At 35.4% G+C, this 72,089-nt stretch overlaps 1 long non-coding RNA gene and 1 pseudogene across 1 annotated transcript; both read right to left on the minus strand.

The window, feature by feature from the left end:
• Positions 1–15,713: 15,713 nt before the first annotated feature.
• LOC116574397 lies at positions 15,714–18,153 on the minus strand (annotated as a pseudogene).
• An 8,720-nt stretch (positions 18,154–26,873) lies between these two features.
• On the minus strand, positions 26,874–31,012 carry LOC116574398. The gene is made up of 3 exons (XR_004279264.1): positions 30,897–31,012; positions 28,103–28,235; positions 26,874–27,100 (listed from the first exon to the last, which is right to left on the minus strand). It is a non-coding gene; the product is annotated as an uncharacterized LOC116574398 (long non-coding RNA).
• Positions 31,013–72,089: the final 41,077 nt, after the last annotated feature.

A 72,089-nucleotide genomic window follows, 5' to 3' on the forward strand; every position in this document is an offset into this window, starting at 1 on the left:
TCTCTGACTGCCTCTCCCACTCCTGCTCATGTTCTCTCTCTCTCAAATAAATAAATAATTCTTAAAAAAAAAAAAAAGAAGAAGAAGAAGAAGAAGAAGAAGAAGAAGAAGAAGAAGAAATACCTGTAATAGAAATGTTTAAAGCCTAAATAGGCAAATTACAAACTACAAAGCAAGACATGGAAACAACTTTGTTCATGAATTGCCAAATAAAATCCCATTGATATGGAGATTAGGTAGCTGACAACTAGACAGATAAGTGATGCATAGAGGAATGGATATGTAAATTGGTAGTCAGAAATATAGATCATTTTACTTGACTTTATAAATGCTACATGATTTTTCAGAAAAACATCATGAGTGAAATATTTAAAATTAAGAGGTGTAGATTTTGTGGTAATATACTCTGGCATTTTCCCTAGTAAAATTAAATATTTTCCCTAATCTCTAATGGTAAATGCCTTTTATAAGCCATTTATTTGCCATAATCATTGCTGGAAATGACTTAAACCTTTTTATCAGAGTCAGGATTCCATGCTTTGTCAGTTCTTTCTCAGGGTTGAAACTCAAATACATTTGAAGGGTAGTTAACATAAATGTAGACATCTGGATCTTATGGTAAATGAAGAATTCCCAATACAGAAGGAGGGAAGTCTGTTCAAGATATATTAAAACTGTTTGAACCATTGAATTTCCAGTTTGCCTAATTACAACACTAAAATCTACATGAAAGAAAAAAAATTAATTACCTTAGTAGGATCATTAAACTGGAACTATGTTTTGTTATGATGGGAAGTTGCTTTTAAATTGAATTAGTTTTGAATTAACCCAATTACACATCACTATTGAACTGTGATATTAAATTTAGGAAGTTTAATGATGTGAAAATACTTTTATAGGACTATCTCAGTGACAACAGAACATTTGAAATGTTCATATTTATAAAATATTAATTACATATATTAAATTATTTAAGGAATGTTTCTCATAAAGTATGATTTAGAAGTGAAATTTATTCTTAATTGCATAATATATAATTAATAGAATTAAGTAAAGCAGAACTCAGAATATCCAGGCAAAAAGAGAATTAGGGAACACGGAAATTCTTTGGCATAACTTCTTCAAGATCCAAAACCAGAAAACATATTTTCAGAATGGATAGTAAATAACTTCTACTCTACTACTTTTCAATATACCCTGGAAGGAAATGAAAACTTCTTGGAACACATTACCAAAACACTTTTCACCCTAAACTTTAACTATAAACAAAATTGAATTTAAATGATTTATTTTTTCTAATGCTTTTTTAAAACATAATGACAAAAGACAGGGAAAACTGTATGTAAGACATGCCCTTACTCAACAAATATAGCAAACTTGCAAAGACACAGTGAAAGGACAAAATTACTTATATAACCACATACTGGCCCACTTTTAAACCTGTACTTTGTGCAGAAATAAAAATGGAAAATATTAAAAATACATTTTATTTTAAAATAAGAAAAAAAATTTATTTTAAAATAAAAAAACATGAAGGAAAATAAAGGTTTATATCTTAGGCCATTATAAAAAATAATAGTTCTCTTGTAAAATTTTATAAACTCTATTTTGATTGTGATTGAACTGAATATCATACATCTTCAGGTAATGAAGCTACTTAAGAAAATTATATCACCATGATGTAAATCACTTATTTTGTACTACAAATATGTATCACATATAGAAAATCTTTTTAGCTTTAAATCAGTTGGCTTATCAATAAGTATATTAGAAAAACATTTAACTATGTTTTTCATACTTAAAATAAAAAGTTTTTATGATTAAAGCTTAACAAGCCAGAAAGGCTCCCTCCAATACCATTTTATCAGGTTATAACATTTTACTGTAAGGTTGAAATTAATACTTGGAGAGAATGAAAAAGAAATATTACTTAGAATGTAAATTGAACTGAGTCTTAGCATGCTTTGGCTAATGAATAAATATCAATTTAAGAAAAACTATTTTGAAATGTATTGACTGACAGATTAGTAACCTGGAAATAATATTTCATTTATTATCACTCTCTTGCCTATCACTTACACTTATTTATAAAAGCATTACAAGAAAATTATGAAATATGCATCCTTCTGATAGATTGAAGGGCACACTTTACACTGAATCCTTCTTTTTCTAGGTTATAACTATGTAGTCTCTAAGTCCTATCTTCTGCATGGGAGTAATATACATTTATAGAAGAACATCTTCTCTCCTGATTAGAGGAAATTTTTCCTTGGAATAGTTCATTAAACCTCTGCTATGAAAGAATAAATTTTGCTAAAGGATGAGATCTCATAGGAGTTTGATGACAACATGGTCTTTCTTACTCTGGGGATGTTACATATGCTTTGCTGTATCACACATACATCAGCTTAAATAGTGAGCTCGACACTAAGTCCAAACAAAAGCAGAAAGATTAAGATTAAAAAAATCTTTATAGGGGCACCTGGGTGGCTCAGTGGGTTGAGCCTCTGCCTTCGGCTCAGGTCATGATCCCAGGGTCCTGGGATTGACCCCCACATCAGGCTCTCTGCTTGGTGGGGAGCCTGCTTCCCCCTCTCTCTCTACCTGCTTCTCTGCCCACTTGTGATCTCTCTCTCTGTTGAATATATAAATTTTTAAAAAAATCTTTATATGACACTTGGTCGAAAGTCTCTATTAAAAACCACCATTATAAAAATGGAAGGAAGTGCATAATGCAGTAAGCAGTCATTAATAAAAGCTCAAGATAGCTGTGTGACTTAGTGATTTCCTCTTCCTTAAATTTCAGAATTTGTCTCTCCATCCCCCATGATGAAACTACATTTTTTCTATTTTAAATGAATACTATTGTTATATTAATGTTTTGATCTTTAAAATAATAAACTCAAAAATTAGAATATTTTCTGTTTGAATTATTTTAGAGGAAACTCCTCATGAGAGTTGTCTCAAGGTTACTATCTACCATTTACGGGACAAAGTGTTTTCCATGTTTTATCTCACTTACTATCTTCAACAGCGCTTTGAAATAGTTTAATTTCCCCCATTCTACAGGCAGGAAATCCAAATTCAGAAGTAATATGACCAAGTTCAGTCAACTACTAAACGATGAGATATTACAGCCCATTTGGCTTGGATAATATACTCTAAGTCAATGACCCTATACTTTCTAAAACATTGACTTCATTAAGTAGTTCTTAAATTTTGGGAACCAAGGTCAGCATGTGCCATGACATTCCTTGACCTTAATCAATAGTCTAATCAATTTCCAGCCTTCTTTTCAGGGAGTTATTTACTACTCTCCCATGTAAGCATGTAGCATGTAAGAATTCAATTTGTAATTTTTTGATATTGTCTAGTAATTGAAAAAGTAAAATTATTATTTTTCCATCAGAACACTAAATAAAAGAAAAACCTCCATAATTAGTCTTATCTTGGACTTTAACAGATTCATTTCATATTAAAACTGTAGTAAAATGAATGTATAGCATTATCTCTCTACTCCCAGGGCTTCCAAATCCTATCACTAGTTTGAAAATTATTTATAGAGAAGTTTCTGAAATCGTCATTGAGGAATATTTGACACTTTTTATTCATGCTGAAGACACAAGATGGTAGACATTTATCTCCCTTTATATAGTAGAAGGATATTATTAAACTATTATGGAATTGCTCCTTATGCTGGCTTAATTGTACTCTTTAAATACATGTATTTCAACTGAAATAAATAAAGGAATCCATTAATGAATATCACCCCCCAAACAATGAATGTGAAACAGCATGACATTTATTTAAGTTGTATGTAGAGATTGCAAAATTTTAATTAGAACTTTATATGATCTTTCTTGAGCCAGCAAAGCTGCTGCCAACATTCCAGTACTCCAACCGAACCTCCATCTAACTGAAACCTTCTAGAAAACTCCAAGTGAAAACTATCCTGCTGAGCTCAATCAACCCACAGACATACAAAGGAAAATGATACACTTTTGTTGTTTTCAGCCACTAAATTCGAGGTTTGGTTATATAGCAAAAACAAAAACAAAAAAAACAAGCAAAAAAACTGTGACAAGAAAGCGATTCATTAATTTTAAATATAGAATAGACTAGAATCCTTGTTATAAGATAATTTGGAAATAAACATTGGGTATTTATGCATATTAAATAATTATCGGTAACTTTCAGGGTGTGATAATGATAACTTGGGGAGTAACTCAGGGAGATGTATTACATTTTTTTTCAGCTTAGTTTCTACGTGTTATGAAACATGAGTATTAATGTAGGGAATTAAATTGATAACAGTTTATGCAATATGAGTAGCACAATAACTGGGTCGTATTAGTTTTTGATGAATTTTAGTCCCCTTGTTCTACACTGTTAATCCAATATTTATATAAAATAATATCCAATAAACTCAAGAATTAGGAAAAATGAGTGAAACATAATTTAGAAGGGCAATATGAAAACATGGGACAATTTTGATGAAAGCCCAAGAATCAACAGCTTAGCCTTTACTGAGCATCTAACAAAAGCCAGTCCCTAAGGTGGACAATCAGATTTTCCTATTTAACGTTATTTGTGGCCAACAACCAGCCCTGACGAAAGGAGAGCTGAACCAACGGGAACGTTTCGGATACACTTGTTGAGAATAAGTTGCAATTAAAAATTATATGATTAAGGATAGCAAGTGACAACCTCTCTGTGCTGGAGAAAAGAGAACAATTAATGAATTTGAACATTAAGTAGGTACATTGAATGGTGAGGTAATGTCTGTTCTCTGGGTCAAAGGGATTCCCTGAAGTCTGTGTTTATAAGAGATCAATTGCTTCCGTGTCATTGTCAGACTGTTTTTGAAAGAGGCTTTGAACGAATCAAGAGAAATGGACTGTTGCTGAGAAACATTTTGTTTTCTCTTTAAATATATTTGAGTTAAATATATTTAAATGTAGACAGCAGACATTTCTAATATCTTCTTGCTAATCATTAAATGCATTTATTACTATCTAAACCCCAAGAAACAATTGAGGTGGCTTACAAAGCAAAACATACATAATAAGATGAACGTTTTGAAATTGAAAACAAGGTCCAAGGGGAAAACATTAGAAAGCGATATAAAAAGGCCACTTTCACGTGGCTGTCATATAGAGTAACATTTGATCAAAGTTAAATGCAGAATGTTCTCTGGCTGATATGGAGTAGATGGTGGTAGACTAGTGCTCCTTCCTTGGCAACTAAAACAGTAGATTAAAAGATGGGAAAAGAAAGCTGTTAAGTACGCAATGGTTGTTGCTAAGGCAAATAGAACTGGGGAAACCAAGACTGTCGAGAGAGAAGACCCTCTTAGAAGTGAGTAACCTCCTGGCAATGGTTGTACTTTGGAACAATTCTCTAATTCTGGTGATTTCAGAAAGTTGACTATCCTGGTTTATGTGCCCTTGAGTGACATCTGCTAAGAGAAAACTAGAAGTGGCAAATATTGCTGCAAAGATTTGAGGGGCCACAGACACATAAGCAGTTTCTTCCTAAGTACACGTGTTAAATTCTAGGATTCTAGAATTTAGCACTGAGTTGAAAATCCTTAGAAAGCAAGGCAGAGCATTTTGTTAGTTTTCTGAGAGGAGGGTAAGATTTCTTTAGGAAAAAATTTCCCAAAGAACCCAAAGGACTTTGAGGCTTGAAGGACAAGAGAAGTCATAGATGAGATGGACTTTTCCAGGACTGTAACACACCTGTGATACGGCAGGTCCTTGATTCCAATCAAATGCTCAGAAACTACTTGATCTGAGCAGGGAGCTTAATGTTCCTCTGAAGATCCACATAGTAAATATATTTGACGTAGCAGGCATAGAGTCTCTCCCTGCTTCTTCTCAGCTATGCCATTGTACTGTGAACTCAGTCATAGACAATATGTACATAAATAAGCAGGAATGTATTCCAGTAAAACTTTGTTTATAAGAAAAGAAAGCTAGCCGGGTTTGATCCATGCACTATGGTTTTCTAACCCTTGGCCTAGAGAATGGTAATATTGCCCGTTTTTTCATGCAATGTCACTGTTAGGTATTCAATCAAAAACCATGGGCATTAAAGAGGGCATGTGATGTGATGAGCACTACTATATGCAAATGATGAATTATTGAACTCTACAGCTGAAAATAGTGCTGTACTATATGTTGGCTAATTGAATTTAAATTAGGGATAAAAACTGTTTACTACATCAAATAATAGAACTAAAAACCAAGAGAGAAAGAGAGAATGAAAGATGAAACAGACCCACAGATGAACCAGAAAATGAAGTTAACTGACTAGGGTTTTGAAGTGCTTATGGTGATTATTTTTCAGGAAATAAAAGGATAAACAAAGTAGATAAAAATAAAAAATTTTTCACAAATTATTTGGAATCCATGAAAGGAAATGAAAGGAGACTCTGAAGCTGGGTAATAGAACACCGAAATTAAGAACAATTTAAGTCGCATAATGATCTGCCAGAGAAGACAGGGAGAAAAGGAAGTTAATAGAAAGTATGCAAATGGAAGGGAAATGGTTAAAATAATGATTAAAAGGACATGATTCCTTTAGATGGGCAAGCATAAGATTGTCAATTAACTTCTCAACAGAAATCACAAAAATTAGAAGACAATGAATTAAGTTCTCTACAGTGTTGAAAGAAATAACCTAAACTCTGGAACCCAGGAAGAATGCCCTTTAAAAAGGAAGGTTTAGGGGCACCTGGGTGGCTCCGTGGGTTAAAGGCTCTGCCTTTGGCTCGAGTCATGATCCCAGGGTTCTGGGATCGAGCCCCACATCGGGCTCTCTGCTCAGCAGGGAGCCTGCTTCCCCCTCTCTCTCTCTCTGCCTGCCTCTCTGCCTACTTGTGATCTCTGTCTGTCAAATAAATAAATAAAATCTTAAAAAAAAAAAAAGGAAGGATTATTTTGAAGCAATTCGGGTAATAGTCTTATTAATCTTTGTGTTGGTAAACTGAAAAATTCATCTAATTGTATATGGATGCCATGTGCTTTTTAGTATGTACGTATACAGAATAAAAGATATAGTAACACCACAATGAAGTAAAATAAACATAAGAAGTAGTAGATATTCTGTTAAGGGTTAATGTAGTTGAAGTGGTACAGTTTGTGACAAGCAGATGCATTCACAGACAGAACTCAGAATAGGCGGAGTAAATGCATGCTCTCTCACATAGATCATATTATCTCTACATTTCTCTCAACCTGATTCCTAGAGGATGCCAATTCAGGATTTACTCTCTAACGGGGCTCTGAAATACTAATAACTTATTTTTGCTGATCGGGTTCTACTTGGTCTAGGAGTCAGACAGAGATGTAATAGGGGAAGATTTCTTATGGAAATTGGGGCATACCAGTAATCTCATGTTGGGAATGTCCCAGAATTAAATTCAGTTTTTGGCTAACTCCACTTAGTACATACTAGAAAATTGAAAATTTTGGCTTCAAGGTAAATAGTATTTTGAAGGATAAAAATATTTTTACAATGTAAGCTGCTTTCTTAGTTTCTTAGCCCATGAAATAAACTTTTAAAATATTTGTGTGTTGTTTACTTAATTACTTATTTATGAAAGTGCGTAGCTGTAAGGTCTGACTTCCAGTTCCCAGTGATCATTATGGATTGATGTCCAATCTTCCTTAAGAAAAGAGTCGGGCTTCCTTCCAAGGGTGCTGGAGGACTGGGGAGAAAGCTGGGGATTGAAGGAGTTGGGAGGCGTTTGGTAAAATGCGGTAGAGCGACACATAATATTTGACTGCAGGGGCACTGGAAAGATTCTCTAGGTAAAGTAATTTACAGGGGAAAATGGAAAATATCCAAACGTTGTCCTCTGTTACTATCATTGACTATTAGATTTATGTAAACAAGAAAACGAGGCAGTTGAGTTCTTTGTAGCCCCAGAGGAAAGTCACAGCACTCAAATTTATCTAACGGAAGTTTTCAATTTTTCAAACCTTTATATTTCTCCCAAAATAATGTAAACTAAATGAGCACAAGCATTTTTTTTTTCCATCTTGTTCACATTGTTTCTGTGACTGATATGGAGGACAGTAAATGTTTGTTGAGAAATGAAGGAAGGAGGGAGTAAGAGAGAGGGGGAGAGACAGACTAGAACAAAGAAGAGAAGAGGGGAAGGAGATAAGAAATTTTGACAAAGAGATTACTAAAAAAAGTAATTATTTCATTTATATGTTTCTATTTCTTTTTTTTAAAGATTTTATTTATTTATTCATTTATTTATTAGACAGAGATCACAATTAGGCAGAGAGGCAGGCAGAGAGGAGGAAGCAGGCTCTCCCCGCCAAGCAGAGAACCCAATGTGGGGCTCGATCCCAGGACCCTGAGATCATGACCTGAGCCAAAGGCAGAGTCTTTAACCCACTGAGCCACTCAGGTGCCCCAATATGTTTCTATTTCTTTACATTTTTATTGATGTAATAGATAATCAAACATTTAATATTTAATATTTATGCTGAATTGATTTAATAAAAAGTAGTAAGAAACTACTGAGAGAATATAATAATGATCTGAATAAATAAAATTTAGGGCAAGAGAAAATAAATCAGATTTATATCCTACCTAGAGGGACTTGCTCAATTTGCAGATATGGTATCTACATCTCGTACATATTTGAAAAACCAAAACATGCTAAGTGCTCAGGATACAGATGACATCTATTTCTGCCTTGTGGACTATAAACTGATACTGGTAGCTAGACAAAATGAGCACAAGAGAACGGCAATACTTGCAGGGGGCAAGAAGGGGGTAAATGTCCGCTTGATAAATACAACATACCCAAGGGTATTTTATTTTTATTTTTTTAATTTCTTTTCAGTATACCAGAATTCATTGTTTAGGCACCATACCCAGTGCTCCATGCAATACGTGCCCTCCATAATACCCATCCCCAAGCTCACCCAATTTCTCACACCCTGCCCCTTCAAAACCCTCAGAATGGAGGGAGTTGAGGGAAATTGGGGAGGGAGATGAACCACGAGAGACTATGGACTCTGAAAAACAAAGGCTATTTTTACAAGAAAATAATGGTCTTGCAGAGTTGCCTCCCTCTTCCTACCCACACAACTTTACCTTCAGTCTAATTCATTATTAGGACTACAACCTCTTCTTAACCAGATAGCTTCTACCAACTCTTGCAAACATTATCCCTTCCCTGTGCTATCTTTCAGGTTGCCTGAGAGGGAGAGGTCTCCAAAATCTGCACAGTATTAACATACTCCTTGGGTCTTCAGACCGTATCACAGTCCATAATTGTGCCAAAATTTCCAATGTTCTGATCATTTTTCAGTGTAAGTTTGGTTTGTCTTAAATTAGAATGTTTATCAAAATGATCTTATTTTATGTTTCTATTTCTATATGAGCCTTTTCCATTCTGATCAGTGCATTTTCCCTCAAAACTCTAGCAAATGAAATTCCCACTGATCGTTCTTGGTTTATTCAATCAACAGCCACAGGCATTTTGGTGTTTTTCCTATGTTTAATCTTTACCTCTACCCCTACGGTTGCCAACACATTATGTCTCACTGAATCAATCAATCCAGAATAATTATCTCCTTCTGATACTGGCCCTAAAAACAGTTTTAAAGGATTTTTTGTTTTGTTTTGTTTTTTCTTTTTGAGAGAGAATGAGAGAGAGAGAGAGAAAGAAAAAGAGAAAGAAAGAGAAGGAGGAAGGAAAAGGGAGAAAGAAGGAGAAAGAGAAAGATGGAAGAGAGAAAGAGAAAGAGAAAGAGAGAAAGGGCGTGAGCTGTGTGGGGGAAGGGCCAGAGGAAGAGGGAGAGGATCTCAAGCAGACCCCCCGGAGTGTGGAGCCCACCGTGAGGCTTGGTCTCAAAACTTTGAGATCATGACATGAGCTGAAACCAAGAGTCAGATGCTTACCTGACTGAGCCACCCAGGTACCCCCCTCAATTTTTTTTTTTTTTTTTAATTTCAGTATGTTGCCTCATTCCAGCCAATGGCAAACTCTGACAATTTTTGGGAATAAATATATAATTTCCATAAATTATTCGCAAACAAATGTTATGGTTTGTATGTTTTGGTTTTACCCAACCCAGGGTTTCCATTCCAAGTTTGCCTCAGTTTTTTCATTAATTTTTATAGAAGGTATTTTTATCAAAGCCAAAGAAATGCTGTATTAACAGGGAACCAAGTTAATATGTATTTTGAAAATTGAGCTCAATTTTATTATCTTATTATTCTAGTTGATTTACAGTCTAAATATCTGTTTATATTTAGATGCCATGTTAATAGTAAAGGAATTATAATTTCTTTGTTCTAGGTTTCTAGAACATCAGGATAAAAAAATGTTACACACCATAAGACATTTCAATTTAGATTTTATGAGTTTTTGGTTGAATATGTTTAGTTGTTTTTAAAATAGAGTTTCTCTATTGCTCTATCAAAATGATGCAAAATTTTCAACAATTCTTTTGAGATCTCTGCTATTTAAATCACTTTCATTTGGTGTATTCACTGCAGGGTACGTGTCTAATTTTTTACTTCAGTTAAATCAGACATCAAAGAAAAAACTGATCATTAAATTATCTCATTAAATATTTTCTTAGCTAGTAAAAAGACTCTGCTGTGAAGTTGGGAAAAACTGTGCAGAAAAGCATCTTTTTTTGAACAGTGAATGAATGCCGCAGAGCTGGCAATAACCTTGGTACCAAGACCAAAAATGCAGAAGTGGCTTTTTCTTAGATGTAAAATAACAAAAGGGGATAGTGTTCTTACTTCAATGTGATCACTTCCCAGCTTTTGTTTCTTGTCACTAAGAAACAAAGAGAATCATAAACCAAAAAACTTCACTGTGTGGTTAAAAAAAAAAAAAACACAAAAAAACACTTTGAAGACAGGAAGAGACACAGAAACAACAGGAATCCTGCATTGAATTCCCATGGACATTTGCTGCTTCAGAAGGTCTGCTTCTGTCCTTGTGAAGGCGCTAAATGTATCAAGAGTCTGTAACAGACTGTTGGCAGACCATTGGAAGTCAATGGAGCAGTCAGACAATTAGACAGCTTTCCATTTGGCTTAAATGAGTAATCACCTCATTCCCACTATACTGTTTCTCGACATCTACAACCATTTCATACCCCATTCCCAGAAGAAAATAATATCCTCCACCCAGAGCAGTAATTATATGCTTGTGTTGACTTGGGGGTGACTTTCAGCAGTGGGCACCATTATTTCTTTAACAGAAGAGCCAGTAAACAATGTTAATATGTCTGTTGTCTTCTGAAAGTTTCTTCTTTGCTCATTGGTGCCTGTATTTGTTTGCAAAGAAAATGGAGGTCCTCCTTGGGGAGCCAAAGATAGTTCTATATTCTCTCTGTCTGCTAGACAGAGGAGTGACAAAATCAAGGCTCATTCCTTGAAAGTGGGAAAATGCCCTAGTCGCCTCCCCAGATTTTTCTGTCAGCTTGTTAAAACAATTGGGGAATCCGATTTTCTGAATTCCCACAGCAACTTCTAATCACTATTCTTAGCATAAATAAAAACTCACATAAACTGTAATCTGTTCATACACTGATGAATGGATAATATGGTTATGAACATGAACTCATTTAATACAACTTTCATTTAAAAAGATATTCAAATATTTTGTTGGTTAATTAATTCATTGTTAATCATAAGCCATGAAATACATTTAGGTTAATTTACCAGTTGATTCATTTTCCCAAAGTCATAAATAATCAGTATTAGGCATCTGGAAATATAATCCCTGACACCTTATTCCATCTCCAGAATTTAATATACCCTACCATGTTTTTAGAGAACCACATGACTCCATAGGTAGAGTTCATACCATTTAAATTACCAGTGGTAAGATTAGAAAGCTTTTGATACTTATTAGGTATATGTACTAAAGCTGATCAAATCCAAAGAAATATAAAACCTGGCTAAAGGATAAAAGGTATTATATTCCAAAAAAGTTTTTTTTTTTTTAATTAGGCATCTTGTGAATCTTTGAAGTATGAAAGATTGGATGTTTTATAGTCCACACAGAGACAGAGAAAAATAGCATGATTAACTGTTTTAATATAAATTATGCTTTCTGATAATTAGATAATAATATACATGAAATGAGCATTGTATCACAAAAGGGGAAAGGATTTTGCACATGCTGTCTGCATATGAATGTTGTATCTGTGATAAGGCTTAAGACATTACAATGATAGTCAAGATGCAGATGAATTAATGCTACACACAGAGTAGTTACAGAAGTGTGATTATATGGGTCAGAGATTTGCAAGGCAGATACAAAGGCATTATATACACTCCCTGCTTCATTTCTCCTGCTAAATCTATCTTTGCATACAGCAGAAGAAGTAATGAAAGTTAGTCTTTTCTAGCTCTTATGCTGGCTATATGCATGGCAGGGGAGTCATGAATTCAGCCAATTAAATGGCAAAAGAGGGACGCCTTGGTGGCTCTGTCAGTTAAGCATCTTCCTTCAGCTCAGGTCATGATTCCAGGGTCCTGGGATCGAGCCCCACATTTGACTTCTTGCTCAGCCAAGAGACTGCTACTCCCTCTGCCTGCTGTTCCCCCTGCTGTGCTCTCTCTCTCTCGACAAATTAATAAATAAAATCTTAAAAAATATATGGCCAAAGAGAAAAGGGAAAATCAGAGTAGAAGGTGGAACAGGAGGACCCTGTATATCTTTTCAATAAATAATGATTTAAAATTAATCCAAATGTTGCTTTGCAATCCTGAGAAATTTCCAGTTCTTATTTGGCATAAACTAATTACTGATTTTCTTTAATAATAGCAAGTATATAATAATTGTGTCTAATAATGATGAATTTTCCATATTCTTGATGAAGATCTAATTTAGCTGTTTTTAATTTTTTCAAGATTGGTGACTGGTGACTGGTTTTGGTGACATGACTGATTTCCTTTGTGTGACTAGTTTTATCCATTCTAGAATCTTATAGGACTGTCTATTCTCATTGATGTTCTTAGCTTTCATGATAACTTGCAAAGTTGTTGCTGGCCATTTGTTCATTCATTCATTCAATGGTATTCAATGAGACAATTGAGGTTATAGTTTGAAAGGTCTCCTCAGCTCCAGGAATGTATTTTGGTATTATTTTTTGGATAATATTCTTCCCTTTGTTTATTTGTTCCTTTGCCTAGCACTGATACTAGTGCATCAAATGTTTGATGTCTCATATCTATTCTCTTTATCTGGTTCTCTCAACATTTTTCATATTTTTCCTCAAGGTTTTATGAAAATTCATTTAATGTATCTTTCAAACTTTGCAGTTATTTTTTAAGTCTTAAGAAGTCTTTCTTGTTTTCTCATTATTTCACTTTGATTGGGCATGTTTTTCCAACCCTTCTCATTAGATGCAATATGGTTCTAGAAACTGTAGGGAAACAAATTAGAGCTTTTTGTTCTTGTTGTTAGATATTGCATCTACTTTTGGAATTATCTCAGCATATTTCTGAGATGAGATTTTCTACTTGTTTGCTTATTTTTTTTCACTTTTTTTAGTTTTTATTTTTATATCATTTCAAGCATATAAAGATTGCAATGTATTTTTATTAAGATACACTATATATCCCTTACTCCTCATTTTTAATATTTTGCCACATTTGTTTCTTCACCTTCTCCGTATTTACTATTATTGCTTTATTTTTAAGTACAATGCTTATTTTAAGATGTTTTAAATTGACAGAAAAAATGGTGAAATTAGTACAGAGGGTTGCCATATATTCCACACCAAGTTTTCCCTATGGTCAACATCTCTCTGTCTTTGGGAGGGTACATTTCTCACAAAGAACAAACCGGCATTGGCATATTATTGTTAGATAAAATCTGTACTTTATTCAGTCTCCTTAGTTTTTACTGTTTTGTTTTTGTTTTTGTTTTTGTTTCTTTTCTGTAGGATCCCATCCAGGATTCACATCACATTTTAATTCCTTTTGTCTGTGACACTCTCAGACTTCCCTTATTTTTCAGGCATTTCTATTAAACTTCAACTATCTTGATATGTCTTATGAGTATCAATTAGCCATTCATATTTTAGAATGTAAATGTAATGCTGTATGACAAGTAGCTCTCTCTTTTTGTTGTTTTTGTTTGTTTTCTATAGGTCAATATCTAGGCTTGTCTTGCTTCTCCTTTACATGAGAAGTTTCACTAATGTTATTATGCGTATGAGAAGAACTTGTTGTCTGGAAGGTATCAGCAGAGTTCTAAATGAAGATAGCATAGTCATAGATCTGGACTTTACGATGGACTTTTAAATGTCGAATGGTTGGATTTTTCTTCCATATAAGACAATAGCTGCCTTAACTCTCCATTGACATTTTTTTCACTAACTTTTAAAAGGAAGGCACTGAGTTTTTGTCTTTTAGCCTAGGGTTACGTGAGACACTACCTGACCGTAGTCTGCATGAAAGATGGATGCAGCATCAAAAAATTGGTCCTGGGGCTCCTAGACAGATGTTTAATTAACCGTTCCCTCTCTGGTGCGTCTGCTTCCAGCCATCACTACCAACCTGGAAAGTAGACACTTTCTGACAATTACTGTTCTGCATATTCTGGAAGATTTCACCTCATATTCATTCTGGTTCTCTCTTTGAGGAATTCGTTGAAATATATATATATATATGATTTCTATTGGGCCCACTTCAGTCTCTCTGATATTTGGCTTTATTCTTTTTTAAAAATGTCTTCCTGGAAAGTTAATGGGACTTGGGAATGAGGAAGACAAAGTCGGTTCCTCAAGTCTCGAAACTTTAACACAAATGTTCTTGTAATACTTTTTAATCTTTGACAATCTAAAAAGAGATATGGTATATGCTGCATACATTTCTTTGATTATTATTGAGTTAGATCTTTTTTATTAATCTTCATCTGATTTCTGATTTTTCGGTAGTTATCTCTTAATGTGTGCTGCTGTAATGACAATTTTGTGAGATTTTCTTTTTTGACTTCTACTATTTTTATCTAATTTATACTTGCATTATTTAGCAAATAAACTTTCATGACTTACAAATATTTATCAAAATATTTATATAAGTTTGTGATTTTATATATAAACAATAAGAATTATTTATTTGTCAGAATAAAATTACCTACTTTTCCTAATTCTATGCTGATATTTTGGGCTTTGCCCATATCTATATTACTGTTTCTGGTTCTTTTACTTTTTTAATTTTTTTAAACTTTTTTAAAATTTGTATTTGTTACAACCTTTTAAAGTAGAACGTGACTTGAGCACTACATTTCCACTTACAGAACTTGTGAAGTTACTTCTCCAACAGCTTTACAACACACCTAAGTAGACTAAGAATGTTGCTACTCTAAACAACACTCTTCTTTGGAAAACAAGCCCTATCCAAGGTTACTCCCATCCAGTTGGTCCAATTTAACTACTAGTTTTCTAGAGGCCTTTCACTGCTAGTTACTAGTTTCTACATGCAGCTGCTAACTACAGGGGACAGAAGATTTAAAAAGTAGATTCTAGACAGTGAGAGTCGTTTTAACCAACAATTCTCTTTAAAACATCAAGGTATAGCTCGGAACACTTCAGTGACAGACAAATTTGGTCTTACTAAGGAATCCACTTGGTAGCTGAACGCTTTAGACCACAGTTAATGTTAGGTTACGTATACCTCACAACAAAGGTCACCTTGTCTGGTTACAATGAGCTGGCGTGGAACTAGGGAAGAAAAATTAGCTGGGCTTTAGTTCCTACACGTCACAGTATCACACTCAAACAGAAAGAAATCTTATCTTCCCCTTAAGTAGTTATTGTCATGCCATACAAATTCTTAAGATGTTAACAAAAATAAAGAAAAACATCCTTGAAAATATATTATCAGAGGGAAGGAAGATAAAGTATCGAATATGTGTACAAGTCATTCTCGTGGCACCTAGTCAACCTCCTCCATGTGTGACGTGTCCTCATCACCTTCCAAGGGTGCATCTCCTCACTCACCACGGCACTGCTGTCGTCAACAGTGGGGTCGTCTTCATCAATACCGAGACCAACCTTGATCATCCTGTAGATCCTGTTAGCACGTATCTGTGGATCTTTTAAACTGAAACCGGAGGACAGGAGTGCTGTCTGGTAGAGCAGGACGACCAGGTCTTTCACAGACTTGCCGTTCTTGTCAGCCTCAGCCTTCTGCCCTAGGGTCTGGATAATGGAGTGGTGGGGGTTAATCTCCAGGTGCTTCTTCACGGCCATGTAGCCCATGGTGGAGTTATCTCTCAAGGCCTGGGCCTTTATGATCCTCTCCATGTTTGCCATCCAGCCGTACGTGCTTGTCACAATGCAGCATGGGAGGTCACCAATTGGTTTGACACAATCACCTTTTCTACTTTTTCTCCAAGATACCCTTCATGATCTTGCACAGCTTTTCGAAATTTTTTTTTTTTTCTCTTCCTTTTCTTTTTCTCTTCTTTATCTTCTGGAAGTGCCAAGCACTTTTTGGTTACAGACACCAACGTCTTCCCCTCAAACTCCTTCAGCTGCTGGACACAGTACTCATCAATGGGGTTGCTCGTATAGATCACTTCCAGGCCATGCTTCCAAAGATGCTCCACCAAGGCTGAGTGCACTACCTGGTTCTTGCCTGTGACGTAATAGATATGTTTCTGGTTTCCCCTTCATTCTGGTGCAGTAGTCCTTGAGAGAGACTGTCTCGTCACCAGAGGCAGACATGTAATAGCGCAACAGCTCAGACAGCTTCTTACGATTCTGAGAGTCCTTGTGTATTCCAAGCTTGATGTTTTTCGAGAACTGCTCATGAAACATTTTGCCGTTCTCTTTGTCTTTGGCCAGTTCAGTGAAGAGGTCTAAGCACTTTTTGACCAACTTCTTTCTGAAAACCTTTAAAATTTTGCCTTGCTGCAGCATCTCACGGGAAATATTTAGAGGAAGATCCTCAGAGTCCACCACACCTCTGATGAAATTCAGATACTCGGGGATGAGCTCCTCACGGCTATCCGTGATGAAAACTCTGCAAACATACAACTTAATGTTGTTCTTTTTCTTTCTGTTCTTGAATAGGTCAGAGGGAGCGTGTTTTGACACAAAGAGAAGAGCTCAGAATTCCAACTGTCCTTCCACTGAAAAATGCTTCACTGCCAAGTGATCTTCCCAGTCATTGGTCAAACTCTTGTAAAATTCTCCATATTCTTCATCGGTAATATTGTTGGGGTTTCTGGTCGAAATAGGCTTTGTCTTGTTCAGTTCTTCCTGATCAATGTACTTCTCTTTTATCTTCTTTTTCTTCTTCTTGTCACCATCCTTTTTCTCATCCTCTTCCTCATCAGGACCAACATCTTCTATCTCAGGTTTGTCATCAGACTCCTTCTCTTCCTTTTCTTTGTTCTCTTCTTTCTCTTACTGTTCTTCAGCCTCATCATCGCTCACCTCTTTATCATGTTCCTTCTCCGCAGAGTGATGGGGTAGCCAATGAACTGGGAGTGCTTCTTCACAATCTCCTTTATTCTCCTCTCCTCCAGGTACTTGACCTGGTCTTCTTCCAGATACAGGATAACCTTCGTTCCCCCACCCATAGGTTTGCCTGTGTCGGTGTGGACTGTGAACGAGCCTCCTGTGGATGACTCCAAGGCATAAGACTCATCATTGTTATGCTTGGTGATCACTGTCACCTTCTCCGCGACCAAGTAGGCAGAATAGAACCCAACACTGAACTGACAATAAGAAATATCTGCACCAGCCTGCAGAGCTTTGGTCCCTGACTTGGCAATGGTGTGGAGGTTATTGATCAGGTCGGCCTTGGTCATGCCGATCCTGGTATCCACAATGATGAGGGTCTGGTCCTGCTTGTTCGGGATGAGGTTAATGTGCCGCTCTTTCCCCGAGTTGAGCTTGCTGGGGTCGGGCAGGCTCCCGTATCGGATTTTGTCCCGTGTCTGACGAGTTGGAGATCAGCTCCCTGAGGAAGATCTCCTTGTTTGAGTAGAAGGTGTTGATGATTAGCAACATCAACTGCATGATCTCCACCTGGAAAGCAAACATCTCCACCTCCTCCTCCTCCATCGGCTAGTCCTGGGTCTGGGTTTCCTCAGGCATCTTGGCTAAAGAACTACACGGGCTCCAAGAGGATGCAGCACCAGGACACAGGAGCAGCTCTATTTCTGTTTTTGTTTTGTTTTGTTTTGTTTTGTTTTGTTTAGAAGAAAGTAGCTTCTTATAACCAAAACCATCATTTGTAAAATGAAGAACTAGTGCCCCCAAATAAAATTGTGTTTGGAAGGATCAAAGCACATAGCAAAGTGTTAGTACAAAATTGCCTATTTATATTGTTAATAGCATATTAGTAGTAGTAAGTTTATTTTCTTGTGTATTCTCAGTTCTTTAATTTTAAAGTTTCTTGAATAAGTATTTGGTCAATTTGACTTTATCTCTGGCAATGTATGCCTAAGAATTTGGTGTGGATAGGGACAAAGATCTTACACAAGAATGTTGGTCATAGCATTATTTCTAATGTGAGCTATTGGAAGGAATATAATTACTAATAGTAAGGCATCAGTTAAAAACATCCATATATAGAATATATTCAGTAATATAAATAAAATGTTAGAATATTTACTTACATGGGAAAACATTAATAATACATCATTTTAAGAAAAAAATCATGATATAAATCTATGAGAAACAGTTTATTCCATTTTTTAAATTATTGTGCATTTGTGTTGGAACAACAACAAAAAGACTGTGCACCAAACTGCAACAAGTATTGTCATTTTGTTAGACTATTCAATGTGATTTTTGTTTTCCATTTATACATTTTACTCAGTTTAAGGGTATATGTATTATAGATGTTATAAGATATATATAAATGCTATGAACATAGAAAATAACGTTAAATTAACTGGGCCAGAATTTGAAAACTAAGGGTCGTATGGAAATATCAACAAGCATATGTGTCTAATCAGAAAATCTTATGAGTAGAAATGGCTGAGATGTGACTAGTGGGAAAGAGAACACTTGGAAGCTGTATCAGTCAGTTGGGCGTCTGCCTTCAGCTTGGGTCATGATCTTAGGGGTCCTGGGATAGAGTCCCACATTGGGCTCCCTGCTCAGCGGGGAGCCTGCTTCTTTCTCTCCCTCCGCCTGCTGCTCCACCTGATTGTGTGCTCACTCTCTCCCTCTAACCAATAAATAAATAAAATCTTTAAAAAAAGAGAGACACAGAGAGAGAAAAAGAGAGGTGAGTATGTAGATTATATGAAATGTATGGTAAGTTGTGTGCCCATCATTGGTAGTCTAAGATACGACAAGGAGGAAATGGGCAGGGGGGCTGAATGGACAAGAAGAGAGGGTTAGTGGCAGGCTTAAGAGGAGAAGAAGGGGAGAAAATTAGGGTCATGATGATGTAGAGATGTTCTAGACATTGGCACAAAAACAGTCCAAATTAGATGGCTTCTAAAATTATAAGAAAATGAAGTATTCACCTCAGATGATGACCCCTTTACATATCATGGGTAATTTTCCTGAAGACTAGAAAGAAGATTTTGCATATGGATATACCCTAGCCATGTCTTGTGTTTTTCCTCTGTAGTACTTATAGACAGAATGCTAGAGTTCAAGAGATGTGTGCTAAGCATAGCTGTGCAATTGTTTGAGGTCTGTGAAGGTATCAAGCTGGAGAAGTGATTTACTACTGATGGAAAGATCAAACTAAATGCCAATATTGTATTCCCCATTAGCTCCATATCAGCCTTCACCAGGCAGGATTTTATGATCTGGTCACTTGTTAATTCTCATTCCACAAATAAGACTTTGAACTCATTAGTTGTTATATTTCTAAACTGTAGTGTAGCACTCAATATAAATTTTAATGAGTTGGGTGCCTGGGTGGCTCAGTGGTTAAGCCTCTGCCTTCAGCTCAGGTCATGATCTCAGGGTCCTGGGATCAAGTCCCACATCGGGCTCTCTGCTGAGCAGAGAGCCTGCTTCCCGCCTCTCTCTGCCTGCCTCTCTGCTTACTTGTGATCCCTCTCTCTGTCAAATAAATAAAATCTTAAAAAAAAAATTTAGTGATTAGATGTATGGATGGAGTATTCATAAGCAAGACCATAAAGAATAGCCAGGTTGAAGAATGATATCTGTAAGGAGAAGAATTTATAAGTAATATGTAATTCCATCAGATCATTAACTATAGGAGAAGAAAAATACCATTGAACACAGAACAAAGGTCTCTGAATAATCACCAAAATTGAGTTGAGTAGATGTAGAAAAAAATTTTACATTTTAAAATTATTTATTTCAATAACCTGTCTTAAAAATATATATATATTATTTATTTATTTGACAGAAAGGGAATGAGAGAGCGAGCATGGACAGGGGGAGGGGCAAAGAGAGGGAAAGCAGACTCCCTGCTGAGCAAGGAGCCTGATGTGGGACTCGGGGCTCACAACCTAAGCTGAAGGCAGATGCACAATGATGAAGCCACACAGGAGCCCCTTCAATAATCTTTCAAATATGCTTTTATTTGATGATAGTAGAAAATAAAATTCCTATGTATGTTGATAAATAATAATAATGCATTTTGAGGTAATGTCTTGTAAATGGCTTACTATATTTTCATTTGAAAATTTACCCATCCACCTGAAAGTTACATTATATGTATTAATACTTCACTTGCCTTAAAATAAATACACTAAAAAATTAAATATCTTTATGCACAGTATACTTAGAATATTCAGTAATATTTCAATGATCTTTATTTTTTTAAAGGATTTTACTTACTTATTTGACAGAGAGAGAGAGAGATCACAAGTAGGCAGAGAGGCAGGCAGAGAGAGAGAGGTGGAGCAGGCTCCCTGCTGAACAGAGAGCCCGATGCAGGACTCGATCCCAGGACCCTGAGATCATGACCTGAGTTGAAGGCAGTGTCTTAACCCACTGAGCCACCCAGGTGCCCCTCAATGATCTTTAAAATATATAATACACATCACTTATATTAATCACATTTGTATGATTTTTCAAGAAATCCATTCATTTCATAGACCTCACCCAAAATTATGAGACTTTTAGTAGCCCTGATTGATTTGAGAAAGAGCAGAGATAAATAAACTAAAATACAAAAGAGGTAACGTATTAAAATAGACCCCAGATAAATGCAAAATATATTTTCTTAGAATATAAATGAAGAATGAGGAAGTCTTTCCATAAAATTATTTTTTCTTGTTGAATTTATTAATTCATAAATAAATATAAACATGAATGGGAAATGTTTTAAGAAGCTATTTCAAACTCTGGTGTTTCATTTATATAAACTGCAAAGTAATTCACCTCCTTTCCCTAAAGTACATCGCCACCATAAGCTTTGGATAATATTGATGTGTTCAAAACCATGCCAAAAGACATAATTTATGAGAATAGAAGTGAGATTATTTCATTAAAACCTTACAAAATAAATGAGTTCTCACTTTTAAAAAATTAATAAGAAAATCAAAGAAATAGAACTTTCTCAAAGTTCTCTGTTAATGAGTCTTGGCATTGAAAAATACTAGACTTTCCACATTTGATATATCTTCCATATAATTTTAAATATATTTATAAAATTTCTAAAAATTGACTCATGTAATTAACCAGCTTGAGCACTCTTCCCATACCTATGACACCTCATCATAACTTCAAGACAAAAACTAAACACCTCCATGTAACCCTCAATGCCCTTCACAATCTGCTTCTTTTCTCCACTGCCAGGCTCATTCCCTTGACATTGTGCCCATTGACTGACTTATTGGCCATAGCTGGTCTCTGAACATATGCTACTTTCACACCTCTATTTCTGACTCCGCCATTCTGTTTGCTGAGATTATAACTTACAGACAACGTAAGTAGCATATGTTCTTGAAGCCTTCTCTGTTCACTCAACTACATAGTGATCTTGTCTCTTCCATTGCACGAACTATAGGCTTCTCTTTTCTCAGCCAAAACAGTCATATGTATTAAAGTACATATATATATATATTTGTGTTTCACCATGTTTGCATCCCTCAAAACCTAGAAATGCCTCCTGCATTGCAATATGTCCTCAGGAAATGATTATAAGTGAATTAAATCATAAAGAAGAAAACACTAGACTTATCCAGGAGACCAAAGATCTAATTCTGTTTTTTGTTTTTTATTGTTGTTGTTGTTGTTTTATTAAAAATTGTGTTTCCATTTTGACATAACTAAGGCAGTGATGAGGATCAGACAAATCTCAGCAAAAAAGTACATGTTGAAGTTGAAATTGGCTCCATCACTTATGGATATATTATGTTGGCTATCTTATTCAGTGTTGCCTATATCCAATTCTGGAAAACTAGGGAGAGGTAAGAATATTCAGAGGTTAACCGTGCAGATTAGCAGGGAGTTGATATGGAGGAAGTCCTTAGAAAATACTTAAAACACAATGTTAGTTCTCACGTTTCATCCTTACATTAAAAAAAAAAAAAAGTTACCTAATTTCTTTGTGACCCAGTTCACTCATTTCAAGGGAATATTTTGAAACGTTCTAAGTTTTTATTTGTCAGCAATATTCTAATTCAGTAATGATTTCCCATCATTTGGTAGTCTTCGTTTGTATACACGACACTCCTCCCCTAGTCTGGAATTGCACTATGTAATACCCAGACACATAAATTCATATTTCATGCATGCCATAGCTTTGCAACTGTTGATTTGCTTACAGCATGTAATTTCTCTTTTCCTCCACTTTTGTTTTGTTTTGTTTTTAATTTTGGAGTTTTTTTGTAGGTAAATTTGGAGAAAAGTTTCTTCCCTACCTAACTTACAAAGTTGCTATGGGATCCAGTGAGAATACATATGGGAACCTTAACATACAGGAAGGGGTTAAATAATTATGAAGTGTTTTTATATCTCACATTTATGTTTTGCACATTGTTTTTATTATCTAGATACTCACAAAAGCCCTGATAAGTGCCTATTTTTATGGTAATCTCTTCATAGTTGAGGAACCTGAGATTCATAGTCCAAGTGGCTTGTCAAAGATATAGTCAGTGGGAGCAGAATTCTGATTCAAACACAGATTTTTCACTCCTGATCCAATTCTCTTTCTCCTACACCAAAACATTTTAAAAAACTATTCTTGGTATGAAAATGATTATAAGGATGTGTAAAATAAAGCAAAGTAGCTGTATACAGTGGTTCAATTTATGAATAAAATAGATACAACTGAAATGCCAAGAGGAATTTATCAATTCTGATATCAGCACGTAAATTATTAGTAATAAAATGGTATATAGGTGCATTTACACACCAGTAGCTATGCATAACTACTTAATCATTGCTAGTTAAATTTATTTTGCACAGATACCTGCTGAGCCAACAGAGCTTAACAACCACATGAAAACAAATTTATCCCTACAAAAATTTTCTTCACCAGACTGTAGGTGTACTTTCAGTAATCACATTATGGACATATCACATATCATAATCATATTAATTTATTGTCAACCTGAAAAAGTTTGGAAGTGAAAGAGGGTTCCATGTACAATTACTTCAAAATATAAACTCATTCTGTGCCTAACCAACCACTTTATTTTTTATTATAACTTTCAATAAAAGGTTATAAGACTAGGGTAAAAAAGTATTGAAATATTGAGATTAACTGAAAAAATGAAATATTAGAATCTGAGTGTAGGTCTTGGACCTAATGGTACTATTAAAGAATCTTTGACACACATGGTTAGAATAAAAGAAAAATCTTTTGTTTTTCCATCATGAATTCAGCCATTCACATTCTCACTTAATTAAATGATATTTTGACATCAAGACCCTTTTTTCAAAGAGTTCAAACTTTCACTTAGAAAATGAGTAAGTTCTGGGACCTAATGCACAGCATTGTGAATAAAGTTAATAAAGTTAATAATACCATATTGCCTACTTGAAAGTTGCTAAGAAAGTAGATCTTGAATGTTTTCACCTTTAAAAAGAGACCAATGGAAGTGTTAGCTAATCATATCACAATATATGAATTTATCAAATCAATACCTGGTACAACTTACTCATATACAATGTTTTATTTCTCAATCAAACTGAAAGAAAAAAAAGAACCTTTTTTTCAACTTCTTCATCAGCAACTCTTTCTTTAAATTAGATTTCTTTGTGGCAAAATTCCTCACATGAATCACTGGTCATCACTATCTCTTAATGTCTCTTTTCCATTATTTCTTAAACTAATCCTAATGGGTCATTTTTTCCTCATTAGTCCATTGAAAATACTTTTGTCAAAGTCAGCATTGACTTTGACATTACCAAATCCAAGACTTAATTCTCAATTTTTGTCTCATATGACATAGGCAGCATCTGGTGAAGTTGTCTCTCTGTTTTTAAAATTGTGTTCTTTGGGGCGCCTGGGTGGCTCAGTGGGTTAAGCCACTGCCTTCGGCTCAGGTCATGATCTCAGAGTCCTGGGATTGAGCCCCGCATGGGGCTCTCTGCTCAGCGGGGAGCCTGCTTTCTCCTCTCTCTCTGCCTGCCTCTTCTGCCTGCTTGTGATCTCCATCTGTCAAATAAATAAATAAAATCTTTAAAAAAAAAATAAAAAATAAAATAAAATAAAATTGTGTTCTTTGCTTCTAGGTCACTATACTCTCTTGGTTTGCCTTCGATAACACTGCCCATCCTTCCCAAATTGATTGGCTGAGTCACATTTGCAAGTCCCAACATTGACATTAGAGAATACTACTGTCTGTTTTCAAGGCTCCTAGCCTTCCAATTTACTTAATAAAACTTAACACTGAGACATTATTATCAACCAGAACTCATAGTGTACATCAGGGTTCCCTCTTGGTCTTGTACTTTCTATGGGTTTGGCCTAATGTGCAATGACCTGACCCATCATTATGATATCATACGCAGCATTTTCATTATCCTAAAAATCCCCTGTGTTTTGCCTATCCACCTATCTTCTTAACTTCTGGCAAGCACTGATCTTTTCACTATATCCATTGTTTTGCCTGTGACAATAATAATTTTACAGTGGTAAAATCTGGTAGATGTTACCTTAACCAAATGTTCAAGATTAATGCCAGGAATAAGAAATCATGCTGACCTCATGCACTGAGAAGAACATATCACCCCTAATGTTTTCCTCCCTAAATGTGTAACCATAATCTAATCTTTACCAAAAAATCAGACAAATCTGAATTGAGTGACATTCTACATACTTGTGTCTACTCCTCAAAAGTATCAAAGTCATGAGAGATAAGAAAAATTCTAAAAAGTCATCACAGATCAGAAGAAACAAGGAAATATCTATAAATAGAAAAATATAAGTGGAAAGCTTGTCAAATTATTCCAGGTGCACCCAAGTTTGAGAACCAATAATTCAATCCAAACTCTTATTTTACAAATAAGATAAACATCAAATAAGTGACCTGTGCTGTTTAAACAGCTTGCATGTACCAAAACCAATATTTGAATCCAGATTTCTTGATTCTTGCAAGTAATTTATTTTTGTACTTTGCCAATTATTGTAGAATTTATTTGAAAAAAGTACCTTGTTAGTACATATGGTTGAATGGTAGTTTTGTTTAGAATGCCTCCTACACTCTGCCTTCCAAAACAAATTAGAAGATGGACTTGAATATCTTTTTAGATTTTAAGATCATACACTTTATGTGCTATGGTGAGAGCTGCTGTGAATTGTGTAGGATTGATGAGTCAAAGACCTATACCCCTGAAACAAATAATACATTATGTGTTAATTAAAAAAGGAACAGGGGTGTCTGGGTGGCTCAGTGGGTTAAAGCCTCTGCCTTCAGCTCAGGTCATGATCCCAGGGTCCTGGGATCGAGCCCCACATCGGGCTCTCTGCTCATTGGGGAGCCTGCTTCCTCCTCTCTCTCTCTCTGCCTGCCTCTCTGCCTACTTGTAATCTCTGCCTGTCAAATAAATAAAAATAAAAAATAAAAAATAAATAAAATCTTTTAAAAAAAGGAACATACACTTTAGACTTTGCTATAATAAGCAATATTTTTAAAACAATATTGTGTGTGTGTGTGTAACTTCAAAATCACTTCCTCGCTATTTAGTGTTCACTTAGGAGTGAACTGAATTAGTACCTTTTAATTACACTACAGATAATTCAATCACAAAATACTGAACATTTGAAAGTGTAACACTTTAGAACACATTAATAAATCCCTCCCATATTTTTAAATATATTTTAAACCTAAGTGGCTGAATGAGTTAGTTATGTGCAATGCTTCAATCTTCTCTTATATTTATTATCAATTTCAGTCAACGTACTTAAACGCACTTCCATTTTTTTTTTTTTTTTTTTTTAGCTGGGGAATACTAAGAACTGAATCCTTCTATTAAGCCTTGAAATTAGTGAATTAACCACCTTAAAATTTCAAACACTTCTAAGGAATTTCAGGGATAAAAATCCCACTAGTAGACAATAGTATTCCACTCTATTTTTTCATTAATTCATTCATTCAATAAATATTTTAGTGAGTATTTACCATGTGCCAGATGTAGTTTTCTAAGGTTATCTGTTAGTGCACAACAGACACTATAGATATAATACATGCTGCTTTGGAATATGTCAAAAATATTTGTCTATGATACCATAAAATAGCTTTCAATATCATTTGTGTTATTGTTATTTTTATGGAAATAATAGCTTCTTTTTTCACAGGAAATAACATTATGTGAACTTTTAACCTTCTCTGTTGTAAAAATTTGAAGACAAACAATAACACATAAATAACGGGAGCCAAAGATGTTGTCATTATTGATTTTGATCTTAAAATGTGCAAAGGACTTTGCATATTCCATTGATTTATTGTCTGGCTGTGTTTTACCTTAAAAAACAACAATTGATTTTTAGATCTTCAGTTTGCTTAAGGTCCAAGTGTTAAAATGGGTATTCCAGAAAGAGAAAGAGATGTGCGTGCAAAGAAGACAATGGTTATGAAGGTCAACATCTTCCAGGATAATTCCAGAGTGATACTTTGTCATTTTGAAAGTCAGCAGAAGTCCAGAATTCAAAATTGTTTTATTAGGAATACAGCAATCACCTATTAAATTGGGAGGTACTTTTTTTTATTATTATGTTGTGTTAGTCACCATAAAATACATCATTAGTTTTTGATGTAGTGTTCTAAGATTCATTGTTTATGCACCACAACCAGTGCTCCATGCAATATGTGCCCTCCATAATACCTACCACCAAGTTCACCCAACTTCCACTCCCCTCCCCTCCAAAACCCTCATATTGTTTCTCAGAGTCCACAGTCTCTCACGCTTTGTCTCTTCCTCTGATTTGCCCCAATTCACTTTTCCTTTCCTTCTCCTAATTGGGAGGAACCTCTTACCACATCAGGAACTAAATGTTTACTATTCACGTTATTTTTGTTGTTATGACTGCATGTGCTTCTTTAATTATTTTTGGTAGATGCTGGAGTAGTGATGTCAGAATCTCTCCAAGAATTTAAGATATTTGCCAAGTCAGCATTCTCTAAAACATTACTTTCCAAGAAGATAGGAGGGACAGGGCTCTTTCCTTTCCAGGACTGAGTAACCACTAACAATGGAATATGAATGCCAAAAGGAGTTGGGTTATTACTAGATATAATTTCTTACATTGGAAGCCTTTTTTCTTTGCTCAGTGCTAAACCCAGAACCGGGTAATTTTTAGAAAGTCCTGTAAAAATAATTTCGTTTCCAGGCCTGGAGCCAGCCCAGATAACATTACCATGATCCTGAGTTATTTCCTTAACTATATATCAGGATTCTCTGAATTCCCAGAAGACCATTATTTAAAGGGAATAATCAAGTGGAAAATTAGTGGCATAAGCCGTGAAAAATTGACATATTCTCAAAAATTATTGCAAAACTTACTTCGGCTAGCAGTAATTCTATGTTTCATATTTTAGTGTGCCAGAGGAAAGCTCAAGGAACAAAAGTGATTATAGTATCACATAAAAGGGGGAAAATGTCACCTATACCATTAAGTAGTATACAAGATACTCTTAGCTGTCATTGTTATCTTGAAGTTAAAGATGATTTATCTAACTCACTCTCTCTGGCACCTTTGCTTTCCATAGGAGTTATGTCAATAGAACTCACTCCCATGGACAGGAACCTCTGTCTATAGCTCCTGTAGGAGACCCAAGGAGGGAGGCCCAAGGAACTCACACCATCACAATGAACCTAAAAAGGAATGAGCTATTAAGAGACCTAATGATATAAAGTGGATGCACAGAACAATATTTACATTTTTGTGAATATAAGTTTATGATAGGTTATATTAAAAGCTTTTTTTTTTTTAAGAATTTTTATCTATTTACTTGACAGAGAAATCAAAAGTAGTCAGAGAGGCAGGCAGAGAGAGACAAGGAAGCAGGTTCCCTGCTGAGCAGAGAGTCCAGTGTGGGGCTGGATCCCAAGACCCTGACATCATGACCTGAGCCAAAGGCAGAGGCTTAACCCACTGAGCCTCCCAGGTACCCAAGCTTTTTATCACAGAACCTATCACAGGAATAAACATGGAAGTCAATTCTATTAGTAAGTCTATTCTTTGTAATATCTCTGTTAATAACTAAAATGTACCACACAATCAAGATATTTAAGATATCTTAAATTGATATCTTAAGTTGATTTGGGGGGCGGTGCCTGAGGGGCTGAGTTGGTTAAGCTTCAGAATCGTGATTTCCGCTCAGGGCTCAGGTCAGGTTGTGATCTTGGGGTCATAAAATGGAGCCTTGCCTCATGCTCACCACTCAGCACAGGGACAACTTGAGAGTCGTTCTCCCTCTCCCTTTGCCCCTCCTGTGCTTGCGTGTGCACGCGCTCTCTCTCTTTCTCTCTAAATAAAGGCAAAGGTTTTTTTTTTAAATATTGAGGATATGTGTCTGTATTTCTCATATACACTTTTTCCAAGTGGAAATGAAGTTAACTTTTTTTCACAAACACTTCCAGTGGAAATACACAACAAAATTTCAGTGTCAAGAAACTGGCTCTTAATTATTTGAAAACTAAAGCAAAAAACCCTCTTTTGAGTATAGCTTTGTATATTTTTCAATTTAATTAGTCTATGGAATTTTAAATACTTTAGAACAATAACGCTTCAACCTAGATTTGTTAATATAGGCTATTCCATGGAATTTAAATATAATAAAAAGATGAATATAAAAATTACATGCTCAGAAGAAAACTATTTAAGTAAAATTTATGAGCATTTCTGGATCTGTAAAAAGAAGGGGGAAAGAAATAACATTTCGGGTGCATTTACTGTTAAACTGTAAAAATGTAATTGGCCAAAGTATGTGTTTGTGTGTGTGTGTTTGTGTACACATACAAGCAACTTTAGCCAATTACATTTTATATATTATATATATGATGTAGGATATATGGGGTAAAATAATATATAACTTTTTATTAGAAAAAGCAGTATTATTCTCTGACAAGATATGAAAGGGATCACATTTGGTATCCAAAAAACAATATGTAGATTTACTTCATTTTAATTCACTGCATTTTTTAATCCACAGAATTTTTTTTTAATTCCAGCAGAAAAGAAGATTTGCATTATCAAATGACTGATTTGCATTATCAAATGACTAGGAGCTAACGAACAAGTTCCAAATATCTTTCCATCAGAGAGAGGAGGTAGTAGGGCCTTCAGCAAATTATCTTGAAAATATAACCAATTTTTTTTTTTAATTTAAAGGTGGATAATGTGTATGCTCTGTTATTAGTGAATTAGGTAATGCATACTTTAGTTCTTTACTAACAATAAAAAATACTGAAACAAATGTAATCATTTATTTAAACAAAAATGTATAAATATTAATTCTAAGCTTTCATTATGTTCTAATCAATAAACCTACATAAAATGATTTCATCTAAATATACAAAGTTGTTAACACTTCTTTATGTTTAACAAGAAAAAATAAGACTGTTTCTAACTTTCCTCAGAGAAATTATATTCTAGAGTCACTGATTTACGTAATAAACTAAATAGGTCACACATTGAAGGTATTTATTTTAAAGCAAAATTGTTCTTTTTATTTTCAAAACAGAGTAATTCTTTCCCTTTCTGAGTTCACTCAACCTTATCACTGAATTTACTTGTTGAAATAAAAAAATAGTAAAAGCATAAAAAACAGATGGAGAGTTAAATCTAGAACATTTTCTAGATAATTTTCTAGTCCAACAAATGCCAACTATCTGTTAAACATTAGCACATAAATAGGGTTTGTAAGAGAGGACACTTTTCTAAATATGAATCCAAACAACTTAGATGTGCCCATAACATCTGCAAGTTGGCAATTTTGGTCAAATAGCAAACACCTTAGTGCTGGTTGAAAAGATGAGGAAAAGGTGAGGTGTTTGAGCAACCAGAACGGAAAAACTGGAGACCTACATGTAAGGAAACAGTCACAATATTCCTTTTCATTTTTTCTGGATCGGGATAATTTTTTTATTAGTCAGCCAATAAAGTCTGGAGCTGTCTTTCTTTACACCTGTTATCATTTTATTATATGCAAGTGATATTTTCTAAGTTAGATTCTGTGGATATAAACATCATGCTAATAATAAAATTAAAGGAACTTCTCACTCTTCCCCTTAGGGGGAAAAAAAAAAAAAAACAAAGAACAAAAAACTATGTGAGTCAAATACGGCATGTTGGGTAAATAAAGAGAATCACTAAGGTTTGATTACCAAAGGATAAAGATTTGAATGTTTGTATTGTCAGTTTTGCTTATCTGCAAAATTGAGAGCTCAAGTTTGGACAGAAATATAATTGATCTTCTACTTTCTACTTCTGGTCCTAAAGAGAGGAGAAAGCTTTATTGTCTAATCTCTTACTTCTTACAGGAGATCTAGAGCAGGGGTAAGACAGAAGCATAAGGAGGTGTGGAGATAGGCTCTCAGAGATAGGCTTCCTCTGCTTTCTGTGATGTTTTCCTGGGGTTCATCCAGGCAAATTCTCACCCTGGGAGCAGCAAAGATGAAATCAGCAAGGAACCTCTGACCACAATGACTGTCATAGAAACAGAACTCTATTTTTTCATTCAGTCTTTCACTGATTCATTCAAAATTCCTATAATACTTAGGAGGACAGCATCATTTCCTTAAATTTTAATAACACCATGCCATAAAATTGGAATAACAGATTTGTTAAAAATTCCCCTTGAGACAGATACCTTTGAAGATGAATGTTTGTTAGATATTATGGTATGTGAAATCGTTATTGATCATTACAAATCTGATGATACAATAAGGAATCTTCCAAGTTTATGATCCTGGGTGAATACAGTCTTATCTTGCTGGAGTTGACAGAGCATAAAATAAAACAATTTTAATCAAAAAGTTCTATAAAATATAAAACATAAGGCAAATATTTATTTGTATTGATTCCTCCCTAATTATTCACTGATTGTCATAGAACATCACCAGGAACCATGTGACATACAGGTGCAGTGGGTTTGTCTTACCGTGATGGTCCAGACTCCATTTTCATATTAGATATTACTAGTCAGAAATTACAATCAGCATATGGACATCCCTGGGAAACCCATAATAATGACAGACTCATGAGCTAGTAGTCTTTCCCAAAGTGGGTATAAGGCTTTTGAAAACTTTCTTAGCTGTTAGAAACTGAAACATGACAGCAGGTTTGATTTTCCTGAGCCTTCTCTCCATGTCTTATGGACGTCACCTTCTTGCTGTGTCCTCGCATGGTCTTTCCTCTGTGTGTGTACATCCCTGACTTCTCTCGGTCCAGATTTCTTCTTAAAGGACACCAGTCATATTGGATGAGAGCTCACCCCAACGGTCTCATGTTGATTTAATTATCTCTTTAAAGCTCTAATCTTCAAGAGCAATCACATGTGGAGGTAGCAGAGGTTAGGGCATCCTCATATAAATTTTAGGAGTCATAATTCCACCCATGACAATTTGTAAGAAGGAATAGCAAAGCCCATGAAAGAAATAAATCAGAGACTGTCAAAAAGCTCTTGGCATGTCTCAGAATACACACTTTTTTTGCTCATGCCTAGCTTGAAAATCAAATCCTCTAAGAAATAACTTGTTCTGGAAAATGAGGTTTGGAAATGATGAAAAACATCATCTTGACAAAATAAAATTGTAATATAATTATTGACTCAGCCAAATGGAAACATCTCAGGGTCTGGCAAAACAAGCTCTACTTTAATCAGTAGTAAAAAGGCAGAACCACATTACATATTTGAAACTTTGAAAAAAATGATCATCATCATACTGTTCTGTCATTATATATAAATCCATTGAAAATCCTCAGAACCCTCTAAAGATGAGCATGATCGTTCTGTAATACTGCTTGCGAAAGGGACTCTCCAGGTCGTGAAACACAATCACTTACCTTCCTGGAATCTGGCAACATCCCTGATAAATTATGCAGTTCCATATGGTCTAGGATGGCTCCTATTACTTTCCTCATCTTTCCAGTTTTGGAAAGTGATTTTTAATGGGCATTATGAGCAATTTGATTTGTTCTTGACATATATATATATGTATATGTCTTGTCATATATACATACATACATACACACAGACACACTCACACAAATACAAAAGAGATATATGTGTGTATATATACACACTACTTTTTTTTCTTCTTTCCTATTATTTCACCAAACACCACATAAGTCAAGAAATTAATCTTCTATTTCTAAATAATCATATTTTTTTTGTAAAAACAAATGAGCTGAATTCCTTGCCAAGGATGCAAAAACTGTCATTTGAGGAAATGCTAGCATCTAGAATGGGTTTTGGATAAATAGATTATGTGATACAAATACATAAATGATGGTTAACCTCCAAATGCTACTACGCCTTAGGTGGAGAAGTCTGTTTTCCAAAATCAAATGAGAAGTTGGTTTGGTTAGGCTTATCCAGAAGGCTCTCACAAGATATTTACCAGGGATACACCTGAGACAGTGTGTGCCTCATTTTGAGCTGTGGCATGCACAGAATGGCCCACTCAAGGGTGAGTCTGATTACCAAGATTCATCTTCTTCCTGAAGGTGACTAGACTCACATGAGACTCAAACATTACATGAGAATTATCTGACCAGGAACACAGTCTGAAAATTCTCATCTGTAATTCTGTTTTAGTCTTTAATTGATGGTATCCAACTCTTAATCATTATCGATATCTTTAGGTTCCAAATTCCTGCCATTCACATACTAGCAGCTTTTAGTGAGATATAAATCAGATAAGCCATCTCCAGTGACTCATGGAGAAGTCTCTGTTTTATTACCCTCTTATTTATTTTCACTTATGGTATTATCTACTTTTTTCATCTTTCTCTTTTAAAAATTGAGAACAAAGTGTAAGTCTAGGAAGAGTGATGGATACAATCTGTTCCTTACATAAAGTCGAAACAACATCTCCTCCCTAAAAAACTTGGTCATTTCCTAGAACCTTACTATTACATAAATTAAGAATTTTCTTTCTCACTCAAAATGAAGGCCTTAAACTGAACTTTGTGACAATTGGACTACATTGTTTTAAAAATCACAGAACTGTGTAAGTCAGGGAACCACAAGCCGTATTTCCTCTGAGAGGTATGATGACATGCATCTCAGAATGTTCCAAGAGAAAGGCTAAGGAAAAGCAGCATCCACTTCTCTTTTGAGCAATTACATGTAGATGGGGAGGGGTGAGGATTCTTATGTTGTACATTGCCCAGAGTAACAGCATCCCTACCATATTCTTTTTTGTAGTTTATTGTTATTAAACAACCTACAGAAAATAGTACCTTTTTGATCTGGGCATCTTTGTGAATACTCAGGCAGTGAGCTCACCTGTGTAACCATCTCCAGAAGATCAAGAACAAGAATAGATCCAATACACAGATGCTTCTTTTATGCCCTCTTCAATCACTAGTCCTCTTCCTGACATTTACCAGCGGACAGTAATGTTGCTTGATTTATGTAAATGTATGTAAGTAAATCAAATCATACAGTACTTGTTCCTTTGTGTGTGGTTTCCCTCAGACTGGTGCAGAGATCTGTGGATGGCACATACACGATGTCCTCACGTCTTCCATCTTGGAAATGTACCATTACACTGGTGGTGGACAACCGTTCAGTTTCCAGATCGTCAATGTCAAAAATATTGCCATTGTAACCTTCTCTTCTTTGTGTCTTTGCTAAACACTCATGCATTCTTGTGGGTTTCTATCCAGGAGTGCCATTGCTGCAACGTGACACATGCTTTAGCAGGCAGCACCAGTTTTCCAAAGCAGTTCAAAAGGGTTTTTACCATTTTTTTTTTCATATGAAAATCTTACATATTTATTTGAGAGAGAGGGAGAACACAAGCAGCAGGGTGGGGTAAAGGGAGAAGGGAGCCCCAAAGGGGACTGAGCAGAAAGCCCCATACGGAACTGGATCATGACCTGAGCTGAAGGCAGATGCTTAACCGTCTGAGTCACCCAGGTGCCCCAATTAATATTGCTGACAGCAGTGTCAGAGACTTTCAGTTTGTTCATAGTCTTGCCAACATTTTGTGTGATTCTTTTATATTTTGTTTTTGTTTTTGTTTATTGTTGCTTCCTTCTCAAAAGCCGTTTGACAGTACGTGGTAGAATTGTCTTCCGGTTCTAGTTGGCATTTCACTGATGGATAATAGTCTACTGCTTCCCTGATTGACCCTCACCCCATCCCCTAACAACCACGAGTCTGTCCTCTGCTTCCATGAGTGTGGACTATTAGGTTCCTCAGAAGAGCAGTGTGATGTAGTTTTTGTCTTTCTTTGCCTTATTTCACTTAACACATGTTCTCTAGGTCCATCCATGTTGTCATCAATGGCAGGTTTCTTTTTGTTTTGAAAGGCTGAATTTTATTCCATTGTGTGTATTACTTCAAGTACGTATTACTGATGGTTATGTTTGTGACATAGGTTGTGATGATGATTTCACGGATGCACACTTAGCTCTAAATTCATCAAGTTACATACATTACATATGTATAGCTTCTCATATGTCAATCATACCCCCATAAAGTGGTTTTAAGAACCAAGAACCATTTTCATATATTTACTGATCATGTGGTTATCTTTCACAAGCCTTTATGGGACTCTTTGATACTTTTCTATAAGGTTGTCTGTCTTTATCGATTTGTAGAATTTTACTATATATTCTGGGCATGCACATTTGTTGAATAAATGCATTGGGAATGTTTTCTTTCACTGTGGGTTGCTTTTTCAATCTCCTGTTGGTGATTTCTAATGGATAGAAAATTTGAATTTTAATATAACTCAGTTCATCATATTTTCCTTTACAGTAAGTGATTTTGAGTTTTATTGAAGAAATCTTTGCCAACTTTGAGACTGGAGGATGTTTCACATTTTTGTCTTTTGGGCTTTACCTTTTGCATTAATATCTGTATGCCATCTGGAAGTCATCTTTGGTATGATTGAGGTATATCTGATCGACTCAGTACCATTTATATAAAAGACTGCATTATTCCCACTGAGTTGAAGTGTTAAACCTACATAAAACCCAGGCAAATGTTTATAGATATTATATATGAATAGGTTTGGGCCTGGTCTCTCTATTTATGTCAGATATCATATTTTCTGCTCATGTTACAATACCACATTATATTAATAATTATAAATGTACAGTAATTTTTAGTATCTGGAAATGTATATATTATAACTTTGTGTTCCTTTCAAGATTTCTGTTGGGTACTCTTGGCCCTTGGCATTTGTGTATAAATTTTAGATACAAACTATTGTATGCCTTTATTCTCAAACATAGATTTTTAATTTATTTTGATACCTCTTATTAGTTCTATTTAATAAATTGTGCTTGCTACCTAGTGATGTTATTTCTATAAGCTCCAAAAATTAAATTTGTCTTTTTTTAGTATTATTATTATATATAATACACAAAAATGTTATACATATTAGGTATACATATACATACACACATATTTTTCATAATACATACACACACTTTTATTTCTTTAAATGATTAATTCTTTTTGTAGGTTATCATGTTTTTAAATGGCTAAAACCAAAATTTTGTATGTGGAATTTTTCTGCCTCCATAGAAAAAGAAATATACGAGTATTTTCTCAACCTGATAAAAGGCATCAGTGGGAAATCCACACGTTTAATGATAAACTCCTTAATGGTGAAAATCCAAAACTTTCCCACTAAGATCAAGAACAAGACAAGAATGTACATTCTCAACACATTTATTCAACATTATACTAGAGGTTCTAACCAGGGAAATAAGGGAAAAACAAACAAACAAACAAACAAAACCCAGAAATTATCCAGATTGAGAAAGAAAGTAAAACTTCCTGTATTTACACAGGACATAATTTTGCATAAAGATAATCATAAGAAATCCACTAGAAACAAACAAACAAACAAACAAAAAAACCTATTACCCCCCAATGATAAGTTCAGGGAGGTTGCAGGACTCAAGATTAACATTTTGAAGAAGCAATTGTATTTCTTTATTTTTTAAGATTTGATTTATTTTTAGAGAGAGAGAGGGAAAATGAGCAGAGGGAGGGACTAAGTGAGAGGGAGAGAGAGAATCTCAACCAGCCATGCTGAGAATAAAGTCCGATGAGGGGTTGATCTTCTCCCTGAGGTCATGACCTGAGCAAAAATCAAGAGTCTGATGCTTAGCTGACTAGGCCACCCCGACACCTCAGTAATTTTATTTCCATACATTGCATAAAACTATCTGAAAATAAAATTAAGAAAATGTATTAATGTATTAATTAATTATTATTTATTATTGCATCAAAAGAATAAAATATATGGGGTCAAATTTAACCCCCCCAAAAGTGTAAGATTTCTATACTGGAATTCACAAAATATTCTTGGACAATATTAAATATTTTTATATGTGGAAAGATGTTTCATGTTTATAGATAGGAAGACTTAATATTACCAAGGTGATTATATTTCCCAAAATTCATCTACACATTAAACACAATATTTTTCAAAAATCGCAGCTTGTTCTTTTGCAGATATTGAGTAGTTAATCTTAAAATACACAGGAACTACATGTGACCCAAATAGTGAATTATTTTGAAAAAGAACAAATTTGTAAAACTCCTATTTCCTGATTTTAAACTTAATACAAAACTACAGTAATCAAGATTATGTGGTATTGGTATAACGTTAAGCATATAGATCGATGGAATAGAATTGAAAGTACTGTAACAAAACACTGTGTTTATGGTCAATTGATTTTTTACAAGGGCACTAAGAAAATTCCATTAGGAGAATAAACTTTTTAAAAAAATGATTCTGGGCAAATTGATATCCACATGCAAAAGAATGAAGTTGAGCCTATGTTACATACTAACCACATTTAACTCAAAATTGATTAAAGACATAGATGTATAAACTGAAAATCCATAACTCTTAGAAGAAAACATAAGAATAAATATTCATAACCTTAGTTAGACAGTGTTTTCTTAGGTATTATGCCAAAAGCAAAAGCAACTAAAGATGAAATTGATAACTCAGATTTTATCAAAATTAAAAACTTCTGTATTATAAATTTAAACATCAAGGACATGAAAAGACAACCACTACAATGGAAAAAAATATTTTCAAATCATTTATCTGATAAGAGACTTGTATCCAGAATATATAAAAGGTTTTAGGACATCATCATCATCATCATAACAACAATAAATAACCCAATTTAAATAGGGGTGAAATATTTGAACAGATATTTTTCCAAAGAAGATATACAAATGGCTGTTAGGCAAATGAAAGTATGCTCAATATCATTAGGTAATATAGACGTGTAAATCAAAACCACAATGAGATCTTGCTTCCCTCTAATAAGATGGCTAAAATAAAAAAAATGGACAGGAACAAGTTTGGGAATGTAGAGAAATTAAAAACCTCATACAATGTTGTTGAGCATGTAAAATATGGAGGCTACTTTGTGAAACAACTAGAAATTTTTCAAAATCATAGCCATCATTACAATATAAGCCAGCAATTACACTCCTTAGTATCTATCAGTGAAAATATATGTCCACTCAGAACCTTGTATAAGAAAGTTCATAGTGACATTATTCAAAATTATCCCAAAGTGGAAACAACTCCAATATCTATTAACTAACAAATGGATGAACCAAGTAGATCTGTACCGTAGAATATAATTCAACGACAAATAGGAAGGAAGCACAGATGCGTGCTACAGCACGCATGAACCTTGAGAACACTATGCAAAGGCAAAGAACACAATCTCTAAGACCACACACCGTATGATCCATGTTTACAAAAGGCCCGAAAAGGCAAAGCCACAAGGACAGAAAGTAGATTATCAGTTGCAGATCTGGGGAGCAGAGCAAGGGGAGGGGAGTGACTGCTAATGCTTGTAGGCTTTCTTCCACAGTGAAGAAAATATACTACAATAAGATTGTGAGAATAGTTGTCCAACTCTATGAATAGAGTAAAAACTGCGATTACAGTTCAAATGGGTGAATTTCATGATACTTGATTAAATCATATTAAAATACATGAAGTAAAAACTGGTAAAACTGAATAGAGAAGTAGAAAACTAACTAATTATTCTTGAAGATTTTTAACACTGCCTCACAAGAATTGGTAGAAGGAGACAATAAATCATTAACCACATATAAGTTTGAAAATACGTTGGATTAATCTAACTTAATTGGCATTTTTAGAAAAAGCTATTGCAACACATCAGATCACACATTTTCCAGCCAATACAATGTGTTTACTAAGATAAACTATACAGTAAGATATAAGACAGGTTTCAGTATATTTAAAAGCATCTACATCTTATTCAGTATGTTTTATGTATTTCAGACTTTATCAGAATTAAAAACTTCTGCTCTTTGAAAAACAGTTTAAGAGGCCGAATAAACTAGTTATTCACTAGAGTAAAATATTTGCAATTTATACATGGAGAGTGTATAAGGAACTTACAAGCTCAATAATGAAACAAGAAACCCAGTTAAACATGAACAAGGAAGCCAACAGATATTTAACCAAAGAATAAGAAGCATATGAGCAGATGCCCAATATGATTCTTCTTTAGTAATTAGCAAAAATATTAAAACCACAATGAGATAACACTTACCACCTTTCAGAATGTCTTCATACTACACGGTCTGACCACATTAAGGTTTTGTTCTGCTGTTGAGTAATTGGAACATTCATACATAACTGATGAGAATATAAAATGGCGGAACCACTGTGAAATATAGTTTGGTAGTTATTAGGATTTTTTTTTTTAAGATTTTAAACACTGTCCTGCCACATGATGCAACCATTTTACTTCTAGGGAGTTACCTAAGGTAAATAAAACCTTACGTTGATAGTAAAGACTTATTCATCAATGTTCCTAGCAGCTTTAAGTAGTATCATTCCCAAACTGGAAATACTCCTTTTATTTTATTTTATTTTATTTTATTTTATTTTATTTTATTTTATTTCTTTTCTGTGTTCCAGCATTAATTGTTTATACACCACACCCAGTACTCCATGCGATATGTGCACTCTGTAACACCCACCACCAGGCTCGTCCAACCCCCCACCCCCCTCCCCTCCAAAACCTTCAGGTTTCTTTTTTAAAGATTTTAGTTATTTATTTGACAGAGAGATCATAAATAGAGAGGCAGGGGTAGGGGGTAAGAGGCTCCCCACTGAGCAGAGACACGGATGTGGGGCTCAATCCCAGGACCCTGAGATCATGACCTGAGCCAAAGGCAGAAGCTTGGCCCACTGAGCCACCTAGGCACCCCTGGAAATGTTCCCAATATCTGTCATCGGGTGAATTGGAAAACAACTGGCAGGATTAAATACCATTCAGCAATAAAAGGTGAACTACTGATGCACAGAACATGGATAAATCTTAAAATAATTATGCTGAGCGAAAGAAGCCAAAAATAAGGATGTGTACTGTATGTTCCATTTCTGTAATACTCTAGAATAAAGACAAATCTATATGAAAGAATGCACATCCATGCCCAAGGATGGTTGGGTGGGCAGGCAAACACAGAATTACAAAAGGATACGAGAAAGTAATTGGGCATGACGGATATGGTCATTCAAAAAAAAAATGGATTCATGTATTTGTAGATTTCTGTGTTTCCCCAGTTAATGTGTATTAATACATTCATAATAAATTAACAATCTACTGTTCAGGGTGCACATACTAATTATTCCATTTTATCGTCAGCCATATGGCACGGGAAGTGATGCCACCCTCTCAGTGGGAATTGATTTGGATGGGATGGTCTTTTTGGTACTTTCTATTTGAAAGAGAAGGATAAATTGTATTTGTATCAAAGCCCTAGAGAATAAATACTTGTGGATTTTTGTGTTTGATGCTACCAGGCAAATGAAGATCATTGTTTTTGATGGCTTTTCATAATTTTTTTTAAAAGTTGATTTTATACCAAGATTTAATATTCTAAGTCTATTTGCCAGAGCATGTTAATTTTGTTGTATTAAATGTTTATGAAAGTATTAAAAAAGACATTAAATATGAAAAAAAAAGTTGATTTTATATCCCAGTTAGAAGGCCAAATGTTATTTTTTGTTTTTAGTACATCAGTGACATTACATTTACATATCTAGATATATCTGTGTCTTAATTTATGATGAAATGATAACCTCAAATGAAAAGATCAACTCAAATTTTCCTAGTATAATTCCCATTTTTTAGACATTTAATTGAGGTTTACACTGATTAGTAAAATCACCAAAATTTATATAGCTCATAAGGAATTATTCATAAAAATGCATGCTAAAAATAGAATTACTTGTCGGTTGGTATTAAATGCATCCTGGCTGACAGTGTAATTTCCCTTAAGTAAAAGATATCTTGGCTCAGAAAACTTCCTTCTTGATGCTAAACTGAAAGAGATAACTTGTTACTTTTCAAACAATAAGAGAATGGGAACTTAGTACCTAAACTATTGCTAACATTGTTTTGATATGATAGGAGAATAAAATCCACAGGAGAGATTGAAAAATGTCTTTTCTCAAATCTTCTCTATAAAATACTGCATTTAACACTGCCCAGGTGTTAACATTTGTATGTTTCTAACTTCAAAGGAGAAATTATTCACTGTGTGTTGATATCTTCTGCTATGCCACAGTGGCATTTACCCCTTTTTCTATAATCTGTTTCTTCATGTACCCACTCCCACCATCCACACATCCACCAACCCGCTTTTCCCATGTCAACTTTATAGAGAAAATATTGGGAATCCAGGCCAAGTAGTTGAGCAGTTTGGAACTTCTAATGAAATATTGGAGATCTGTGTTACCCAGGACCTACCTCCACAAAAAAGCAAACAAGCAAGCAAGCAAACAAAAACAAATACAGAAACTAAAATCTTCCTTATTTTTCAAACTGAAAAGAATCTAAAAAATGGTTAAACTGAAGATTTAAATTTGAAATCAGCAGAACCTCACAGGTTGTCCAAACTATTCTTTCTTTACCGAGCCTTGCTCTTCTAGACGGTTCTTTCAGCATTCGCTTGCGTTTTCCATAATAATACTTAAGTAGCAATTTCTTGGTTCAGCAATTGTAGACAAGAGCTTTTAACTACCTGTTTTGGAGCCCGAGACTCAGTGTCTTCCACGTCCACCATAGTCTGCCTGGAACAACATGTTTCAAAGAAATCAAAACTTTTGCATAAAAACTAAATTACTTTGGTATTGTGACCTTTAAATATTTTCATTGCCAACTCAAACGTATTATATGAAGATGATGTTTCTTTGTATAAGTTTTCCCACATTTAATAATTCATTCGTGTGTCTTCATTTGATTGGTATTCTATGAGTCTGGTTTTAGTTCTTTCCCTCCAAATTCTAAAATATACCAACAGATCTCTCAAACTCGGCTTATTTTTCCCAAGCCATTAAACATGCTAGAGAATACATGACATTATACTTACATTTAACATTTGCTTTGTTCTTAAATTTGTCATCTTAAATAGCTTTACAAAACTTCTGAGTTACAGCTTTTTTCTTTTTCTTGCTCACTGATACACATTATGATGGCCTTTCTTTTGTAGGAGGCAGCATTGTAGTGAACATCCTTGTACACTCGTAATCATTCATGTACTGTTTCTATAGGACTGACTTTGCAATGAGATACATGAGTCAGAGAAGGTGCACACTTAATAATTAATTGAACTGATTAAACTTGAGAATCAAGCGTGTGCTAGTTAGTCTTAGTCATTATTTGGCATGGTTTGAGGATGCACTAGAAGACATGGCAGACGAGCTGGCTTTATGATGAGACTCTAGTTGCAGGTAGATACTTGTATGGCTCTCCTCAAAGTTAACGGAATGAACAGACAATCTCACCCACAGTTAATGCTATTAAATTCCCTGTACCATAGCCATAAATCGTGGCGATCTTTTAAAAAGTTTTATTTGATTTTGCAAATCTGATGGGTAAAGAGAGAAATACTATTAGTATTTTGTTTTGATGTCTCCTGATCTTAAATGAGGTTCAATATAGTTTTATGTACTTATTGGTGATTTTTATTTCCTTCTATTCTTCCTGTTTATCTAGCATGCTCATTTTTAATGTGGTCTCATTGATTCGTAGCAGATCAATTATATTTTGTCTCAATTAACTATCCCTGAAATGTTAATGATAATACCTCTTTATATAATTTTTCAAAATGGTTTATCTGAGATTATTTCTTCCTTTTTTATTCTATGGCATTCTTTTCTTTTAAGATGTTTTGTTTCAATAAGTTTAGGTCTGAGAATTTTTATTAAAAAAAAAAATCACTACACTTGATTTTGTTGCTGATCCAAATTTGAGAATCTTTGATTTACATAATTCTATGGCTGCCTTTTTATTTGTTTAGACACAAATATAATCTGAAATTATATTTACCACCAGTGTTACTGAAACTCTTGTAATTACCTCTTAGTGTTTCATAATAAACATGTATGGATTCATTTTTATCAACTAAAATTTCAGAAAATTCTACATAAAATAGTTCATAGTACTTGGCTCAGCCAGAAAACTTATCCAAGGAACTTAGGAACAGGTTCCCAAGTTATTATAAATATTCAGAGTTTACTTTTCTTCTCAAATTGTAATATTCCTTAGGGTGGCATAGCATGCTGGTTCTTATTTTTCTCAAACAACATAAGTGTTTTTAAATGTCATCATTGAGAGTTTGATCAATATTGCGGCTCTTTGCTGGCATTATAATGCTGAGAGGCTAACATGTTAGTTGAAATGAAAAAAAAAAAAGCCTTTTATATCAATGTGACAGATACACATGCCTTGAGCACTAACAAGGCATAGCTAATTACTGATAGAGTTGCCGAAAAGGTATTCTGACAGTCATGATATATGAACAAATTTGTCTTGCAAGTGACAAGTCAAACAGAGGTTACTGAGAGTCACGGGCACTGCCAGCGCGGTGGGTGGGTTACAGCAAGTGTCTGTTCATTCATTTTCCTTTGCTGGGGGGGAAATAGCCTACCATCATTTTAGTATGTTCAGTCTTTCATGTATGCTCACACTGTTTCATTAGAAGTCCCAGTATTTCTTTCCACAAACATTCCCAAAAGGATTTGAAAAATCCAACTGTTGGTTAGTTTTCCTCTAAAGTCCCTGCTTAAATTCTGGACATCTCTAGGATTTATCTGGCAATGTGTTATTTGTCTAAATTATATACATTTAAATCATGCATTAGTCATGCACTTCCTTTATAGATGAAAGTATGTAATTTAACATATCTAAGGAATAATAAGTCTTACAGTATTTGATCACTGTAAAGTCCAGGAAATTGTAAGTCATATGCAGAATATTGGAAATTATTTGTTATAAGCAAATGGCCATGTACATATATATGTATATATTTGTGTGGGGGGTTTCAATGAGAACTGATTGCATAGAAAGCGAAGTTTATATTCAAAAACATTATTTTTTGACTACTAGTTCAGGCTCCTCTATGCTAAAAAAAAAAAATCAAATCTCAGTTATGCATCAAAAGGTTTCTGATTCTGCCCATTTCCACAGTGCTAATGTAACATTCACTAAATATTATTTAATAAGAAGAACTCATTATTCTTATAATGAATTATTATGAAAGAATAATATCTGGCATTAGCAGGTTAATATTCCAACATTACTATGAAACCAAAGCTGTGGATAAATTATAATACGAAGCAGACACATTATTTAAAAATCTGTCCAGTTTGTTCCAATCTACATTGTATTACTTGTCAAGCAAGCACTCCGCCTCTTTTGTAAAGGTTTATTTTTTATAAATAAGGGAAAACGATTCAGTGGAGAACTATACTTTGTATGCCAACCATGTGCTATGACTTGCCCGGAAGACAATGCTGCACCATGTCCTCTGCAATATAAAGAAATAAATAAAACAATAAACAGATCTGTTTTATGTACCAAACAAAATTTCCCACTTTTATGACAGAATAGAGAATGCACTTTTCAAGCCTAAAGGAAGTCAAAGGGATGTTGGTGGTGGTGACTGAGGGGTGTTGATATGCTGATGTGGGTGCTGGTGCTGGTCTTGGGAACAGCCATGGAGGTTCCTGGAGGAGAGCAGCTGAGCTGACCCACGAAAGGAGAGTAGGGTTTGCCGATTGAGAGCAGACAGGGGAGGGTGTCCACACAGAGAAATTAAATCTAACAGTTTAAATTCTTTGAAAGAACATCATAAGAGAAGTTCTATCTCCCATCTTCACCTACAACCCACTACTCTGTTTCTTTGGTTTAGGGAAGATAAGCTACTTTAGAAGAACATGTTTGATCCTGTAATTTGTACATACAACTACACTAGACATTACTACATACTATTCCTGTTGGCTGTTTCCTTTCTTCTTTCTTACTAAGTAAGCTACTTATTTATGCAGGAAAAAAATAACCTAGTAGTCTTTTTTATCACCCTTATTTGTAACGAAACAATAAATGCTTCTTGAAGATGAGGTGTATCTTTATATATTCATTTTAAGCCTGGACTCCTGTGATGGCTGATTTTATGTGTCAATTATACTGGGCTAAAGGATGAGAATATAGTTGGAAAAACAGTATTACTGATTATGTTTGTGGTGGTCTTCTTGGAAGATATTAGCATTTGAATCAGTAAACTGAGTAAAGATCACCTTCACCAATTTGGGTGGGTGTCATCCAACACCTTGAGGAACTGAATACAACAAAATGGCAGAGGAAAAACAAATGGAGAAGAAATACTCGTTTTTCTCCTACCCTCAGACATAGGTCCTCCTGGTTCTGGGACTTATACCATCAGTCTTCCAATTTTCAGGTCTTAAGACTCAGGAAGAATCACAGCAGCAGGTTTCCTGGTGTCTTGCTTGCAGAAGGCAGATCATAGTATTTCCCGGCCCTCATAAGCATGAGCCAATTCCTATAACAATTGCCTTCCTATATGTCCTCCTCTGAAGAACCCTAATATACCTCCCAAATAATATTTAAGGTAGCTTACATATAAGCACATAGATCATAAAGATAAAAACTTAAAAATAGTGCAATAGGAAAAATGGAAAGTGAAATGTGAAAAATAAGTTTATGTACAAGCAGAATGAACAAAAGCACTTCAAAGACCATAAATCTATGTATTTCCTTTGTGCACATTCTACCGCAATATGTGCGAATGCGTGAGTTTACCATACGTCAATCAAAGGCCAGCTGTACATTTATTTAAATATTTGTGTATTCTTTGGTGTTATAAACATGTGTCGTATTTTAGACAGATTTTAATTTTAGTCCAGGTTACACAAGGCAGTGACATGCAAAGCCTAGGTGAAGGCTGTACGCTGCAATGCTATTTTCACTAGGAAAGTTTGTGGGAGCTCAGCAAGAGCAGCGTGCCCTCTGGCCCTGTGGGAAAAGAAAGGTGAAGGACGGAATGAACATGGTTGGTGGAGTGCTGGAGGTCTCTGGGAAAGACACAGGGGGAAAAAAAAAGAAAGAAAAAGAAAAAAAGAAAAGATGGGAGGAAAAATAGGACAGGAGTAAATAGAAAAAGTAAAGAAAAAGAGGGAGCAGAATACAGTGTTTATATTCACATTTTGGCTTCCTCAGATAGTTGTCTATAAATATTATCTCTGAAAATTTTTTACTCTTTCTTTGCTTTGTGGTCATAGCTTCTTAATTTCACAGAAAGTCTTGCTTACCTTGGTGAAATAGTTTGGGGTATTCATTTGTTTTTTTGTTTTTTTTTTTTTTTTTAACTTTTTCTCAGTAACTGTCTTCTTGGAATATTTTCACCTAGAAACCAATTCCCTACAATAATTTTTTCAAGGAGATTAAGTCACTCTGCTTGAAATTAAAAAACAACAACAACAAAACTACTTAGAAGACATATAGCAGATTTGCCGCAGATACTTACAATGTTCCTTCCTGAAATCAAGTTAAAATTAAAAAAGAAAAGAAAAGAGAAGAAACATCTAATCCTATAAGAGCAAAAAGGATAGAGAAGATTTCAGAAAAAAAAAAAAAAGATTTCTAAAATTTCAGGAAGAGGGAAAAGCTGATGGGTAATCACTGATTAATAAGGTTGAGCTGATCTTAATATGATCCAAGGGTACTCAGCATAGATAACAGATGAGCAAAGAGGTGTGGCTTAAAGTTTTAGATATAAGTGAAGGACTGTGTGCAGAATACTTAACATCTCAAATCTGATTATATTTTACTAAGCAGAAGGAATATAGCTGTGTGATCATACCCAAGGCAAAAAGGGAGATTTGCTTTCCAGGCAAACTGAAGAAAATGTCAAGAGAAGATTCGAATAACCACAACAAAGTGTTTCTATGCTTGTGTAGGAGTGGTCTTCGGTAGGATGTCTGTTTCTATTCTAAAGTAAGAATAGATGTGAGCAGATGATGAGCCTTGTACATATTTACAGAGTTAAGAGTCTACAATATTCTATGGTCAAACTTAAAAATATCTATGGGAAAACAGGTTGGTTATACATTTTAGGAAAGCCTGAAACAAGAAAGAATAAGATAAACAAAAAATACCCAGAGGCAAATCCAGCAAAAATACCGGCAAAATTATCAGATATGTGATAAGAAATTTTCTCCAATTTAAAATGACATAGACATTTTCAAATTATGTAACATTTACTAAATATAATTACGAAGAAAGCCATACTTAGTTTCATAATTTCAAAATATCAGAATACCTAGCAATAAAAAAGAAAATTTTCTTCTAATCCAGGGTGCTGTGGGTTGAACTAATTCCCCTAAAAGATTTTTCAAGTCCTAACTCCCAGTACTTAAGAAAGTGATCATATTCAGAAATGGGGCCATTACCTAGCTAAGATGAGATCTTACTACATTAGATTGGTCCCTAATCCAATGACTAATTTCTTCTTAAGAAGTGGGGGATTTGGACACAGAGACACAGACACATCAGGAAAACACCTTCTGACAACAGAGACAATGTTTGGATTGATGCCTATAAGTCAAGTAACACCAAGGATTGCAGACAACACTGGAGGCTGACAGGAAGCAATGAAGGATGTTTCTCTAGACCCTGCAGGGGGAACACAGCACTGCTGACACCTTGATTTCAGCCTTGTGGTCTCCAGAACAAGTTTCTCTGGTTTTAAGCCAATCAGTTTGTGGTGCTTTGTTATGACAGCCCTCGGAAACTAATACACAGGGTGTCAAGAGGTGGGAAAAAAGGCAATCTCAAAAAAACAGGGAATAAAACTGGAATCAGGCTTTTTGTCAGCAATGCTGGATGGTGTGATACAGAGAGAAAATGTCTTCCAATTCTAGCATGATATTTTCTCTCTAGAATTCTGCTGTGAGACAAATTAAGTTAGGCAGAATAAGGAGATTTTTAGAAAATGAGTGATTCATAAAATTTAGCCCTCTAAACCTTTTCTTTCTTGAGGATGTACTTCAGACAAATGAATACTTAAATCATGAAATGGGAAAGATGATATCTAGAAAATAATAGAGCATATTGAGGAAACAAATGTTGAGAAATCTCAGGAGGACAGTTGTACACATTAAGAAAGCAACCAGTCATGGGGCGCCTGGATGGCTCAGTGGGTTAAGCCGCTGCCTTTGGCTCGGGTCATGATCTCAGGGTCCTGGGATCGAGTCCCACATTGGGCTCTCTGCTCAGCAGGGGGCCTGCTTCCCTTCCCCTCTCTCTGCCTGCCTCTCTGCCTACTTGTGATCTCTCTCTGTCAAATAAATAAATAAAATCTTAAAAAAAAAAAGAAAGAAAGAAAGAAAGAAAGAAAGAAAGAAAGAAAGAAAGAAAGCAACCAGTCTAGATTTCAAAGGATGGAGACCATCTGAATGAAAATTTCTTGGGGTAAAAATAGATTCAGTAGTATGTTGAAATGTTTTTAAGAAATTGAAATTGGATACTCCCATAGTGAAAAGAACAAAGCAAATGGCAAATAAAACCTCTCACAAAAAATTGCAGAGCAAGAAGTCAGGTATATTCATAATGTACTCTGGCTATGCAGTGAACAGAATTCACATGGTATTATGTAAATATATATATATATATTTATATTTATATATCTATATATAGGTGGAACATGAGGAGAGAGACATCACAATGTAATTATTTAAGTATATAATTTCTTATCTATCAAGCTAAAAGTTCATAACTTACTATATTACAGTAAATCAACCTTTTTGTAAAGATAGACTGACAAAGTGAATGATGTGCTTCTCTGTGCGTGTTTGTGTGTGCACCAGTGTGCATTCAATCAGTTGGAGATTCCCTAAATTAATTATTACAAAAACAAGGAACAGTAAGATTGGAAATAATTGGGCCTGCAATGACATATTTGACTGCTTTTAACATACAACAATGTAATTTCTCATGGTTTAACCTTGTAGTTTTCTACATAGCTTATATTAGTCAGATCTAAATCCAGAGACCTAATGAAAAAGAGTCAGAATATTTCCTTCTATTTTCTATAAAATAGTTAATGTTGGGAAAATTAAAAAAATATATATTTTCATGCATAGAACCCATGGGCCCAAGTTGTTCTGACTTTCCTGTATTGTCAGCCAGCCCATGTTGGGTTTAAATCACAGATCCTCTTTCATAGGTTATCAAAGATTATCCTTGTATCTTTAAGCCAAGTCTGGATGCTTAATGACTCAGGGGATCCTCAAGGTATCACCAAAGGGAAATCCTATTTAGATAAGAAGGCATAGCAGAAAGCCTGCTGCTTCTGGATCTGTTGAGGTCCAAGCTGAAATCTGAGTAGGCCAGTGGGGCAGTAGGTAGTAATAAAAACCTACAAAAAAACATGAGACATACCAAGAAAGATTGTCTTCTTTTATCCACCTCCATGTCCAACATGTTGTGTGATAACACAGCAAGGGGGAGACGTTGCCAAGTAGGGGATGATGAGATCACCCTAGTACTTGTTTTTGGAATTCAAGAAATCAGGAGGTTTCCATGTACCCTGGTGAAGGCACAGTAGCTGCTGAAAGATTCACTCAGTCTGCAGACCTGGGATGTCCCAGAGACCTGGGATCGGAGTGCATATGGCTAGCTGTCAGCAACAGTGGATTCTATGTAGTATCAAGAGACAGAAGGATGTATTGATCTTAGCTGATGACAGTAAAGTGGCCAACCCACCCAACATCCAATGGCAAGGACCAGTGGAGACTACCTACTCTTCCTTACCTTGTTGCTGGGAAATGTAATAAAATTTCACCTTGAATATAAGAAAATGTAAAAACCTAGCTGGACTTAGAATGAACTGAAACTTGACCAAAGGAAACATTTTAAACAAAACAAAATCAAGATAAAAGCACAGGATAAATCTAAATTTCTCCTCTACTAAGTGGACTGGGGACTTATAAGGAAGATTAAATGACTTCTAGAATTTTTTTTTTAAATTGACTTTGTAGATTAGATTTGTGTGATTAAATTTTTGACCTTGACTACATTACAATTTGTATAAATCTGAGTTGAAGGTTTTCAACAAATGGCTTTTTCTCTAAGTTTACAATACTTAAAAGATCACAAGGATAAGATAAAAAAGGGAAAGTCTCAATTTCTCTTTTCTCTCCCCTTTGTTATTAATCTGTAGCTTATAAGTCAAGCAAGAGAAATAGCTCAAGTTTAAGACATAATCATAAAGAAAGTAAAAAGCAGTTCTTTGTATGTGGTCAAAAGTTTAACTGGTCAAAAGTAGATGGATTGACTTTTCAAATTCATAACAAATTTGGCTTCTTATCTAAGGGCGCCATCTTGAATCTTTGGAGAGGCTGAAACTCAGTTTCCATGCAGTACATACATATTTAAATGACTATGACTAACCAAACCTAGAAGAACTTTGATCATCCCAATCACATCTTAAATTTAATGCTTATTTCACTTTATTATAATCCTTCTAGGCAAATTTAATGCTTTTTTTTTTCCTGAACAAAATAAGACCAGTCCTCATTAAAAAACTACAAAAGACAAAACTTACTAAAATTATTTATAATGTACTAGTGAGTCTCAGAGTCTGCTATGTGATGCAATAAATTACCCTACAAACAAAAGCTTAATTTACATTTAAAAATGCCAACACAGCGTAAGTAAAAGCTATGATTATCTTATGCATTATGGTAACATAACTAAAATAAACTATCAGGTCAAAATAATTTACTTAAATACTAACAACCTGTCTATGAATAACAATGACTGCCCTTAATCCGTTTGTTAGGAAATGAGTTTTCATGAACTCAAAATTAGGTGGAAAAGAGGGCCAAAATTTAGATAAGTACTTATCATTACAGTAACTTTTTCTCCATTAGGAACACAACTACCAACCTGACATGCTTATAACTCAGCTGCTAAAATGCTCTGTACTGACAACCAGGGCAATTCTCTTCGGAGACAGTTAAGGAACTAATCTGCCATAAAATTTATTCCTACAATTTATCATTCATTAGGTGACGGAGATAGAGTTTAACCTAGGATTATTGTTTGAGTTAAGATTTATAAAAAGAGAAGGAAATGTGCAAATGTCTCTGTTAGCTATTAGAACCATTCTGATATGATTATGGAATACAAACAGTGCCATATAGGAATTCATTACATGTTTGGTATTTTTTAACTTGTAATTACTCTTGTAAAGATTATACAATGCAGGAAACAGATCTCACCATCATATTATCTTTGGGAAAGAAACCATGAAAGGAACTCCTATAGAAATGATTTGAGTAATAATAAAAAAGAATAAATCAAGTTAAAAATAGTTTTTGCCAAGGCACATCAAGAATAGTTTTTCCACTTAACTAAAAATTTAAATGATCTAAGTGACATCATTCAGTTATGTTTCATCTCCAATTCCAAGTCCAATTCTCTCATTGCCAAGAGTCACTTAAAAATATTTTAATATTCTTTATTTACATTTTATTAGAAATCAGCTAATTAAAAGCTGTACACAGGTATTTTTCCCCCAAAGCAAAAAGAACCAGTAGGATCTAGTAAAGGTTATCTTTCTATTTATATTGATTGTTCCTAAAGCAACAAAGCAAAACACCAACAGCCAAAAATGACAACCAATGATATAAATAATTTCTCCTGTATGGATTATATTCCTCTCTGCTTTCACTATGAGATTTTTAATTTTTAAAAAAAATGTTCCTAAGAGACTCCACAGCCCTGCAAGTGTTATTCAAAAACTAAAATAAGAAGACTATAATTATAACATTTAGTTGAATGAGATAGTGTCATAATAGTAGTGACTAATAAATTTCATTAATCCAGAATTCAATTTCTAGAGCAAAGTAGTCATATTCCATCTTAAACCTATTATTGTAAAGAATTTATCTTTAAACCAAGCCCTGATTACATATTCAATAATAGCCAGAGGCCAACAATTTTTATAAATATATTTAGATTATGATTTTCTTATAGGAGTAGTAGATTTTTGTCACAGTTCACAAATAAATAAATAAATAAACAAAAATAACAAAACAGTTCTTGATAGCAAGCAGGTAATTTATTCAATGGCCACCAAATGGAGAAGGGAGTTCATTCTCTAAAGTTACCTCGTCCTGGAAGAGGTCTCACAGTTGGGTTTTATGGGGTTAGGGTCATTAAGGGCCAGTGAGCAAGTTGCTGTGGGTTTTTTCTGAGAAGGGAGAGCAGGCTTCTTCTATCACTGTCACCCTTTCTCTTCCCTTATATGGGCACAGATGAATCCATGAAGGCCCTGGTGGGTGCGGTTATACTTCTTTGATATCTGATTTAAAAAAAACACAGACCAATAATAATAATAATAATAATAATAATAATACAATCTGACTGACTCTAGACTCATCTCTTGGTTTATGAAGTGAATATTTTTTACCCCTTAGATTCATAGAATGTTCACTCTTAATGACTTCCTAATGAGAATGTTTTTTTAACATTGTAATTTTCAGCCACTTGAAATGAAGTTTTTACCCCCTGATTAAAGTTGTTGCTTTTCTGACTCAAATTTCATCCCATGTAGCAAAATAAATATTTTTGTTGTTCTGATTGAAATTTCTTTCTTTTCCAAATAATAATGTTGGTAACCTGGATGTATTCAGTGTTCTTACAAGAATGGGATTATTTGACTTTTTTTTTATATATTTTCAAATTTAGTATAAGCATCATATATACTGGCATCAGATCAAATCTTTCTGCTTTTTCTTCCTGTGTTTTTTTAAACTGGTTGGTTGGGTAGTTTACAGAATAAGTTTCAGTTCATGTTGGCTGTCAAAGAGGTCAAATTCTGGAAACTACATAAATCCACTGAGGTCAACTAGGCCATTAAAAAGTAAATGCTGAAGTGTTCATTTCTCTCTCTGCTTTATTACCAGGTGATTCTCTTTCCTACATTGCCTACTTTATTACCAATTTCTTCAGAAATGAAAAGCTGTAAGTAATTTTCAGAGAAAAGAAGAAAACAAGAGAACTCAACCCCTACCTGAATTTGTAGGTAGGAGGGAAGTTTCAATGTTATTTCATATAGGACCATGAAAACACCTTTATTGATATTCATATGTGAAAAAAAGCTGACAGGATCCATATATTTTCTCCTAATTAATTTTGTACTCCAGTTTCTATACAGAGTTTCAAGGACTGTGTGAAAGTCCTTGACTAAGTGTAGAGGTAAACAATTATTTACACATTAGATGATTATTAAAGATACAACCATATTTTATTGATCTTCTGCCATAAATGTCTTTGAATTACAGAATTTTACAGTTGGATTTTATAGAAGAGGCATCTACTATATGAGATCAGAGGAAGGAAGTGACTGATTTTTGTGGTGAGCAGTGGAGTTTGATGTCTAAATAATCCATAACTTGAAAATGGTATTTTATGTAAAAATCCCCTTGTTTCTTAAAGAAATAGAAGTTATATTTAATTTGTTCTTCTGTCTAATGCTACTCTTCCCTCATTCTAATTTTTCAAATACAAAGTGACTACTTAATTCTGGCAAGTTCATGATAAACGGAAGAGATGTATATTGTTTCCATGCTGAAGCAGAGGAGAGCAGGATACACTGTCTGTGAGCCGACTGTCCTGCTGTGGTGATCCTGGAAGTCACACGCTATGAGAGGGAATTGGAAGCAGACTGAGTCGTTATCTCACTTCATGGAGAAGAGCTTCCCTAGGGAGTTACCCAGCTTCCTTTGGGCTTTGGGTGAACCAGCAGTACATGTGAAACTTCTGTGATTCGTTTATTAAATTAATACAGCAGTACAACTTTCTCCATGGAGACTAACTCACTCCACGAAGTCTTCCTTTCCACACGCTTGAACCGCTGTTCCCTTCTCCTTTCCTTTCATCACTGGACTCTTCCTGAAGTAGATTGCTTCACTGTGTTCAGTGTCACCCAGTCCCCTGCCCCTTTCATGGCTCACTGCTTTGTTAGTGGTATATTTATTTTCTTGAGATTATTTTTATTCAAACATTATCTCATAACTGTGAAATCTATTTCATCCTCTGGACCTTGCAAGATCCATTGACATTTTCAAGCACCTTCGCCTTTAAAGATATTATTTCTAGCTTCAATTACATGGCAAACTCTCTGCTGGTTTTCTTGGTCTTTAAAGCTGTTCTATCCCTCTGTCCTTTCTTTCCATTAAGACCTGATACTAGCTTTCCTTCCCCTTTTTCTTTACAAAAATGACATGTCCTTTGTTTTGTATGTAGCCTCCTTCTCTTGAGTTTGATATCTACCTATAAAATAAATAGTGAAAAACTCCACTAGAATATTTAGCCATTACCTTGCACTCAGATGTCTGATAGTGTTATGTTTTCTCCAGCATTTTCCTTACAAACCTATATGTTCTAACTTCCCATCTGTTTTGAAGGAATTATCATCTATCCATTCATCTAGACTTTAAAACTAAAATTGCTTTCATCAACTTCTCTTTGGAGCTCCATAACCCATCAATGGGGCTATATCTCATGAATTCTACATCGATATTCTCTTATGTCAATTTCTGCTTTCTCCAACCCTACTCAGCCAAGGCATTGGTAGTAGCTCCACTCAGACCTTGAGGTAATTTGAATTAAATAGGCAGAAAGATTAAACATAAGAACTAGTGCATTTTCAACTAGTTGTGGTCATGTAAGCTAAGAACATAATGTGTCTAAAAACTGAATTGGGTTGCCTTGGTGTCTCAGTTGTTAAGCATCTGCCTTCAGCTCAGGTCATGATCTCAGCGTACTGGAATTGAGACCCACCTCAGGCTTCCTGCTGGACAGGAAGCCTACTTCTCCCTCTTCTGCTCCCCCTGCTTGTGTTCCCTCTCTCACTGTGTTTCTCTCTGTCAAATAAATAAACATTCTTTAAAAACAAAACAAAACTGTACTACATCATCAGAAAACCATGACCTCCACTAATTCCTATGAATATGCACACAGTTTTTATAGAGTGTATGCTTCAATTTGATAAATATAAATTTACTTTTATACAGGACCATGTAGGGGCCCCTGGGTGGCTTAATCAGTTAAGTGTCCGACTCTTGACTTCAGCTTGGGTCATGTTCTAAGGGTCATGGAATCAAGCCTCATGTTGGGCTCCATACTCAGCATGGAGCCCACTTGGGATTCTCTCTTTACCTTTCCTCTGCTCCTTCCTCTCTCTCTCTCTCAAAACAAAAAAATAAAATAAAATAAAATCTTATATAGGCCCATTTCTTTCAATCTACTCTCCACACTGGAGGAAGAGGTAGTTTGACTCTGTTCAGTATGGTGCTTGCTATTGGCATCCTAATCCAAATAGAGAGCTTACACTGTTAAACTCACTGAATTCAAAAGTCACCACCTCGGTTTTTCTTTTTATGCTATTTTCAGAGCTTCATCAACTCTCACACAGACTATAATAACAATTTATTCATTTCTTACTTTACCCAATCCGATTTTAACATTGCTAGCTACAATAGTTTTTGGAGGTTGTGATCATACCACTACTTAAGTCCTTAATATAATATCTAAGTCTTTACTACAAGGTCTTAGGGGCTTTATGATCTGACTTACACCTAAATTCTAAATTATTGATATTAAATATACAATGTTGGCTTCGGCTTACCTGTGTAAGTAGGGTGGTTATACTATACAGTATGTTATAAAAACTAAGAAACTATTGAGAAAGAACAGAGGGCGGAACGTAGTGGTGACAAGCATAAATCAAGCAGAGTTCAGACACACTGGGATGTACAGTCAACCTGACACATGATCTTTCTCTTGCTTTGTAATTTTCTACTTGTCCTCAACATATCCAGCCTCCCTTTGAAATGATCTCATCGAAATACTATTTATATTTTAAATTCTAGCATAAATGTAACTTTCCATGAATCTTTTCATCCTCCAAACAATTAAGCGTATCAGTTAAGAATTTTTAGGTCACAAATGGCAGCAAAATTCACCAAAATCCAATCGAATTTCTTTCCTGAAGAGTCTGGCGGTGAAAGGACACTCGGGCACAAGTGGATGGGGTTATGGGCCCAGGCGCCCAGAGCCCAGTGTTTCCCCATCAGCTGTGGCTGGGTTTCTTACACCACAAGTAGAGGAGAGGCCTGGCTTCAAGAGGTGACAGCTTATGTGATGGCAACTGGAGATCTAGAAGAAAAGACATTGATCTTCCTTCCAACATTTGCACACAAATTCCTTCTTTAGAAGGAATTGTACAGGTTTGACTTTAGCCTTCTGTGTCTTTCTGGGCTAATTATGGTGGCTGAGAGGACCTAATCATATTTGCATCCTTACACCCATTGGTCTCCACAAGAACCACAATCAAGGTTTTCATCAGAAAAGGAGATCAGAATATTGTATGAACCAAGTGAAAAGAGCCACAGGAGCCAAGAGGTACAGATTAATAACAAATCTTTGTGTTTGGGTATATGTGTTTGAATCTTTATGACTTGCCAGCTGCCTCTCTAAGTTTTATCTATAAACTATGTTGCTTGGACATAAGAGATAATTTCTTCAACAACTCAGTTTAAGGACTTTTCTTATTAGTGATACATCAAAATCACCACTTCTCGGGCTGCCTGGGTGGCTCAGTGGGTTAAGCCTCTGCCTTTGGCGCAGGTCGTGATCTCAGGGTCCTGGGATTGAGTCCCGCATCGGACTCTCTGCTAGGCGGGGAGCCTGCTTCCTCCTCTCTCTCTCTACTTGTGATCTCTCTCAGTCAAATAAATAAAAATCTTAAAAAAAAAAAATCACCATTTCTCTTCCTCTTGATGGGTCATCAAACATATTGTGCTTTCTCTTATTTATTTCATTACACTCCAAGCTTCTTGTGGTCTGGGTCCCTATCTGTTCTCATCTTCTTAATCCCACAACACCTACTGTGGGCTGTCGACAAGCCAGGCACTCACCACATAAGTCCTGATTTTACCTTGCTTTTTCGTAAACCATGCCTTGTAAATAACTGCCTTTATCCCTGAAAAATGGCCAGCTTCCCAGAAGCAACGACTTTTACCTCATCCTTTTATATCTCAGAAGAGTTGAGGCAATGTCTTACATATTTGAGATACATAATCAACTTTTGAATAAACTCAGGTGAAGGAAGTGTGTAACATTGTGGGTGATGCAATGATCGTGCCATCCTCCTTTCTCTAGACCCCCCGGTAGAAGCTCAACATCCCAGTGTACAGAGATGCTTCCCTTCAGACATCCCTTGGCCTGTGCCCTTAGTTCTCGACCTTCTCTAAGCTCCATGAACGTGCCTTTAAGAATAATGGAGAGCTTCGTGGTGAGATCCTTACAAATCCAGGATCATTACAATTAAAATAAAATTTAACCAATACGTGTTTATAATTTTACTGAAGGAAAAAATTTCCTCATTTTGAAATTCTTACAGCTGCCTACTTTCCATTCCCACCATCATAAAGCTGCTAACACTCTTCTAATTTTGATTTGTTTAAAGGAAAAAAGGGGTGAAGAGTTCATGCCGTCATTTTTATATGCCACAAATAAAATAACTCTGCTTCTTTTTCAGCACATGCAGAAGTATGAAAAGCCTCTCAGATTCCTGACAGAACTGTCATTGTTTACCATTAGCACTGTCATAGCTGTGGGCCTTGTCATTCTCTATAGCGGGGCAGAGGCTGGCACCCTGCCTGATGCCTATTTGCAGAAGGGAAGCCTCCAGTCTTCGTTCCCAGGATAATTCCTGGGGAAAGTGTGCTCCCTAGTGTTAAGAGCAGCTTAATGGCTGGAGGGTTCCAGCTGACCAGAAAGAAAGAAGGTTCCTTTCTGGATACTTCCATTTACAGCTTGTGTAGCTGCCAGGGTGCTCATCCATCGAACGGGCCATGTTGAAGATTTTATACTCCTGTGCAAACAAGAGGATATAAATCTAATTTTCACATGCTTTCCAGAATTCACCTGTGTGTTAAGTTGTTTGGTTAATTTTTCAAGGAGGTTGATATCTTCATAGAAAACATTAATAATGACTCCATTTATGACCCCAAAATGAAAATCCCAATTTATTTTCCTTCTCCCTTCCCTGCTTTAAAATTATATTCATAGTGTGAAAGTAGAAGATTCTTCTTTTCATTTATTTTTTATATAAAAGCAATGTTTTTCTTCTGTCACACTGCAACTTTGTATAAATAATATATTTTACTTACATGGAAATGAAAGATGTCATTATTAATAAAGGAGTTAGTCATTAAGAGACATATTTTTCTATTTAAAACCTATTTAATTCAAAGTATTTTCACCGAAAGATTTATTTTGTTGGAGTAATTGCAGAATACAGCTCCCAGAGGTGAATTTTTATTTCAAAATTAGTATTGATGCTTTGGATTCTTTTCAATGTTATTTTTAGTAAATATGTTGGAGTTATTTATTCTTTCCTTCATCTACATATATATACTTTGCTTATAAAGTAATTTGATTATGGAGTTCCAGTTTAACACTTAAAAAATTTTCTTCTACACTCCAGCATCATGTTGCTAATGTTGATATTTTAAAAAAATAAAACAAAAACAAAACAGAACTTAAAGTGATATTCAAAAAATAGTTAAGATTATTTTTTAAAGATCACTGGTAATCAACTATTAAATACTTTAATGATTGGATAGTCATCTTTTAAAAAGTCAGTGTAACAAATATCACTATTCCCCAAGATCCTTTAGCAAATATGTTTCTCTCAGGACATATGCTCAGACCTTAATTTAGGGAATATAAATGTAAATGTGATGTCAAACACTTCATGATGTATAAAGATTAGAAATATCATTGCCATTATAAAATGAAGGGAAAGATAGTTTGTTCTAGGTTAAATAAATGCTTTTCAAGAATCCGATAATAACTCCTGCTATCTAAACCATTAAATAGCATCTGGAGAGTCTAATATTTGGGAGAATCACATGCTAAAAATGACAAAGGTAGGAATGAAATTGAAATAAAGTTCCACTGTGTCCCTGTAGTTAGTCATATTTTGTGCAAAGACCCTGGGGAAAAGATCAAGAAATAAGTCAATAGAGGGTTTTCTGTACTTAAGATGGACTAGAGCAAGTAGAAAAAAATTACTACTATTTATTTGTGAACTATTAGGATGGGCTACTCAGAGTGCCTACACTTTCTATAGCTCTCAGAAAAATTCATCTGGTAATTTATAAATGTTCATCAGTCTCAGGAGTTTCCAATCCCCTCTCACTGCTTGTTAAACAACCTGTACCTTGGGCACCTGGGTGGCTCAGTGGGTTAAGCCGCTGCCTTCGGCTCAGATCATGATCTCAGGGTCCTGGGATCGAGTCCCGCATCGGGCTCTCTGCTCAGCAGGGAGCCTGCTTCCTCCTCTCTCTCTGCCTGCCTCTCTGCCTACTTGTGATCTCTCTCTGTCAAATAAATAAATAAAAAATCTTTAAAAAAGGGGCGCCTGGGTGGCTCAGTGGGTTAAGCCGCTGCCTTCGGCTCGGGTCATGATCTCAGGGTCCTGGGATCGAGTCCCACATCAGGCTCCCTGCTCAGCAGAGAGCCTGCTTCCCTCTCTCTCTCTCTGCCTGCCTCTCCATCTACTTGTGATTTCTCTCTGTCAAATAAATAAATAAAATCTTTAAAAAAAAAAAAAAAAAAACCTGTACCTTATGTAACAGTATGAGTGTAGATGAGGTAAAACTGAGCTAGTATTATCATGAGATCAATAAAACTGATACTGTTTTGGAATCTAGCAACACAAGACAACTGTTGGATGTCAGCATCATTAAATGTCTATCTGGGAACAAGAAGTTATTGAATGAGATCGCTTTCAGCCATAGTTCTCAGTTCTAGGGATCAGTAATCATGGGTTAAAACTTAAAATAGGGAAAACATAGAAAATACTCTTAATTAATGAATAAAATGTCGGTCCAGAAAGAAGCCAAATTTGACTTGCATTCAGTGTCTGACTCTTACCTTCCCCACTCCAAAAAAGTGTTAGGCTGATGAGTTGATTGCTGATGGATGGAGAGGCAACTTATAATTTTATTTTATATATATATATATATATTTGTTTATATATATGTTTATATATATATATTGTTTGTTTGTTTAAATGTATGCATTTTTTAAAAAATTTTACTTATTCATTTGACAGAGAGAGAGATCACAAGAAGGCAGAGAGGCAGGCAGAGAGAGAGAGAGAGAGGAGGAAGCAGGCTTCCCGCTGAGCAGAGAGCCCTGTGCAGGGCTCGATCCCAGGACGCTGGGACCATGACCTGAGCTGAGAGCAGAGGCCTTAACCCACTGAGCCACCCAGGCACTCCTAAATGTATGCATTTTTAAAGATCATATGTATTTACTTGGTTTTTTTATTCCTTCTTTCATCAATAAAATGTTGTCTATTGGGGGGGATAAGTACATGACAACACTTTTCAATTAAAAAATATCATAGGAGTTAGATAGAAATGAAATATGACCTTCATTAACAAAAAAGTCTATGTTGGAGAAGATGATTTTGCTAATAACCACTTGAGAATTAGGTGTTCTCCTTCAAAGTAACACAAGAGAAAAGCAGAGAGAATGGATGCCCTCTGTAGGAATGCACATATCAGAGACGCGAAGAGAGACATTCAGCCCACCAGCTGAGCCTCCTCTCACTTGGGAGTGGGAGAAGTCACATCTCCCCCAGGAGAAGAAATTAATGAAAAGCAGCAGAAAGAAACCAGGGGTATTGGTCAAACAGAGAAGCACTCTTCAACAACAAAACAAATCTTCAACAACTAAAATAAACAATAACATTCCTAAGCGGAAATGGAAAGAACTCCAATTTCTTGAAACTACTATACCTTTTCTTTAAGTCTGCTCAAAACTATTATGTCATAAGCATTTCTGTTGTAAAAAAAAAATCCTACAAATATTCTGGGAAATTATTTCAAATCCATAATAGATAAATCCAGGAAGGACTTATACTTGAATATGTATAGTTCTACAGTAACTTAATCCCTTGAATATCAGAGAGCTACTTTGAATCTAACAGTCTCACGAAACTCTAGAAAAATTCAAATAGCAAAATGTGAGAGTTAAGTAGAATTTGTTTCTTTGCGTTTTGCTTTTAACTCCATTTATTTTTTAAAAAATATGCAGTCATAGATATTTAGGTTAATGTTTCCTGCAAAAAAATGTAATGACTCTACCTTTGTTATTTGCATGGAATATCTACAATCCCATATGAAAATCCATGGTTTCCTTTTTTTTCCAACCCAATATTTCAAATAATATGCATTGAAATTTATCTGTGGATATTAAATAACATTAAGATCTACTTAATAGCATCAAAATTCAGTCTGCGTGTCTCTATCATATTCATATGATACCATGGAAGATTTCTGTCAATAGAAAGACTGAAAAGTGTTTAAAATACTTCCTTTTTGGGGAAGATTGCTCTAGGACTTAGACAATAGTCTATCTTACTGACATGGATCAGTTGGCCCCAGCTGTAAGGAAAGGATAGGATGCAGATTTATGAAGAAGGTCTGAATGTGTCCCTTTCTGAATTTGAGATGGTACCAAACTGGGAGGAATAATATAACAGATGATGACAAGATTGTGATTCAGGTTATCTAAAAAGACTGGAATGCTGGGTGAGTACCAAGAATATGAAATTTGATAAGATGAATCTCAAGTCATGCTTTGGGTTTTAAAAAAAAGAGAAAAGGAAATGTAAAGTAGTGGATAGTGCAGACAGTAGTTCATGGTTACCAGATCTGACTTGGCTATAAGTCAACGGTCACCAGCAGTGCCAAGAGGCTGCTAGAAACAAAAGCATATGTTGCATTAGTAGAAAATGAGTATACAGAACTGAAAAGCAAGAATCTCTTTATGGAATGTTAAGAATATGTATCTGAAATTCTCAGTTTAATATCTAGACAAGATTTTGATGAGTAAAGATAGATTTTATAGGAAAACAGCAGAACCCATTAAACTGTTAACTTGGAAGAAAAAGTATTTTTGAAGAAAACGTGATGAGTATTTCAGAGCTTCCCCGTGCAAAGGAATAACTTTGTTCTAGGGCTCAACTGAACAGGACTAAAAGTTAGTAATCAAACCCAAGAACAGATTTAAATACTTACTACAGACTAAGTGCTCATTGAGCAACTGCTTAATGAATTGACCAAAGAATTTTGTCATCACATTTTGAGTTTATGAAACAATAAAAACAGGCTGTCTTAATAAGATAGTAAGTTTTGGGGGCACTTGGGTGGCTCAGTGGGTTAAAGCCTCTGCTTTCGGCTTGGGTCATGATCCCAGAGTCCTGGGATCGAGCTCCACATCGGGCTCTCTGCTCAGCGGGGAGCCTGCTTCCTCCTCTCTCTCTCTCCCTGCCTCTCTGACTACTTGTAGATCTCTGTCTGTCAAATAAATAAATAAAATCTTAAAAAAAAATAAGATAGTGTGTTTTCATTCACAGAGGGTGTTCAAGTATAAGCTATACTAATGTTGCAGATTTTGTTGATTTGGTCAATGGATAATTCCAATATCCTTCCTTATTTCCTCTGACATTCTTTTCAGTCTATAATGATTCTTTTCACATTTCACTGGAAATTAGCTTTATAGAAATTCATGCTTGCTTCTATTTCTTGAAGAGTCTTAGGAGGTATGCTTATAAGGGGAAAAAAGGTAACTTTCAATAAAAGGTTCTTAGTGACTAGTAATTGTATAGCAACTAAGATCAACTAATTAAAAATCTACTAATCTTTATTATAAAATATCCCTAGTCAAGAAAACGAGATGCCCCCCTATCATTTACCCACCATATTTATACCTTAGCAGTGGGATGATCTATTTCATGTGGAAATTTCCTGATTTTTTTGTGTCTGTAACAGTCAATAAGGGTGATATCGCTGACGTTTTCATTAGGATTATCAATCATCTCATCATCACCATTCAACAAATCTTTATTTGCTGTGTCTTTAAAATGTGCTCTCTCTTTTCCTGGTCTAGTGTTCTGTTAGTACACAAGTTATGGGGCCAAATATCCATTTCTCTTTTCATTGAGACAATGAATTCCCTCCCACCTTTGGTGAAACTACACATGTTATCAGCAAGGGAGTAAGAGGTTAAAGTTAGAAAGAAGGAGTGTGTCTATAAATCTAGGGTAAAATCCTTGAAGTTTTTTCACTGTTAGTCAACTGTGCATAATGGATTAGACTATCACTGCAGTGGTCTTAATTGGCCATTAAGATGACTTAAATCATTGATTTGAGTGCACTAAGTTTGATGTTTTTTGGACATTCTGAAACTGCCTAAGGTGAAAAGGGCTTAGGCATACATAATTTATGAATTGATTATCATATTGTCCAGATAAACTTATATGGCCTTCAGGCTATTTGGGTGTTACCATATTAAGTGTACTTCATTGAAATGCACCAACTTTCCTTTTCTAGGTGCCTGGTTTCCCATCTTGCATGGAATATTTTAAATTAAATAACAATAACAGAAAAAAAAAGGAAATAAAATGAACCATCATCAGGGAACAAACAATAATATGCTGAAGTTCCATGTGAAAAAGATTGTGATTTTTTTTATATTGAAAGATCTTCTTAAGAGATCAGAATCTGTTGATACCCATACTAACATAAAAGTAATTGCAAATATCATAACCAGTTTAATTTGGTTAACTTGTTCCTCTTTAAAAATAAGAAGTGATTTAAAGAGAATATATTCCTACTGAGAAATAGACATAAAATTAACATGAAAACATTTCGCTTTGGGGAAGACTTAGTAATTTAACTGAAAGCTAATTTTAATTGGGGACAAGAAAAAAAAAAGGAAAAAAAAAGCACTTTTTATTCTCTTCCTAACTCCTTCATGTGCCAGTGCTGAGACAAATATATTATTGGACTCTTCTCAATGTCAAAAAGTAAATGACCTTGGAAATATGAAATGGTTGCCACATTGTCTGCTTCTGCACTCTGAACTATGGCACTGACACCAGTTAATGCACAAGAAAGCAGGATGACCAGTCCAGCTCTGTTCATACACAGTCACTTAGAACGTCTGTTGGAAGTGCCTAAAGCTGTCTGAAAACTCTATTAAGGATAGAAAAACCAGGGGTCTGTAAAATCAGAATTTGCGATTTTTGTTGTGGCACATGAATTTGTAAATTCTACTATGAAAGGCTAATTGAATAGTTTGGCTTGCCTTGCGATTTCTTATTACCCTCATTTTGATTTTAAATTGGTTTGGAGGGTCTCACCATTCTGTTCATGAAATTGACATATAATTTTGTTTAGAGCTAAGTCCATTAATATTGGTAAAGCAAAAATGTGGATATGTGGTCCAAGCAGAGGATTTTTAAAAGGAGAGAAGTGTATGTTTATGCAAGAGTTTCATCAAAAATGTAATGACTTGTTCTACTCATTAGTTACATCAAGGGAACCACTTTGTGGATGCCCTTTATAGGTAATAGCTACCTACATTCTTCCTTTCTAAGAGAACTTAGTTTTATTCAAAATGACAATGTGCCTGATAAACATGACAGATCTCTTCCCAGATTTGCTGAAGGCTAGGGATGATTATGTGACCTAGTTCTGGCTAAAGGGATGGTAAGCGAAATTTAGCAAGGTAGAGTCACTGTAAGCTCATTGCATTTTGCAAAAAAACAACTCAGCACACACCTTTAGTTTTTGTCCTTTTTCCTTTTTACAGCCTATGATCCCGATGGAAAACTGGAGATGGGCTGGTCATATTGATGAGGGAGCAGGAGGCTGGCTGAAGACAAAGCAAAAGCTGGCACCTTGCACCCCCTCTCCATCTGCTCCCCCTCAGTAATATGTGTAGCATTCCTCAGGCACCCCTGACCGCCATAAGAAACAAATAGTTAACTTGCAGAGATCACAATCCTGTAAGACAGAGTCTCCCTTGGTTTACAAATGTCCTAGAGATCTACAAACAAAGAATTTACCTCATCAATAGCACAAATTTCCAGAGGCAAATAACTCAGTTCCTCAAGCCCTAAATAAAGTTAAATTTCTTCTAAACCCAAATCTCACTAACAAAGACACTTGATAGCAGAAATGTGAATGGCTTGCCAAAAGACAACACTGATCAAGCTACAAGGCCTCTGGTATCCCCCCACCTTGTAGGCCCTCTTTAGCATGTGAAAGCTCCGTTGAAACCTCCCTTCCCCTCACCTTCCCCCAAGGCAAGGTACCTAACCTGCCATCTCTCACAGCCCGGGGCAGCAGCTCTTCCTGCCCACAGGGCCTGTCCCCGTACTTTAATAAACCACCATTTTGCACCAAAGATGCAAAGATGTCTCAAGAATTCTTTCTTGGTCATCGGCTCGGGACCTCAGCCCACCGAACCTCACCTAGGTTCTAGAACTTCATCAATATGGCGACCATGAAGACTGAATAACCCATGAGTAGCCATAAAGAGGCCTGAGGAGGTAATGAGAAGGATCCGGGATGGTGGTCACTTTTATGTGAATCGTCTTCATACTTCTGGACACTTGGTGTGATGGCGGGAACCCCTGTCTGGTTAAGCCACAATCCCTGAAGGTTTCAGCTTTTCTAAACTATAACGTTTAGGCTATTTTAATAACATTTTTCATGTTTGAGCCTTGAAAATGATCATTTGCGTATTCTTGGGTAGGAATGGAGAAGAGGCACTAGGACATTATACCACTGTGTCAGAAATGATAATAAAATGATTATTGGAGATATGTATGAAATATGGAAAATATTATAGTTACTGCCCAGAAGTGCTAAAAGGAAATTGTTAAAGAACCAACCAAATATTCTGACCAACTCAAGGGATGAAAGAGTTAAGACAGGAGAAGGAAGAGAAAAGTAATTGGAAAAAAACTGAAAAACTGAATTCCTCCAAATTAGAGGGCATTATGCCCTTGTATTATAGCCTATTTTGTTTATTAAACCAATAAATAAGTATTTTTTGGAACTGAATAATAATAAATGCAGTATTTCAAATAACATTTCAAGAAATATAGCATACGCAACAAGCATGTGTGTATTAACAAGAAGAATAGGGCCAGCTTTATGTAAAATTCATTTATTTATTAATAAATTTATTTATTCAATTCACTCATGAATTTTCCATTTACAGATATTGCACATTTATTAAGTGCCATGTACTGTTGTAGGCCTTATGCACAGAAAAGGAAGGCAGACAGTCAATATTTATGCCCTTACTGAACTTGAATTCCATAGGGAATAATAGTCAATGGATAAGCAAATATTTGATATATTTTAATGAAAATAAGTCAAATTAAATGTTATGGAAACCAGGATAAGCTGTGTTAGATTCTGCAGGAAGGATTTCTCTGATAATGTGGCATTTAATAGTGTATGTGTTAGAATAGGTGTATCAACATTAAATTGCACATGAATTGATACAGAAAAACATGTTTCCAATGTGCATCTCCCTCTCATATATTTGTATGTATGAATAAATGAGCGTCATCAGAACCTTGTGCAGTACCTGGGGCGCCTGGGTGGCTCAGTTCTTAAGCATTTGCCTTTGGCTCAGGTCCTGATCCCAGGGTTCTGGGATCAATCCCCACCTCTGGCTCCCTGCTCAGCGGGGATCCTGCTTCTCCCTCTCCCACTCCCCCTGCTTGTGGTCCCTCTCTGGCTGGCTGTCTGTCTCTGTCTCTCTCTCTCTGTCAAATGAATAAAATCTCTGGAAGGAAGGAACGAACGGAGGGAGGAAAAAGAAAGAAAAGGAACCTCGGCTGTACCAATTCCCATTTCAGACACTTATCATTGGAGCATTGATTTGCCCTCTCAACAATGTTACCTAGTCTCCCACAAACATCCTGAGACACCCAACGACTTAGAAAAATATACAAAAACCGTTTCTGCCCTAGAGTAGCTCCCATCTCAGAGGGGGAGACAGGCAAGGAGCAGTGATTTAAAAATAAATAAATAAATAAATAAAATAAAACAGATGGCAAAATTCCTTGGGACGAAGCCTGTCTTTTCATTACGCAGCACACCTTGATAGGTCCCTTTGATTGGCTTGAACTGAAAGGCCAGCTGACAGGAGACTGCCTTTGTTATGCAGAGTAAAATACGAAACAAAACACGAACGCGTGGAGCTTTTCTGGGAGCCGGGCCGCAGCAGAAGGATGGGGACTGGGCCGCGCGCGGGGGCGCCCGCCCGCTCACGGGGACGGGCGGGGACGGAGTCTCCCGGGTCAGGGCCGGGCGCAGCACGTGTGGGCTCCGAGCTGTTACTGCTGTGTGGGCCGCGGCCCTGCCCCAGTGCCACCCCCGCCCCCGCCCGCACAGTCCTCCTCCGGCTTAAGTGGCCTTCAGAACCCGCTGTGGAAAGGCAGAGTCGGGGTCCCCACCCGCAGAGCGGCCGGTTCAGATCTCGGAGCCGGAGCGCGAGAATTTGCATTTCTAACGTGCTCGCTGGGGACCGACACTGCTGGTCCCGGAGTACCCGAGACCTTGGTCGTTTAAAGTCTCTCTGATTTCTCCCGTTAATTTAAAACGTTTCCTCTTTATTTTTAATTTCTCCACCGCAGATCTGCCGTCAGTCCATGGTGTTGTGTATTCTGTCACACGGCTCAGCTACTGAGAACGTTCCTCGGGAATTGTTCTTTAGCCATTTCATTCATTTTTTTTTTCCAATAAATAAATAAATAAATACATATATATTCAATGTATGTTCAATTTTTATAATCAATGTAGAATATATTCAATATATATCAAGGATATATACACATAGGATATATATTCAATATATATCATTATATAAATATATATTTTAATATAAATTCATTTCCTCTCTAGCACAATGGTCATATAATGTAGGATATATATATACACTGAACATATATTGATATATATAAGATATGCATCATATATATCTATATATATATATATATATGAGATATGTATCTTACATACAGATCAGGACATATATTGATATATATAAGATATATACGTATGTAAGATACGTATCTCATATATACATATATATGATGCATATCTTATATATATCAATATATGTTCAGTATATATATCAATATATATTCAATATAAAATATATATACACACACAATATGTAAATATATTTTCTCTGTTCTAAAGAAATTACATTTCTCTCTAGCACAGTGGTCATCTAACCTAAGTAATTAGCTGAATATAAATATATATGAATATGAATATGTATGTGTCATACATAGGGGCCACTTTCATTTCTTCTTTTGCTTCTCCTATTACACCTAATTTATAGTAATAAGGGCAGTACATAATTAGTAGAAAAAAAATGGTTTCACCTAAAAATAAAGTACAGATGCATGCTGCAATAAAATATATTGGAAACTGAAATTGGGCACCCAGACTTGAGAAAACCTTTCTAAACTACCCTACACTTTACTGACCTTTATGTGAAATCATTTCTTCTGAAATCCTGTTTTAACTTCATTATTTCCATTTTATTGTCATAGTTTTTAATTCTACATAGGCCAGTTTTTTGCATGTTTTTTCTGTATGTATGTTATTTATTTAGGGTGTGTGTGTGTGTGTGTTTATGCATGACAAATGTAAAATAATGATGAGAACAGGAAGCCTTCCTAAGCATCAGGACATTCTGAGTGCCGAGAATGAGCTCCCCAAGTCCCTCTTGGCTGGCTAACATCACGTGGGACCCTCCTGCCATCACAAAGCTCATTTGTTCTAGTTGATAAGTTGTGTCATCCACTTTGTAACAGCAATAAGGACAAGAGTCAATGTTATTTAGGGAATGCTTGCTTTACACTGTACCTCAATCAACCACACAATCATGTAAGAAATATTCTGATTTAGCAGATGAGGAGACTGCAGGATAAAGTCACACTCAGGTCTAGTCAGCTCCTACAATACCGTGTGATCAATGTTCCGAATTCTGCATGATAGGCAGCTGAAAATATTTGCTGAATTAAAAATGAATGTACGTTTGTGAATGCACAAAATTATGATTTAAATGGAAAACCTACTGGGACAGTGGATTGTGAAAACCAAGATCAATAACTGAAAGGGACATAGACGTTGGTTGCAAGATGTAGTGTGCCATAGAGACCATACCATTGGGAGACATTTATTGAACAAAGCTTCAAGGAAACATGGAACTTACATCCACAGGGGGTAAGCAATACAGTCCTCCATTCTTTTGTCTTCTTAATGTTGGTGTAACTCTCACCTTTGTGAAGTATTTGATACATCATTGTGACCTTACAAATATTTGATTTTGATAAAGGTTTTATTTTTAAATAATCTCTCCACCAAACATGGGCCTCAAACCCAAGACCCACAAAATCAAGAATCACGTGCTCTACCAACTGAGCCATCCAGGTGCCCCTACAAATGTTTAATTTTAAATATCTCCTTTGCAATTTATTTCAGAGATCACTATTTTTAAAAATGCTAACATTGGCAGACTGTGGATTCTGTTTGCTCCCTCTTTTGTTCTAAGAGTTGGAATTCTTTTTAGATATCTATAAATTTTTATTTTTACCTGAACACATCAATAGAAGCTTAAAGATTGATATCTATGCATGTTAATTATGATGAAAATGTTCTATGTGGTTTTGAAACTCTATAGATAGCACTGTGCAAATGAGAAGCCTGATACTCCAGTCTGAGAAGCGGAATTCCCAGAGGTAACCTGCTGATTTCCAAGTAACCATTCGGCAGAAGGCCCATTTCTATACCATTCTCTCACTTTCTACCTTAAAGGTATAGTCTTCGCTTCCATGTCACTTGTTTAATCTATACTTGAAGGAAGGAAGAAAGGAAAAGAAAAAGAAAAGGAAAGAAAGAAAACAGAGAAACCATAAAGTTAAATAATGGCAGCAAAAGCAGTGTCTCTATAGTGTTTCATCTATGAAACTTTAAAATACAAACAAAACAAAACAAAACGCAATCATGTCCCTCCTTGGCTGGCCACCATCGTGTGGGAACCTCCTGTCATGGCAGAGCTCACAGACCGGAGAATCTCAGGACTAGTGGGGGAGGGGGTTCGAAGATCATATTTACCTTCCAATTTTTAGGGTACATCTCCTCAACACTATTCTTAAACATTTCCAGATTTGAGAATTCACTGTCCACCTTTTTAGAAATTTAATTATTGCTACCACTGAAATGAAGGGCAACTTTGTTTCTTTTCCTAGGGTGGCAGATTCTTTGTCTGGGCTCTGCACACACTCCTACCTTTCTCTTGCCTAAGGGTTCCTGATTTCAACATACCTACCCTTATGGACAAGATTTCACCCAAGTCCTGGAAATGCAGATCTAAGGGTAATTATAACACTTTTAAGAGTGAAGGACTCTAGGTGTGTATCTTAATTCAGACCCATGAGAGCAATAGAATTTTTCTGTGGACTTTTGGGAAAGTTCAAGTATGCTGTTCTATTAACACTTTGGTAAGCAGCCCTGCCTCACTTTTACTGGTTCCTTTTCTAGACATGGGGCCTGGTGTTGCCCTAGACATCAAGCAACCAGATGGAAAAAGCAGGCATCTGAAAGAAGGGGGAGCCTAATCAGGAATCCCTTCCATTCACCACAAGCAAGTCATGGAAATGCACATTTTGGTTTCTTTAATTTGGGTGAGACAAATCTAGTCTAGTCTAGTGAGTCCCCGAGAAAAATTTTAGAATATATGAAATAGAAAATATGTTATAAGGCTGATCCTAACTCCATAAAACCAAAAGTCAGTTTCTCTATGACACATGAACTGACAACATTCTTCTGACACTTTTTTTGTGTTCTGTAAATTTGTTCCTTTTATTCATAATTAAGCACCTGATTTATTGGGTTACATTCATTGAGCAACCAATTGAGATTAAAGATTCCCTGCATGAGCATGCCTAATAACTTCCAGCTCTGACTCATTTATATCAGTTTATGAGACACAACTGAATCAACATTTCAGTATTCTCTTCTTCATTAAAAAAAAAAAAAAGATCAAATATGTTGGAAGTATTTTGAAAATGAGCAAACATAAAATAGCTAAAAAGAGAATATCACAAAAATAGAACTGTGGGCTTTATTATTCAGTAGGTATGAGGAGTGACATGAGTTCTCAGGTACCAATAGATAAATCTACTTTTAATCTACTATCTATATATAAATAGATATATTTAGATTAATAGATTTATATATATTTATATATTATATGTACATAATGCATATATAAAAGTTTATGTATATATAAAATCTATATACATATAATGTATATATAATATATATGTAAAATTTATATATGTAAATGCACTATGAGAGCAAGGATGGTATTGACTTTCCCTACTAGTGTCTCCCATGTTTCTCTGTTTTTGCCTAAAACCTAGAAGGCGCTGAAGATATATTGGTTTAATGAAGAAATGAAATTCCCAAGTCCTGATTAAAAAATATAATGTCCCTCATCAAGACTAATATGTCTTTATTTTAGAAAAGAGCAACTAGAAGTTGAGAACATCCAGTAGAACATCCCATAGTCCTACCTGCTCTGTTCGGGTTTTATGGTTTTGCCATGAGAAATACCAGAGAAGTTCACAAAATGAAATTTCCATCATTGTAGCTCAGTGACCCAATATTTATTTAAACCTTTCAATGATTTGAACTAACAAAGTTGTATTAAATGATCTTTTTCTGTGCATACTATGCATACAAGCCCCTGCTGCTTCTTTCTCCCACTGCCTGTAGGTTTTGTCTTGTCTCTTCAATGGCATCATCCATACTCTGCTCAGGGATGTATCTGGTAGAGGCACAGGCTTTACAGTTGCTTTCACAAAGTTAAAAATCCTTGGCTTTCTCTCAAACATGAGAGTCCGTTTCGCATACGTCCATCTTGCCCCCTGGGTAGCTTCTATTTCTGATGCCACCACAGGAGCAACCAGGGCACAGGAGACTGGAAGGGAAGGACCCATCTGACAGGACCATACAGTGGTGCTTCCACATCCCTGTTTTCTGGAAGATCTGGGTATATAATGCTAACTCCTAATCTCATAGGGTGTTGGGGTAGAGTACTCAGAGGTCCCCCACTAGAAACTTTTGGGTTGGTGTCAGTAACTTAAGCTTAGGCTATCATATTTCTCTAGA

This window comes from Mustela erminea, chromosome 15 (genome assembly GCF_009829155.1).
Source record: "Mustela erminea isolate mMusErm1 chromosome 15, mMusErm1.Pri, whole genome shotgun sequence".
In the NCBI taxonomy this organism is placed as follows: domain Eukaryota; kingdom Metazoa; phylum Chordata; class Mammalia; order Carnivora; family Mustelidae; genus Mustela; species Mustela erminea.